Genomic DNA, 72089 nt, shown 5'->3' on the forward strand with positions numbered 1-72089 from the left:
TCTTCGTGGAGTCCAAGATCTGATAGAGTCTTAACAAGCTTGTTTTGGACGAAGATGTCTGACAGTAGCCTTCCATACAGAATGTAGGAGATGAATCTCTTGTTCTCAGAACCAGTTGTGGTCCTTGATTTCTCAACACACTCCTTCAGATAATTGAAAAGTAGGAATGGCAGACATATAAGCTCACCAGTGGAAATGTAGTACATGATTACCTTCTGAGTTGCATTCAGGTAATCAGTTCCTCCAGTTCTTGGGTGAATGCAGTGCATGAAGATCTTTTGCCAAATCTTCATCTCAGACTTCAAGTCCTTAAAGCTGTACTTGGTTTTCTCGTAAGACCAGTTATCATAGAGTGCCTTGTTGACCACGGTCCTCATTCCAGCAACATTTGCTTCAACATTCTTGATCCTTTTTCCCTGCTGAAACTCCATACTCAGCAGTTTTGCTATTGATTCTTCAGAGATCACAATTTTCTTGTCCAGTACATGGGAGACGACGTAGTAGTCGTTGCAAACTCCGTTCTTCCAGAACTCGACAACCAATTTGTGATAGATTGGACCAACGAGCCTGTTGAAGTACCCAGACCATCCTTGCAACTCGACTTGGTTCCTAATATCAAACCCATGTAGAGCAAGATTATCAAAATCCACTCTTGATTCGCAGCACTCACTCAGTTCTTCCACTTTCTTTGCACAGGTGACTACATTTGGTGCATTCAGAATCTTCTGAGCTTCCTCGAATCTTTGCTTCTCTTGATCCTTGGCAGTTTGTGTGGTAGAAGCAGAAACATTCGCCTTAGGTTTCCTCGATTTGCCCATGATTTTCAGAGGATGAGGCTTTAGGGTTTAGAGAGAAAGGGGAAATGTTGGAGGGAGAAGTATGAATGAATGCAATGCACACAAATAGTTTTAAAACCGTAAGTGTAAGTGAGTGGGAGATCGTGTGTGACAGTGCATGTAGTGGGTTTAATGGTAACCGTTGACATTTTTTCTAAGAAATTAAAGGCAAAATCAACGGTTATAAAATATATAGTCTGAAAATAGCATAGTAGAGGAGAGTAGACATCATCATTATAGCAGATATACCACGCGACTCAAGGAACTATGTCACAAATGAAGTGACACGTGTATTGTTGTCTACCACAGAAGTTTAACCAGTGGGTTAAGTGCTTCTGATCGAGTAACTTCTGAAAGGGGTAACATCTGATGACTTCAGAGGTACCATGGTCAGAAGTTCTGAAGAAAACCTTACTCTGGACAAAAATCCATGTTCAGGTTTTCAAGAATAAATAAAAACCTATCTTCTGAATAAATAAAATCCAAGGGCTTAGTAAAGATATCTGCCCACTGATGGTCAGTATCAACATACTCTAATGATAGAGTGCCCTTCTGAACATGATCACGAATATAATGATACTTTACCTCTATATGCTTTGCTCTTGAATGTAGAATAGGATTATTGCTGAGTGAGATAGCAACTGTGTTGTCACAGTAGATAGGAACCTTCTTCATAGACAATCCATAGTCCTCTAGATGGTTCTTCATCCATATGGTTTGTGTACAGCAAGTGGCAGCTGAGACATACTCTGCTTCAGCAGTTGATAGAGCAATTGTGTTCTGTCTTTTGCTTGACCAAGATACAAGATTTGATCCAAGGAAATGGCAGCTTCCAGAGGTGCTTTTTCTTTCCACTCTATCTCCAGCAAAGTCAGCATCACAAAAACCTGAAAGTGTATACTCTGATGTTTTTCTATACATCAAGCCAAGGTTAGTAGTTCCTTTCAGATATTTGAGGATCCTCTTAACAACGGTTAAGTGAGTCTCTCTAGGATCTGATTGGAATCTAGCACAGAGATGCACACTAAACAATATATCAGATCTAGATGCAGTTAAGTAAAGAAGAGAGCCTATCATTCCACGATAGAGCTTCTGACAAACCTTAGAGGAAACTTCCTCTTTCTCAAGAATGCATGTTGGATGCATTGGAGTCTTTGAGATGTTGCAGTCACTCATGTTGAACTTCTTCAGAAGTTCCAGGGTGTACTTCTTTTGATGGATATAGGTGACTCCTGGTCGTTGATCTATTTGAATTCCCAGGAAGTATTTAAGTTCTCCCATCATGCTCATTTCAAATTCAGCCTGCATTAACTTAGAAAATTCCTTGCACAAGGAGGGATTAACAGAACCAAAAATGATATCATCAACATAAATCTGAACTATAAGAATGTCATTCTTATAGGTTCTGCAGAAGAGAGTATTGTCACCTTTACCCCTTACAAAATCATTTTGTAGAAGAAAGGAGCTGAGCCTTTCATACCACGCTCTGGGAGCTTGCTTCAATCCATAGAGTGACTTCTTGAGCTTGTAGACATGCTCTGGGTGTTTGTCATCTTCAAAGCCAGGAGGTTGCTTGACATACACTTCTTCTGAAATGTAGCCATTGAGGAAGGCACTTTTGACATCCATCTGATGGAGAATGATGTTGTGATTTACTGAGAAGGAAATCAGTAGCCTTATAGCTTCAAGCCTTGCTACAGGGGCAAAGGTCTCAGTGTAATCAATTCCCTCTTGTTGACTGTAGCCTTGAGCTACCAGTCTTGCCTTGTTTCTTGTTACTTCTCCTTTTTCATTCAGCTTGTTTCTGAATACCCACTTGGTTCCAATGACATGGAAACCTTTGGGTTTGGGCATTAAGGTCCATACTGTTAAGTTCAAACGTGTTACAACGTGTTTCAATCTTATTTTGATCCTAACAATTTTTATAAATACTTTTCTCTACTAAAATCTAATTCCAGATGTTAATGACATTTTTCAGGAAATATATATTATAAGGTCGCATGCTTCAACGAATATGTCTAAGCCTTATAAGGAAAAAGAAGTTTACGCAAGATATGACCGCATCGTCCAGTAAACAAGGAAGACACTTGTTCTGTATCGTTTCATGCCACGTCATACCTCAGAATTTCAGAAGATGCCTTTGAGCGGGAAAGTCAAAATTGTATCTCAACTATTTGCCCCATGCTTTAGTCAGAAGGAAACTAATCTGGTCACGTGCAAACTGATTTACCTTTGAAGAGAGAAGTCTCGATGACCAATGAAGAGGAAAAAGGACAACACGTCAACATCACTTTTCCAAAATGTCTCTCTTCTGCAAAGTAGCCCAAAGCTATCACCACCTACTAGCTGACAAAGTACACCTTTTTGGCTAAAGGATAGCTTTGAACAGCAGCATGCATTTAATGAAGCTACCAACCGGAGATTTGAATCAATGGTTAGATGACACTCACAACGGCTACAAACAACGGCCAGATTTTGTGTCTCAACGGCTACACAACTAGCAAGATCATATATAAAGGACATCTGAAGATTGAAGAAGAAAAGAAGAGAAAAATTTATTGCAAGAAAAGAAAGAACTCAGAGCAGTTAATCAAAACATTCTTCAAAGCATTAAAAGCTTACAGCAGATTTCCTAAGAGTCAAATCCGATCTCATACCTCTGCTAAATCAAGAGAGAATACCAAACCTTAAAAGAGTCAAACCTCTTCTCTTACTTCTCTCTTAGATTCTGAACTCCTGTGTGTTCCAACGTCCTTTCAGAACCCAAAACACTTGAGAGTTCCAGTGCCATAAATTGTCTACACCAACTCTTTTGAGAAGAGATTTCTTGTAGAGCCAAACAATCTTGTTGATTGTAGGAGGAGTCCTGTACAATACTTGGAGAAGTCCGTGATAATACTAGGAGGAGTCCTGTACAATACTTGGAGAAGTCCGTGATAATACTTGGAGAAGTCCTGTCTAATACTTGTATTGGAGAAGTCCTTGATACTTGCTAGTGAAAATCTTGGTGGTGGCCAAGTACTGGACGTAGCCCAATCGTTTAGGGTGAACCAGTATAAATTCCTGTGTGCTGATCGTTCTGCTTTATTTACTTACTTCCGCTGCACTAAACAGTTTTTGAAAAGTCACCAGAACAATTTTCTTAAGAACTTATCTTCTTTTCATAAACTAAAGTTTTAACAAGTAATTTTTTAGAACACAATTCAAACCCCCCCTTTCTTGTGTTACTTATTTACATATCAATTGGCATCAGAGCTTAGGCTCTAGAACTAACATCTTAACAGGTGTAGAGTAAAGATCCATGGCAGAAGATCAAGCTATCGCTACGGGCTCATCCACCAACAAGCCTCCTTTCTTGATGGAACCGAATATCCCTACGGGAAGACGCACATGCAACTTTTCATAGAATCCTCAAACTACAAGTTGTGGGATATCATTGAAAATGGCAACATCGTCTATAAAGATGACGCTGGTGAACCCATCAAGAAAGATCAGCTGACAGAAGCTCAACGCAAAGACTATCAACTCAATTCAAAGGCAAAACTATTTCTCTTATGTGCCTTAAGCAAAGCTCAGTTGGACAAAGTTGATGGACTCGCAACTGCCAAAGAAGTATGGGAAGCTCTAGGGCTTGGCTATGAAGGTACAGCAAATGTTCGTCAAGCCAAAGTAAGTTTACTAGTGGCTGAATATGAAACCTTCAAAATGAAGGAAAATGAAACCATTGATGAAATGTTCGCAAGATTTCAAACCATTATCAATGGTCTTCGAAATCTCGATCGCACATACGCACACATTGATCAAATCACAAAAATACTGAGGTGCCTTCCTAAAAGATGGAGACCCAAAGTTACTGCTATCCAAGAAGCAAGAGATCTTAGCACACTAAAACTTGAAGATCTCCTGGGATCTCTGAAGGTTCATGAGATTGAACTTTCTCAAGATGAAAGCCTAAACAAGCAGAAAAGCATCGCCTTCAAAGCTAACATCTCCAAAAACAGTCAGACGACAGAAATGTCTGATGAAGAAGATTCCTCAGAAGAACTGTCCGATGATGAGCAAGCACTGTTCAACAGAAAGTTCAAAAAGATGTGGATCAAACAACAAAGAGGAAAAGGCCTGAAGAAGGACAACAAAAGAGAAGCAAGTCAGAAAAAGAAATCCTTTCCACACAAAGGTGAAAGCACCTCAACTGCAGACAAAAGCAACATTACATGTTTCGAATGCAAAAAGCCAGGTCACATCAAACCAGACTGTCCTAGACTAGCTAATAAGCCTGTCAGGAAACCATTCTACAAGAAGAAGAAAGCTCTAGTAACTGGCTGGGATGATTCTGAAAACAACTCTGAAGATGACGAGGAAGAAGAAGATGAAGAATCTCTATTCGCTCTCATGGCTTCAGTAGATGGATCAGATGATGATGAAGATGATGAGGTAAGATCTGAAAATCTTGAAGAAGAGTTTAATGAACTGCTTGAACATTCATACACTTTATCTGAAAAATACAAGAACCTGAAGAAACAGTTTTCCAAGTTGCAAAAAGAACATGAGAAAGTTTTAAAAGAAAAAGATTCCATTATTCATGAAAATGAGTTTTTAAAGAAACAAGACTCCACAATGGAAGTATCTGCTTTAAAGAAAAGAATCAAAGTTTTGATTGATGATTTATCTACTTTCACAATAGGGCATGACAACTTAGTTAAACTATGTGGAAACAGTAGAGACTTATATGATAAAAGTGGTCTGGGTTTTGACAGCAGTGAACCGTCTAATGAAACTATGTCTGATATATCGTTTACTTCTTCTATTGATAGTGAATCTAAATTTGTTGTGAACTGTTCAATAGAAAGGGAAGGAAAGAAAATCTTCTATGAGAATAAGATTCCTCCCAAGCGTGCAACTAACCCTATAGGACCCAAGAAAATCTGGGTACCTAAGAAATCAATAATTCCTGTTGCAGATTTACTTAACAGAACAAAGGAAACGCCAACAATGGTACCTGGACAGTGGATGCTCGCGTCATATGACGGGAGAAAAGTCTATGTTCCCCAAGATTCAAGTTAGATCTGATGGTGGATTTGTAACCTTTGGTGGAAATCAAAAAGGATTCATTGTTGGAGAAGGTACTGTTGGTAAGGAACCTCTTCCAGTAATTAATAATGTCTTATTAGTTGAAGGGTTAAAACATAATCTACTTAGCATAAGTCAATTATGTGATAGTGGGTTCACTATTTCCTTTAATAAAGTGAAGTGTAGTGTTACTGATTCCGATGACAAAATCATCTTTGAAGCTCAGAGACAAGGGAATCTATATAAGACGAACTTGGAAAACCTAGCAAATCAAAATGTAACTTGTCTAGTATCATCAGAGGATAATCCATGGCTTTGGCATAGGAAGCTAGGGCATGCATCCTTAAGGACCATTACTAAAATCATAAGTAATGACTTAGTACGTGGTTTGCCAAAACTATCTATTAAATCTGATGCTACATGTTCTGCATGTACTCAAAGCAAACAGCATCGTACCTCCTGTCGTGCTAAAAACTTTGTCAGTACTAGCAAACCTCTGGACCTTTTACATATGGATTTGTTTGGTCCCACTAGGGTAGCTAGTGTTTCTGGAAAAAGATTTTGTTTTATCATTATCGATGACTACACAAGATTCTGTTGGGTCTACTTCCTAAGAAGCAAGGATGAAACATTCCAAGCATTCAAGATCTTCAGCAAAAGAGTTCAAAATGAAAAGGGCTACTGCATCACAGCCATTCGCAGTGACAGAGGAGGAGAGTTTGTGAATGAATATTTTGAAAAATTCTGTGCACAAGAAGGTATCAGCCATCAGTTCTCAGCTCCAAGGACACCACAGCAAAACGGTGTAGCTGAACGGAAGAACAGATCACTTCAAGAAATGGCAAGGACAATGCTCAGTGAAACTTCCCTACCAAAGTATTTCTGGGCTGAAGCTATTGAAACTGCATGCTACATTCAGAATAGAATATCTATGCGACCCATGTTGAAAAAGACTCCATATGAACTATGGAAAGATAGAAAGCCAACTGTATCGTACTTTCATCCATTTGGATGCAAGTGTTACATTCTCAACACCAAGGACAACATCGGAAAATTTGACAATAAGTCTGATCAAGGAATTCTCCTTGGATATTCTTCTCACTCCAAAGCCTATAGAGTTTACAACTCAAGAACAAAAGTTGTTGAAGAATCTATCAATGTCAAGTTCGATGATAGTTCAATCAAGGCCGTTGACCGTTTAGAAAGAGATTTTCTCAATCTAGACCTATCAGATCATGATGAAGCAGATGACGACACAACTAGAGCTCAACCATCAGAATCAGTTCATGAAGATCAATCTCTGTCACCTCTTGGTACTATTCCTGAACAGTCTGACCAAGTCATGACTTCAAGCGGAATCTCACTTCCAAAGGAGTGGAAGTACAGAAGTGATCATCCACCAGAGCAAATCATTGGAAGTGTATCAGAAAGAGTAAAGACCAGATCAGCATTCAGAGAAGAATCAAACAGCGCATTCATCTCAGAGATTGAACCAAAGAACGTTGAAGAGGCTCTACAAGATGAAGGATGGATTCTGGCTATGCAAGAAGAACTAAATCAATTTGAAAGAAGTCAAGTATGGACCCTAGTTCCAAGACCAACTGGAAAATCTATCATTGGTACTAAATGGGTCTTCAGAAACAAGATGGATGAAAATGGGAAAGTCACTAGAAACAAAGCCAGACTAGTAGCACAAGGTTACAACCAACAAGAAGGAATTGACTACACTGAAACGTTCGCACCAGTTGCAAGAATTGAAGCAATAAGGATACTCCTAGCTTTTGCATGTCAACATTCCATCAAGCTATATCAAATGGATGTCAAAAGCGCCTTTCTGAACGGAGTAATTGAAGAGGAAGTCTATGTGAAGCAACCTCCAGGCTTTGAAGAACCATCCACTCCAGACTACGTGTACAGGTTGAAGAAAGCTCTGTACGGTTTAAAACAAGCCCCAAGGGCTTGGTATGATCGACTAAGCAACTTTCTCATGAAGAATGGTTTTTCAAGAGGAAAGATTGACAACACCCTCTTCAGGAAGCAATTGAAGGACGACTACATCCTTGTACAATTGTATGTTGATGATATCATCTTCGGTGCAACTAGCGATAAACTGTGTAAAGAATTTTCTACCCTCATGCAAAGTGAATTTGAAATGAGTATGATGGGAGAACTGAAATTCTTTCTGGGACTTCAAATCAAGCAAGAGAAAGACAAGATCTTCATACATCAGTCCAAGTACATAAAGGATATGCTCAAGAAATACAACATGCACAAGTCAAATGAGATGAGTACTCCTATGTATCCCAACACTGTTCTGGACAAAAGTGATGAAAGCTCACCAGTTGACCCAACATCGTACAGAGGGATGATTGGTTCACTTCTTTATTTAACGTCCAGCAGACCAGACATAATGTTTAGCGTTTGTCTATGTGCAAGGTTTCAGGTAAACCCACAGCAATCTCATCTTAGTGCTGTTAAGCGAATCTTTAGATATTTAATTGGTACTGCTAATCTTGGTCTATTATATGAGAAAGGTGAAGATTTCAGGTTGAAAGGATTTTGTGATGCGGATTATGCTGGTGATCGAGTTGAACGGAAAAGCACTAGTGGAGGATGTCACTTTCTGGGAAACTGTTTAGTATCCTGGACAAGTAAACGTCAAAGCACTATTTCCTTATCCACTGCTGAAGCTGAATATGTGGCAGCAAGTTCTTGTTGTACACAACTCCTATGGATAAAGCATCAACTTGAGGATTACAACATTCATGAAAACAGGATACCTCTTTTATGTGATAACACAAGTGCCATCAATATTGCCAAGAATCCAGTTCAGCATTCAAGAACAAAGCACATTGAGATCAAACATCATTTCATTAGAGACCTTGTGGCAAAGGGAAACATTGATATATCTCATATACACACAGAAGATCAACTTGCTGACATACTCACGAAACCTCTTTTAGAAGGCAGATTCTCAGATCTAAGAACAAGGATAAATATGCACTCTGCTCAATAAAAGGTATGGAAACAAAGGTTTCTATTTTGCAGGTTTCGTTCTTCGAAGAACATCTGCACTGTTCTGTCTCCTCACTGTTCAACCAGTAGATCAAATCGTTCAACAACTCTCCGTTCAATGAAGTTGCTCTCAGGAAATCTATATCGTTTGGTTAACAGCTGGCAAAGACGTTGTTTAGTTCAATGCATCATTACTCTTGCACGTGCTACAACAGTGAACTTTGAAAAGTCCCATCACATTAAATGCGAAGCAGTTATCTCTCTTACTTTTAACGCGCGTGGTCTCAACTGCTCAATTGTTTAATAGTTTCTCTCTCATGAAAAGAAAACCGCCATCTGCACACCACCCAAAACTGCCATTCCTTATTCCAAATCAAATATATCCAAAAGATTTCCTTCTCTCTCTTTCACCTCACTTCATCTGATACTTACTCTCTCTCTCTCTTCCAAGTAAAGAAACCCTAAGCCTTCTCTGAAACTTCCTCTCATTCCCAAATGGTCGGAGTTCTTGCTACCTCTTCCAAAGCCTCTTCCAAATCTAAGGCCCAATCCAAGAAAGGTGGTAAAACACCTTACTCTGCTGAAGAAATGGAGATCATCCAGAGGAGATCAGAGAGGATCAACCGCCAACGCTCTGTTCAACTCAAGGAGGTTGGAGCCGTGAAAACTGAGAAACTGGGTGACAACTCTCTTGTGTCCCCAAGGTACTTTGATCTGAAGGTGTTTGCCTTCGTGAAGATGGCTGGGCTTGCAGACTTACTTCATCAGGACTGGGAGACGGTGTACACCATGGCTCAGCGCGAAGTGTATGTGCCTTTGGTAAAGGAATTTTATGACTGTGCCGTTGTGATAAATCACAGACAAGTCATTAAGTCCAAAGTAAATGACAAGATCATCTCAGTGACTCTCAACGACATGGCTGAAGCACTGAATGTGAAGTTGGAAGTTGGTGAAAAATATTCCCCAAATTGGTTTGCGAAAGTTGATGACTGGAAGTGCATTTGGAAGAACCAAGAGGAACCACTGACTGTGGAAGTGGGCAATCTCATTGATGATGTAAAGTTCAACAATGCTGTGATTAGCAAGGTTGTCTTACCAAAGGATGGTGCAAGAAATTATGTAAATGCGCACGCAAGGTACGCATTGTACAAGATCTTGAAAAGAGTGAAAATTAACCCTGCACACTTGATGTGGAACTACTTGATCAACTATCTGGAGAAAAGCCAAGGATACCTTCCTTTTGGCTCGCTGCTGACCGTCATTTTCGAAAAGAAAGGTATTATCAAAGAGTTTCTGGAATCAGAGGATCGCTTGAATGAAGATGTGATCTTTCCTTCACCGATCAGACTGGGAGATGTGAGCAAAATGAACATTCCCTTTGATGCCTCTGAAGTTCCTGAAGAATTCTTGCCCAGAACAAGGAAAAACACCAGAGGAAAAGAAAAGGTATCTGATGAACAGACTGTCCAGACAAGGAAGAAAAATCTGACAGAACTGTCCGATGTGTCAAAGAAGGAACCGTCCAAGAGAACTGTTCCTGCATCTCTCCGCTTCGCACCGTTCCCTGAGGACGAGGAAGAACAGTCTGTTCGAATCAAGATTGTGAAGAGTGGTGAACCATTGCAGTCTCAATCCAACCCCATCGCTTCAAGAACCAGATCAGGAAAAGGTTCTCCGCCTGTCAAGAAGGCTGAACCCAAAAAGCTAAAGAGATTGAGGAAGCAATTTGAAGAACCTCAAGTTACTGTTGAACCACAACCTGCATATCAGAAAAGGAAGATTCTCTCTGCTGAACCTGAGGAGCCCTTCTTTGATGAGGACATTATCCTTCACACAAGGTTAGCAAACTCTCTCTTACCTTATCAAGAAATTCCTTCTGAAATGTCCAACAAAGAATTTCTGGATTCACTGTTTGTTGACAATACTCAAACACCACACTCCTCTCCAACACACTCACAACACCACACTGAACCATTGCCAAAACTCCCACCAAACACAAACCTCAATGAACCCTTGACTGAAACAACAAATGAACCACTCACATCTCAACCAAACCCTACCATGAACACTGCTTTCATCACTGACCAAACTGTCGTTGCACAAGAGAATGCCTCTGCATTCCAACTTGCTCAATCTTTGCCTAAGTCATTGATTGCCGATGAGCATATGACTTCTACTCTCAAACCGTTCACGAAAGCAAGCACTAAGAAGGCAAGCAGATCCGGTACTGTTCACTATTTTTCTCAAGCAAGAAAGAGGCGTCTTCAGACGCTAGTGTCCTCTGCTATCCAACGCAGACGCACCTTGAGGACTACCAAGGGATCGTTCAAAAGCTACCTGAACCTTCTGGCAAGAGAGATTGACAAGTCTTCAAGCAATCAGCTCACCGCTACATGGAAACGACAAGAGGGTGACAACTACTTGTTCCAACTTCACGCTTGCAAAGTTCCTGATCCAGAGTTCTGGAAATTGAGTGTCTCTGAGGGATATGTTGGTACTCTGCCATATTCTCTCATGAATCGGACCTCCGCGCTCTCACTGAAATTTGGAACTTGGGTGTTTGTGAAGGTATGAAAAACGGTAGAAAGGGGGGTTTGAATAACGTTTTCAGTACAAAACTACCACCTTAAAGATTTTAACAAATCTTTTCGAGAACTAAGTGCAAAAGATAGAGATAGAAAAGCACACAAGGATTTTATCCTGGTTCACTTGATAAATCACTCAAGCTACTCCAGTCCACCCGTTAAGGTGATTTCTTCCTTCTTAGAATGAAGGCAATCCACTAATCAGGTAAGAGTTACAACTGCACTTGAAACCTACAAGTGACTAACAATTACACTGACTTAGCTCACACTAAGATTCACTCTCTTAGTCTTCTCTAGGATCCGATCAACCTTGATCTCCTAAAGGAAAATCAAACAACTGTTTGAGGTTGGTGTTTACAAGGGTTTGCTTCTGAATAAGCTGAGTGTAAACTAAATAAATTACAAGATGAAAGAAAGCTTAGAATATGTCTTGCGCGTGTGTATTGCTTCTTGTTCGTTTCTTCTATTCTGGCCGCTTCTTTCAATCTTCAGCCTCTATATATACTCCAAGGATTAGGGTTGAGCGTTGCATGGGAAATGCTACCGTTGGAGGGCAGTTCTGGAAAATCCAGCTTCTGCTGTGGCTGAGAACGTTAGGTAGGTCGTCAGGAAGGTACACTTGCTTTTGTACTTGGATAGCGACTTGACCTTTTAACCTAGGAGACTTCTGATCAGAGGAATGCTTCGTATTGGAACTTGTGAAGCCGGTTGATCAGAGTCAGAGGGAAAGCACAGATCCTCTGACCATTGTATCTTCTGATTCTGAACTCAGAGGGAAGAACATGGCCTTCAGAGTTTCTTGCTTCTGGACTTCAGAGTATCCACTATTCAGCTTCTGGATCTTCAGAGTCTTCTACACCATCAGAACATCTGAACCTTCAGTGTTTCTTGGTTGTCAGAGCTTCTGGATCTTCAGAGCTTCTAGCGACTGAGTCCTCATCAGAGTTTGTATAGCTTCAGATCTTCTGAAGCTTTTCCACTGTTCATACTGAACATGGTGAATACGAAAGCGTTGCTTGGGTTACCCTTTATACACAGTGCTTCTGATTTGTGTGAAATTGAGTCAGGGTCAGAGCCTGTAAATAGCACACTCAGAAAAACACGTTAGAGTACCACAATTGTTCATATCAAAAGGTTAACTTGTAATCATCAAAACATAGAGTTGTACTACTAGATCAAAACTTGATCTTACAATCTCCCCCTTTTTGATGATGACAAAACTAAGATTTTTGATGAACAATTCTTAAACATTAAACTGAATTCACTCAGAGTTTAGAGATATAGAATAATACTTATCCTGATGTGAATAGTTTATCTTGCTCATTCTGAATTCAAGTCACTGCTTGATTCTGAGCTTAGCTCCCCCTGAATCTAATACTTGATGAAAACGTTAGTAAAGTCTAGATTCTGAGCTAAATCATATAAGAGTTCAGAGTGAAAAGCTTATGACATAGATGAAAAACGAATGATCAGAGCGCATAAGTGATCAGAGTCATGGACAAGGTATCAGAGTCTTGGGTATCAGAGTCAACTTAGAATCACTTCAGAAGAAGTGAAATGTATTCCTTGTATTTGCCCAGTGACACATCTATGGTCATGAAGGTGGAACTCTTAAAATCTCCAAAAGAAAAATAAGTCACACTAACACATCTTACACATCAAAAACTGGGTTTACTCCCCCTTTTTGTCATAAGCAAAAAGCTCGGGGTGTGAAAAACTTAGCTTGAAGTACAAGGTACTCCCCCTTAGAGAAGGTCTAAGTTGAAAGAAAATGAAGACGATGTAAGAATCAGAGTGAGGCGATAATAAATAGAAGAGTTAATGCAAGGGATGAACGTTTACCACCGGTCAAGTGAGTAAATAGAAGGGTCAGTTACCAAGTACTTAACCTCGAGAAACTGTAAGAGCATTAACTTTCAGAGAGAAAGTGAAGCCTATATAAAGCGTTGGAGAGAAAGGTAAGCTTCACATCTCGAATAATTTTCAGTAAGAAAAATGGCATCATACAGAATGGCATTAGAAGAGCTCAGAAGGAAGGCGTTTGAGGAAGATATGTTCCTCAATATTAGGCATCCCGATGGTACAAAGACCATACAAGAGCTGACGAAGACACTGCTGGAAGAAGATCTTGGTCCAGAGATGGAGAAAGATCTGAAGGAGTTCCTCTGCTTCGTGGAAGAGATTCAGGAGCTTTGCCAGCGGGAGCTGAATCTGCTGGAAGAGAAGGAGACTGTGGAAAAAAGACTCAAGACGACAGAAGATAGTCTTGAAAAAGATGATCTGAGCATCAAACTTGGCAACATAGAGTATGCATTGGATCGTCTGGAGAAGGAAAGAGTGGAGCAGCGCCAAGAATGCAGAAGAATGAGGAAGGATCCTCCATTCTAGATATAGGGAATAATGTATGATGGAAAGAGTTATGATGTAAACATAGATCAATTATGAATAAAACAGGTTTTGCAAACATATGTGACACGATTATATATAGATATATGCATATAGAATCACAAATGAATAAATTAAAGTAAGTGAATACGCAGAGTTTAAATAAAACAACGTTAAATAAAAAGGAAAAGGAAGAAAAAGAAGAGATCCTAAAAAGACTAAGATTTGTCAGTACGGCGCAGAAGTTCCATCATCATGTGCTTCATCTCAATCAGCATGGATTCATGAGTGTCAAGACGTTGTTCCATGATGTCGAGTCTGGATGAGCTTGTCGGAGTAGAGCTGGAAGGAACATTCTGAGCAGCTTGAGGTTCTGGAATGGAAGCAGAAGCAGCAGGATTAAACGGAACTGGTGCAAGTCGCTCTGCCTCAGCCTCAGCTTCAAGACGTTCTGCCTCAAGTCTGGCTTGTTCAGCCTGAGCTGCTGCTTGACGGGCAGCTTCAATGGCGTCAAGAAGCTTGGTTCTCTGTTCGAGTTCATGAAGAGCCATCCTCCTAGCAAACCTTTGCTTTGCAGCCTCAATGCTCTGACTTCCCTCTGCATGCAGGAGCTGCAGCATAACGGGAAACTGAGCCACCAGCCAAGTGCTCAACTCGTTCCACTCATCAGCCACATTTTCAGCATTCTCACTGAGGTCAGTCTGACCGTGCACATTGCGGAGCCTCAAGGAGGCTTCATGATTGAAAATATTGATGCACTCAGAGAGAGATGTGGGTTGAAGGTGAGTATAGGGAATGATGGATAGGTTGGGTGCAGGAGAGGCTGGGTGATTGCTGCTATGAGCTTCAGAGGCACCTTGTGGAGAACCAATGTTAATTATGGGAGCATTGGGTTCAGAGGTTCCACGGTGAGGGTCTGAAGTTTCAACCAGAGGGTGAGGTGATCTAACCGAGGATTGGTTAGATACTGATTGTTCAGGTTCAGGGTCTGGTTGAATTGGCTCTTGTTGGTCAGGGACAGGGTGAGCCTGTTGGACTAAGGGGTCTGCCTCTTGGATAGGATTGGCCAAGATAGGTTCATCTGGGTCAACTAGACGTTCAGGTCTAGGGCCAGGATATTGCCTAGGGCTTGGACAGGTAAGGTAATATTCTTCCAAGGCAGATACCTTCTCTTTCCTAACCTCCATGAATTTTCTAAGTGATTCAGAGGTATTGGAGGGAGGAGAGTCAAAGACATTGATGGGGAAGGATACAGGTGTGAAGGCTGATGAAGAGTCTGTATCCGTGGTTCTGACAGCAGGACGTGCTGATGCTCTGGGAGCAGAGTGATCAGACGTTCTGGGTTGTGATTCTGTTGGTTTGGGTTCTGGTTGGTTTTGAATGATGGGTTCAGAAGTTAATGGGTCGTATGGAATGGTAAGGAGAGAGGTTGGATCTTCTGACCTAGAGGGTTGGTTCTGAAGCAAATTCCAGAGTGGTGCTTCAGTAGGAGAAGGTTGAAAGAATGAAGATCTTGGGGAATGTGGTGGAGAGGTGGTTTGTGCGGCTGGCTGGGATTCATGAATAGGAGTGAGGGGATTTGAAGAGTGTTGGAGTAAGGCAGAAATTGGGAGTGCATCAAATAAATTCAAATCATCATCAGAGGTAAGTGCAGGCTTACTTGTATGTGCTGATGATCGAGTCACTCTGGCAGGAGGTTCAGTCCTTCTGACCACTGCAGCAGCTGGTTCCACCCGAGTAGGCTTCACCACAATTCTGACTTTCTTCTGCTTCTTCTTTGGAGGACCATCCTCACTATCATCACCATCATCATCATCAGGCTTGCTCTTCGCCTTCTTGACCAGAGGGACATCAGATTCCTCTGAGGATTCGTCCAGAACCATCTTCCTCTTGGTTTTCTTCTTGGGAGGAGAAGGAAACTCTGGAGCTGGTGGAAGTCTGCTGACGAAATCATCAAGGTCAATCTCGAATCCTTGAGCCCTGAGGTCTTCAACATAGCATCTGATGGCTTCAGGATGGTCTGCTTGAGTCCACAGAGGGTAGTCATTCAGAGGCATTCTTCTTCCTCTGATCTCAGAAGATGTGTCCTCATGAGCAGGAGCAATCTTCTTCTGGACTAAGCCCATCTTCTTCAGAGAGTTGGCAGTGAAGACGTCGCTAACAATTGTGCTCAAGTCCTCTGTGCAACCAGCATTGACCAAATCTTGCACCAAGTTGCTTTCAATGAGAAAGTCTGAGAGCAGCCTCCCAAAAGGGATATATTTGATGGCTGACTTGATGGAGGAGGTGGTGCGAGACTTCCGGATGCATTCCTTCAAATAGGAGAACAGGAAGTAGGGAAGGCAGATCTTCTCCTTGTCTTGAATGAAGAACAGCATTGCCTTCTGATTGAAGTTGATGTAGTCTGGAGAACTGCCCTTTGGTCGTTGATTGATGCAGTTGAGCAGGATCTTGTGCCAGATTCTCAGTTTGGGGTGAAGGTCCATCACTTTGTAGCTCGTCTTGCCCGGTTTGAAGGTGGTGTACAGGGCCTTGTTGACGATGTCCTTGGTTCTGGGTTTCAGCTTCGATTCCGTCAGTGAGAACCGATACCCATGAGCAGTTTCTGCACCTAGCAGATTCACGAAGGACTTCTCCGTGATGATGATCTTCCTACCCAGTATGTAAGAGACCACCTGAGTGTCATCACAATCAGCATGCTTCCAGAATTCCTTTACCAGCTTCTCATACACCGGTCCTCGAAGTCGATTGAAGTAGTTTCCCCAACCTTGAGCTTGGACTTCAGGACGGAGATCAAACCCATTTGCAGCCAAGTTGTCGAGGTTGAATCTCCATTCTGCAAGGACTTGGAGTTCCTCAGGAGGAAATACACAGTGAACGGCACAGCCCCGTTCTGCAATAGGAACAAACTCCTCTTGAGCTTGAGCTTGTTCTTGTGCTGGGTTCTCAGAGCCCCGTTGACCCGTTGCCAACCCGACTACCATGTGAGGGAACTGAGGTGCATCTTCAGTAGATCTTCTGGTTTGTCTCACCATCTTGAAGAGGTTGAAGGTTTGAGGTAGAAGATGAAGTTTGAAGGATGAAGAGAGATCGAGAGTGAAATCACGAAGGAGGCGGTTTTGAAAAGCAGGGAGTGCGAGAGTGAAAACCGGAAGTGAGAGAGAACGTGTGTGTATAGTGGGTTTTATCAAATAACCGTTGTTGATTCAAAAAGCACTTTAAGATCAACGGTTGAAAATTAAAGATAGACAGTAGCAGTAAAATACACAATCACACACAGAAGATAAGCATATCTACACGCAATCACAACAGACTGTCACACGGGCACAAGGAACTATGCATCAGAAATTCTGACGCACGTGTTGTTGTCTCAGCTTCAGAGTCAGTACCAGTGGGCACATACACTCTGATTGAGTTACCTTCTGGACTAGACATCTTCTGATCAAGAAGTATCATAGTCAGAGGTTCTGATCTATCTTCACTCTGGACAAAAGTCCATGTTTAGATTTTTCAGAATAAAATTAAATCTATCTTCAGCTAAGGGCTTTGTAAAGATATCTGCCCATTGATGGTCAGTATCAACAAACTTCAGAAGAAGTACGCCCTTCTGCACATAATCTCTAATGAAGTGATACTTTACCTCAATGTGCTTTGCCCTTGAATGCAAGATAGGATTCTTGCTCAACGAAATTGCAGCAGTGTTATCACAATAGATTGGGATATTGCTCTCAAGGATCTGATAATCCTCCAGCTGATGTTTCATCCAGAGCATCTGAGTGCTGCATATTGCTGCTGAGATATATTCTGCCTCTGCAGTTGATAGAGCAATGGTTGATTGCCTCTTGCTTGCCCATGAGACTAGATTGCTTCCCAGAAATTGACAATTTCCAGAAGTACTTTTTCTCTCTGTTCTATCTCCAGCATAATCAGCATCACAATAACCTGAAAGCTTATACTCTGATGTTTTCTTATACATCAAGCCAAGGTTAGTGGTGCCTTTCAGATACCTTAGGATCCTCTTAACAGCAGTTAAGTGGGTTTCCCTTGGATCTGATTGGAAACGAGCACATAAATGAACACTAAATAATATGTCTGGCCTAGATGCAGTTAAGTACAGAAGTGAACCTATCATGCCACGATAGAGCTTCTGACATACTTTACCACTTATATCTTCTTTTTCCAGAATGCATGTTGGATGCATTGGAGTCTTGGCCACTGTTGATTCCAGCATATTGAACTTCTTCAGAAGTTCTTTAGTGTACTTGCTCTGATGGATATATGTTCCTTCTGGTGTTTGATCAACTTGTATTCCCAGAAAGTACTTTAATTCTCCCATCATACTCATCTCAAATTCAGCCTGCATCATCTCAGAAAATTCTTTGCATAGAGATTGATTAGCAGAACCAAATATAATATCATCAACATAAATTTGCACAATTAAGATATCATCTTTATAAGTCTTGCAAAAGAGAGTTGTATCTACTTTACCCCTTACAAACTTATTCTCCAGAAGGAATGAGCTAAGTCTCTCATACCATGCTCTGGGAGCTTGCTTCAGACCGTAGAGTGATTTCTTCAATTTGAACACATGGTCTGGTTTCTTTTCATCTTCAAAACCTGGGGGTTGATGAACATAGACTTCCTCTGAGATATAACCATTTAGGAAGGCACTCTTTACGTCCATCTGATGTAGAACTATGTTGTGATTTACTGAGAAAGAAATCAATAGTCTGATTGCTTCCAGTCTTGCTACTGGAGCAAATGTTTCAGTGTAGTCTATTCCTTCCTGCTGGCTGTAGCCTTGAGCAACTAGCCTTGCCTTGTTTCTGACTACATCTCCTTTCTCATTTAGCTTGTTTCTGAATACCCATTTCGTTCCAATAACATGGACATTCTCAGGCTTCTTCACTAAGCTCCAAACATCGTTCTTGGAGAATTGATTCAATTCTTCTTCCATGGCCAGAATCCAATCCTTGTCCTGAAGAGCTTCATCTATGGACTTGGGTTCAATTAAGGACACCAATCCTTTCAGACTCAGCAAGGTCTCTTCAGAGGGTCTGAAGGCAGATCTGGTTCTGACTGGTTCATCTTTGTTGCCCAGAATCAATTCCTTAGGATGAGCTGCAGTGATTCTGCTCTTCTTCAGAGTTTGTGAGTTAGAGGGACCAGCTTCTTCCTCTGGTTCATCTTCCTCTGGCTCAACTTCCTCTGGAGCTTTGCCTTTGTCAGAAACATTAATGCTTAAATCTGCAAACTTTTCAACTAGCTTTGACTGGTCAGAGTCAAGCTTATCATCAAATCTAACATGAATAGATTCTTCAATAGTCTTAGCATCAGTATTATAAAATCTAAAACCTTTAGACCTATCAGAATAACCAAGTAATAGACACTTAGAAGATTTAGCATCAAATTTATGCAATCTATCCTTAGTATTGAGAACATAACAAATACAGCCAAAAGGATGAAAATAAGAAATGTTGGGTTTTATGTTCTTCCACAATTCATAAGGAGTCTTATTCAGAATTGGTCTCACAGAGATTCTGTTCTGAATGTAACATGCTGTATTTACTGCCTCTGCCCAAAAGTGCTTAGCCATGCCAGTTTCTTGGAGCATGGTTCTAGCCATCTCCTGAAGAGTTCTATTCTTCCTCTCAACAACACCATTTTGTTGAGGAGTTCTGGGACAAGAGAAATCATGTGTAATTCCATAGGAATCAAACAGACTCTCAAACTTGTCATTCTCAAACTCTCCACCATGGTCACTTCTGACACGCACAATTCTACAAGCCTTCTCGTTTTGCACTTGAGCAATGAAGGTAGAGAACACAGCATGAGACTCATCCTTGCGGGTTAGAAACTTTACCCATGTCCAGCGGCTATAGTCATCAACGATAACCATCCCATATCTCTTGCCACCTATAGACTCAGTTTTCACTGGTCCAAACAGGTCGATATGCAGAAGTTCTAACGGCCTTGAGGTTGAGACAACATTCTTTGCCTTGAAAGGGACTTTTGTGAATTTGCCTTTCTGACATGCTTCACAAAGAGCGTCTGAAGCGAACTTCAGATTGGGTAAGCCCCTGACAAGGTTTAGCTTGCTCAGCTGAGAAATCTTTCTCATACTGGCATGCCCTAACCGTCTATGCCATACCCACTGCTCTTCATTAACAGACAGAAGGCACTTCACATTCTGAGCCTCCAACTCAGATAATCTGATCTTATAAATGTTGTTCTTCCTCTTGCTGTTAAACAGAACAGAGCCATCGATCTGACTTACAGCCCGGCAGGACTTTTGATTGAATATAACATCATAACCCTTGTCAGCTAATTGACTTATAGACAATAAGTTATGTGTTAAGCCGTCTACCAATAAAACATTATCAATGCATGGACTACTATCTACACAAATAGTACCAGTACCAATAATTTTACCCTTTTCATTTCCTCCAAAGCCAACTTCGCCTCCAGGCTTAAGTTTCAGCTCTCGGAACATACGCTTTTCTCCCGTCATGTGACGCGAGCATCCACTGTCCAGATACCATGATTGGTGTTTCAGTGGAGCTATCAAGGATATCTGCAACATAGATAATCTTGTCCTTAGGTACCCACTTTCTGGGTCCTCTTTTGTTAGTTACCCCAAAGGTTCTGATCACCTTGGGTGTCTCAACATGATATTTTAAAGGAATATTTGCATGATATTTAGTCATAGAGAAAGATCCCTTTTTAAGAGGGTTTTTAGAACTTCAGCAGGTACAGGATCAGGCAATATGGTACCAGAGGGAACAAAGCATTCATACAAGGATTTAGCTTTAGACACAGAAGGCTCATTTCTAATTGGTTTAGAATAGCCAATGCCATGCATTCCATTTCTGCTTACACCATAGATCATTGAAGCCATTAAGCTTCTATCTACGCTTTTAGCCAGGAATCTTTGAAAAGATTTTTCATACTTAGATTCATGCTTACTATCAGAGGCATCGCAGGCAATAACTTCTTCTAACTTTGCAATTTGATTCTTAAGCACAGAGTTAGAATTAACTAAAGCATGGTTATCATTTTTCAAATCAGATATGATTTTCTCATGTTCAGAAGGAGTTTTAGAAACAGCAGATAAGTTCTTTTTCAGCTTCTTATGCTTAGACAACAAGGAGTTATACTTATCCATGATATCAGACAAAGCATGTTTCAGTTCAGAGGTAGAGAAGGAAGCAAATACCTCATTTTCATCGTCAGAGTCTGGATCTCCTTCTGATTCTGAGTCAGAGTCAACAGCTTCCTTTGACTCTGTTCCTTTGTCTTTGACAATAGCCATGAGTCCTTGGACTTCACCATCAGAGTCAACATCCTCTGACTCTGATTCATCGAATGTCACCATCAGACTCTTCTTGGTCTTGAAGTGCTTCTTTGGCTTCTTGTCCTTCTTCAATTTTGGACAGTCACTTTTGTAGTGCCCTGATTCTTTGCACTCAAAGCAAGTGACTTCCTTGATTGATGACTTCTTCTGACCTGAGGATTCAGACTTTCCTCTTGCCTTTCCAGAGCCTTTGAACTTGCTCTGCCTGTGCTTCCAGATGCGGTTGAGTCTCTTGGAGATCAGAGTCAGCTCATCTTCATCAGAATCTTCTGATGCTTCTTCAGATTCTTCTTCTTCAGCTTGAAGAGCCTTTGACTTCTCAACCTTAGCCTTTTCAGATTTGGATTTCAAGGCTATGGACTTTTTCCTCAGATCTTGCATCTCTGAGCGCTTCAGCTCATGGCATTTCAAAATGCTGATGAGTTCTTCTAAACTCATATTCTCAACATCTCTCGTGAGCTCTATTGAAGTCACCAAAGGCATCCAACTTTCAGGAAGACACCTGATGACCCTTATGACGTGATCTTTTGTTGTGTAGCTCTTGTTGAGAGGACGTATGCCAGCTACAAGCAGTTGAAATCTGGAGAACATTTCTTCAATGGACTCATTTGGCTCCATGATGAAGGATTCATACTTTTGGATCAAAGACAATGCCTTTGATTCTTTGACTTTCTTGTTTCCTTCATGAGACATCTTCAGAGAATCAAAAATGCCTTTAGCAAACTCACGATCTGTAATCTTCTGGTACTCCTCATAGGAGATAGCACTTAGAAGAATTGCTCTTGCTTTATGATGTTGTGAGTACAGCTTCTTTTGATCTGCAGACATCTCTGACCTTGGGATCTTTTTGCCATCTGCATCAACTGGACGCTCATAGCCATCCACAATAATATCCCAGAGATCTGCATCGAAACCCAGAAAGAAACTTTCCAGTCTATCTTTCCAATATTCGAACCTTTGACCATCGAACATAGGAGGCTTTGCGTTGTAACCATCTCTTTGAGTTTCACTGGTGGTGGCAGCCATTGTTTATCACACCGGCCCGGATCACTGAACACTGTTAGGTGTGGTAATCAGAACTTGCGCTCTGATACCAATTGAAGGTATGAAAAACGGTAGAAAGGGGGGGTTTGAATAACGTTTTCAGTACAAAACTACCACCTTAAAGATTTTAACAAATCTTTTCGAGAACTAAGTGCAAAAGATAGAGATAGAAAAGCACACAAGGATTTTATCCTGGTTCACTTGATAAATCACTCAAGCTACTCCAGTCCACCCGTTAAGGTGATTTCTTCCTTCTTAGAATGAAGGCAATCCACTAATCAGGTAAGAGTTACAACTGCACTTGAAACCTACAAGTGACTAACAATTACACTGACTTAGCTCACACTAAGATTCACTCTCTTAGTCTTCTCTAGGATCCGATCAACCTTGATCTCCTAAAGGAAAATCAAACAACTGTTTGAGGTTGGTGTTTACAAGGGTTTGCTTCTGAATAAGCTGAGTGTAAACTAAAATAAATTACAAGATGAAAGAAAGCTTAGAATATATCTTGCGCGTGTGTATTGCTTCTTGTATATTTTTTTCTTCTAGCCGCTTCTTTCAATCTTCAGCCTCTATATATACTCCAAGGATTAGGGTTGAGCGTTGCATGGGAAATGCTACCGTTGGAGGGCAGTTCTGGAAAATCCAGCTTCTGCTGTGGCTGAGAACGTTAGGTAGGTCGTCAGGAAGGTACACTTGCTTTTGTACTTGGATAGCGACTTGACCTTTTAACCTAGGAGACTTCTGATCAGAGGAATGCTTCGTATTGGAACTTGTGAAGCCGGTTGATCAGAGTCAGAGGGATAGCACAGATCCTCTGACCATTGTATCTTCTGATTCTGAACTCAGAGGGAAGAACATGGCCTTCAGAGTTTCTTGCTTCTGGACTTCAGAGTTTCCACTATTCAGCTTCTGGATCTTCAGAGTCTTCTACACCATCGGAACATCTGAACCTTCAGTGTTTCTTGGTTGTCAGAACTTCTGGATCATCAGAGCTTCTAGCGACTGAGTCCTCATCAGAGTTTGTATAGCTTCAGATCTTCTGAAGCTTTTCCACTGTTCATACTGAACATGGTGAATGCGAAAGCGTTGCTTGGGTTACCCTTTATACACAGTGCTTCTGATTTGTGTGAAATTGAGTCAGGGTCAGAGCCTGTAAATAGCACACTCAGAAAAACACGTTAGAGTACCACAATTGTTCATATCAAAAGGTTAACTTGTAATCATCAAAACATAGAGTTGTACTACTAGATCAAAACTTGATCTTACATGCACCTCCTTTCCCCTTCTCGAGCTCACACATGAACCACAAGGGAGTGGCTAGTGGCAGCATAAGGTTTGTTCCTAAGAGCACGTAGGTTGCTTCGATAACAGACGCGGGTACTCTCAAAAGGTTGGTCAGTGGTGCTGGTCAAGCCTGGAATCCTTTGAGCACCGAGGTGTCTCCCCTCTAAAGAGACCAAACAAAAACATTGGATTGGGATTGGCAGAGCCTATTGAACGGTTGTTCCCACCTCAATGAAGCTCCTCTCTTGGAACTATCGTGGGCTTTTGAATCCACGAACAGTTCGGGCCTTGCGAAGGCTTTGCCATGGAGACTCATCGTTCTTGTAGTGAAATGGCAGGCCTTTGTGGCATTAGTGGTCCTGGTCATTTGTTTCTAGTTTCGTGCATAAAATCGGGGTGCGCGAGAGCAGGTGGTTTATTGATGACCCTCGTTTAGTAATGTTTTTAGGGTCATTTTATAGTGGGTTTTTGAGTCTTTTCTCTTTGTCTCATGTAGTGTTTCATGCATTCTCATGCATTTTTATCTTTATTTGAGTTTTAGTTTAGTTTAGGTAATTATGTAGTTTTATAAGGGTCTTTCTTACATTTTTATAAAGTTTAGGTCTTGCATGTGTTTTCCATTGAATTGTGAGGACTATTATGCTTTTAACCCTTTGAATTTCTTGATATTTTTCCTTGTCTTGGTCCTTAAGTGTCTCAGCTGATAACTCATGAAGAGGGAAGACCAAAAAGCATGAAGAATTGATGGAAACATTCAAAGGGGGGTTACAAGAAGATAGAAAGCCATTTCAGGGAGCATCTGGCGCTCCAGCGCCCATGTCTGGCGCTCCAGCGCCAGCCTTCCAGATGCAGGGTTGCTTGCTTCTGTCTAGGGAGCGCTCAGACGCCCCAGGGCAGCGCTTGTGCGCCCCTGTTCCCATTTTGCCTATAAATAAGGCTTTTGGCCATTTTGTTCAGAACTTTTGAATTTTACTTAGAATTTTACCAAGTTTAGAGGCTGAGGAAGAGCTTTGGGGCTTGTGGGAAGCTTCCACCATGTATTTTCTTAGGTTTCTTTACATTTCATTGTATGGATTTCCTAGCCATGAGTGGCTAGTTTACTCTTTGCTTTGGGTTTTAGTGATTCTATGAACTCTAGTTATAATTACTACCTCTATGCCTTTGCTTTTGATTCTACCTTGAATTTCAATTCCATTTGCATGCTTAGCTTGAATGTACATCTTGCTATAGACTAGACTATAATCATATTGGAAGATTGTTGTAGTTTGGGGACATGAATTGAGATTGACCCTTCTATGCTTGCTACCAGGAATAGAGGAAGGTTTGGGTTTTGTTGGCCTGAACATAAAGAACTTAGAGCCTCAAATGCATGATTAGGTACACAAGGAATTGGGCCAAACTTTCAGTTTAACGGAATTGCTTGTAAGAGGCATCAACAAGTAGTTAACTCGGCTAGAACAACAAGTTATGAATCAAGGTCTCATTTGCATAGGATAGGTTGGCTAGAGTGGATTAGATGATGGATAACCCAAGGCATCTTTATCAATTGATATTTTCATCACCATAACAATTACTTTCTTGACAATTTTTCACAACAACCAAACCAAACTTGTTGGTCAATCTGCTAGTGCACAGATATCTCCGGGTTTTAAATTATCGAACCACAGGGAATTGGAATGTGAATTCAGTTTAAGAGTCAAGTTCAAGGTTAAAAAGCGAGTAAAATTCAGTTTTAAAGGTTGATTGATTGTTGTGATACTTAATTAGAAAGCTAACAAAGATAAGTGTGTGATAATCAATGGTGAGAATGCCTTGGTTTCTTGCTTGACTAATTCAGTTCTAATCAACCTATTCTATCCACAAAACTCCGAGTCTCTCCTCGATGTTCTAGCCTAATCAATCATCTATCGATGCCTCGCATAGACAATCCTCTCAAGCCAAAAGATAAGCACAATTCCTTGATAACCTAAACATTTGCTAAAGGCATGGCTGTGAAATCCATACAAGAAAAGAAAGACAAAACCTGGATCATAGGACTTGGAGGAAGCTCCTCAAGCTCTAGAACCCAAACCTTCTCTTCTAACTTATTGAAATATGAGAAAATGACAAAAGATCCCAAGAGAAATGACAAAAATCCTATTTATAGGTAAAATGGACGAGATTTCTGGTGTGCTGCCATTTTGGCTTCTGCCATCCTGTGAAGGTATGAAAAACGGTAGAAAGGGGGGGGGGGGGTTTGAATAACATTTTCAAAATAAAACTTCCACCTTAAAGATTTTCACAAATCTTTCGAGAACTTAAGTGCAAAGAGTAAGAGATAGAAAAGCACACAAGGATTTTTATCCTGGTTCACTTGATAAATCACTCAAGCTACTCCAGTCCACCCGTTAAGGTGATTTCTTCCTTCTTAGAATGAAGGCAATCCACTAATCAGGTAAAGTGTTACAACTGCACTTGAAACCTACAAGTGACTAACAATTACACTGACTTAGCTCACACTAAGATTCACTCTCTTAGTCTTCTCTAGGATCCGATCAACCTTGATCTCCTAAAGGAAAACTATACAACTGTATATGAAGTTCTTGTTTACAAAGAAAGTGCTTCTAAAAAGCTTATAGTAAACACAATGAAAATCAGGATGAAAGAAAGCTTAGAAGGATTTGAATATTTCTTGCGCGTATGTGAATGCTTCTAGCCGCTTCTTTCAATCTTCAGTCACTATTTATACTCCAAGGATTAGGGTTGAACGTTGCATGGAAATGCTACCGTTGGAGGGCAGTTCTGGAAATTCCAGCTTCTGCTGTGGCTGAGGAGGTTAGGTAGGTCGTCAGGATAGTACATATGCTTTTGTACTTGGATAGCGACTTGACCTTTAAACCTAGGAGACTTCTGATCAGGGGAATGCTTCATGTTGGAACTTGTGAAGCCGGTTGATCAGAGTCAGAGGGAAAGCACAGATCCTCTGACCGTTGTATCTTCTGATTCTGAACTCAGAGGGAAGTACATGGTCATCAGAGTTTCTTGCTTCTGGACATCAGAGTTTCCACTATTCAGCTTCTGGATCTTCAGAGTCTTCTACACCATCAGAACATCTGAACCTTCAGTGTTTCTTGGTTATCAGAACTTCTGGATCTTCAGAGCTTCTAGTGACTGAGTCCACATCAGAGTTTGTGTAGCTTCAGAACTTCTGAAGCTTTTCCACTGTTCATATTGAACATGTTGAATGCGAAAGCGTTGCTTGGGTCACTCTTTATGCACAGTGCTTCTGATTTGTGTGGGATTGAATTGAGGTCAGAGCCTGTAAATTGCACACTCAGAAAAACACGTTAGAGTACCATAATTGTTCATATCAAAAGGTTAACTTGTAATCATCAAAACATAGAGTTGTACTACTAGATCAAAACTTGATCTTACATCCTGGCGCTTAGGCGCCATTGTGGGGGCGCTTGAGCGCCCCTGCTCGCCTAAAAAACCTTAAATCTTCATTTTAACTCCTCTTTAATGCCTCCTTCAAGTCTTTAAACCCCTTGGTCTTCTTCCTTCAGCTGTTACAACCTGGTTACTTGCAAAGAAAGACTAGGAACAAAAGCAAGAAACTCAAAGGTTAAATTGCACAAAAGTATAAAATGAACTAGGAATTAAACAAGACCCCTAAACTCTACTAAAATACCAATAAAGACCTTATAAAACTATGAAATTACCAAAGCAATGCAAAAGGACTAATAAAGATAAAAATGCATGAGAATGCATGAAACACTACATGAGACTCAACAAAAATACTCAAAACCCACAACGAAATGACCCTAAAAACACTACTAAACTAGGGTCATCACAAGCCCATATTGAGGCAAGAATCCAAGAGGGTATCACTCTCCAATTGCGTGAACAAGAAGTTGAGAATGCCAACTGATCTCTTCGAGAACTCACTTCGTGCTCCATGAGTCATGATTATCCCGGGAGCATTGTCTTTCCCGAAGGAGTGGGGAGCTTTGAGTTGAGACCGACATTCATCAACTTGGTGAGCCAAAGCCAATATGGTGGAGGTTCCTTGGAAGATCCTCATGCCCATATGGAGAAGTTCATCCGTAATTGCAACACTTATCGAGTGAGCAATGTCTCATCGGAAGCAATTCAGTTGAGCCTGTTCCCATTCTCTTTGAAGGATACAGCTGAGGATTGGCTAAATTCACAACCTCAAGGGAGCTTAACTACTTTGGAAGACCTTGCAGAAAAATTCACAACGAGGTTCTTCCCAAGAGCCCTTTTAAGGAAATTGAATAGCGACATCATGACCTTTGTGCAATCTTCAGATGAGAATCTTTATGAAGCTTGGGAGCATTTCAAGAAGCTCTTGAGGAAGTGTCCTCAACACAATCTCACCCAAGCGGAATTTGTTTCAAAGTTTTATGATGGTCTACAGTACTCATTGAGGTTTGGCTTGGATGCGGCTTCTAATGGGGAGTTTGATGCTCTTCCCCCACAAGCGGGGTATAACTTGATAGAGAAGATGGTAGTGAGAGCCATGAACTCCGAAAATGAACGCCAAACCCAAAGGAGTGTTTTTGAATTTGAAGTTTATGACAAGCTCATGGCCTCCAACAAACAACTCTCCGAGCAAGTAGCGGAGATTCAAAAGAATATGAAGGATGCCAAGTCAATTGGAGCAAGAATGACTTGTTTGGAATGTGAGTTTTGTGTTGGACCTCATGCCAATGATGCGTGTACTATCCATGTTGGGGGGCAGCGAGGTCAAAACACTAGCTCAAGGAGGCAAAGCTCCATCCTCAGAACATGGACCTTTTGCCCAGACACAAGTTGTGGGAAAGATCGTTGGCAAGAGGAGTTTGGAGAAGTTGCTGGAAAGTTTCATTAACCGCTCAGAGAGTAATTACAAGAGCCAAAAGGTGGCGATTAAGAACTTGGAGAGTCAAGTAGGCCAGCTGGCTAAGCAAATGACCGAGAAGCCCCAAGGTAAGTTCTCTGCTGAAACTTTAACTTTGTTTGAGCAAGAAAATTTACTGTTGTTGTTACCACTAGGAGTGGGAGAGCTTTACAAGAGACAGAAAAACAAGTTGAGGGAGAGAATAATGAGGAAGTTGAGGAAGAGAATGATGAGGGAGTCACGGAGAAAAGAGCCGGTGAGCCCTTAGAACTAGAGTTGTAAACACTCATCTTCCTGAACTTCGCAAGGTTCCATTTCCCAAGGCTTGGGTGAAGAAACATTTGGATAAATAGTTTTCTAAGTTCTTGGAGGTTTTCAAGAAACTCCACATCAATATTCCTTTTTCTGAAGCCTTGGAGCAAATTTCAATCTATGCTAAGTTCATGAAAGATATCCTCAGTAAGAGAAGAAAGTTGAGTGAGGTGGATGAAACTATCATGATGACCGAGGAGTGTAGCGTCATTTTGCAAAGAAAGATGCCTAGGAAAAGTAGAGATCCTGAGAGTTTTACTATTCCTGTGGAGATTGAGGGGTTAACTGTGGTTGAAGCTTTGTGTTATCTATGAGCGAGTATCAATGTGATGTCGCTTAGTATGTTTAAGAGGTTGAACTTAGGAGAGGTTACCCCAACTATGATTTCTTTGCAAAAGGCGGATAGATCCCTGAAGACTCCTTATGGGATCATTGAATATGTTGTTGTGAAGGGTTATAAGTTTGTCTTCCCAGTGGATTTTGTTATCTTAGACATGGAAGAGGACTCTAAAGTTCCTCTTATACTGGGGAGACCCTTCTTAGCCACTGGTGAGGCGGAGATTAAAGTGGCTAAGGGAACTCTAGCTTTGAAAGTAGGTGATGATGAGGTTCTTTTCAATATTTTTTACTCTTTGAAACACCGAGCGGATGAGGAAGTTTTTAGATGTGAAATGGTGGATAAGCTCGTGTGTGAAGAGTTTGTTAGGATATCTATGAAAGACCCCTTGGAAACAACAATCATGGAAGGGCTGGATATAGAGGACTAGAATCTTGAAAGTAACTGAGTTCTTTGTACCATGAGGTGAATGCTACTCTCTCTCATTTAGAATCTGTCTCATCCCTCTCCACAAAAAGGATTTGTAAAGAAGAATTAATTAGGCATGAGGAGATTTCGATTAAGGAGAAGAGTGAGCTCAAACCACAACCTTCGTCTCTCAAATATTCTTTTCTTGAGGAAGGTGATAATAAACCTGTTATTTTGACTAGTGCTCTCACTCCATTGGAAGAGGAGAGACTCTTAAGAGTTTTGAGGGACCATAAGTCAACTTTGGGTTGGACTATTGATGATATCAAAGGCATTAGTCCTGCGATAAGCATGCATAAAATTTTGCTGGAAGAAAATTACAAACCTATAGTCCAACCCCAAAGGAGACTTAACCCTTCCATGAAGGATGTGGTGAGAAAATAGATAATTAAATTGCTTGATGCAGGTGTTATTTATCCAATCTCGGATAGTGAATGGGTAAGTCTCGTTCAAGTAGTTCCCAAAAAGGGAGGCATCACTGTGGTCGCCAATGAGAACAATGAATTGATTCCCACTCATCAAGTGACGAAGTGGAGGGTTTGTATTGACTACCGAAGGCTGAATTCAGTAACTAGAAAAGACCATTTTACTTTGCCTTTCATAGATCAAGTGCTAGAGAACTTGGCTGGGCATCAATACTATTGTATTCTTGATGGTTACTCCGGGTATAACCAAATTTGTGTCGCACCGGAAGACCCAGAGAAGACGACATTCACTTGCCCATACGGCGTGCTCGCTTATAAAAGAATGTCATTTAGGCTTTGCAATGCCCTATCCACTTTCCAAAGGTGTATATTTTCTATCTTCTCTGATTTGATAGAGACTTGCATTGAGATTTTTATGGACGACTTCTCTGTTTTTGGTCCAAATTTTGATGCTTGTCTAGAGAATTTAGCTTTGGTTTTGAAAAGATGTCAAGAGACCAACTTGGTCTTGAATTGGGAAAAGTGTCATTTCATGGTTAGGGATGGCATAGTGCTTGGGCACAAGGTGTTCGAAAAGGTGATTGAGGTTGATAGAGCTAAGATTGAAGTCATTGAAAAGCTCCCTCCCCCGACTAACATCAAGGGGTATTAGGAGTTTCCTTGGGCATGTTGGTTTCTATAGGCGGTTCATCAAGGACTTTTCTAAATTAGCGAAGCCTATGGCCAATTTGCTTGAAAAGGAAGCACATTTTACTTTTGAGGAGAATTTTTTGAAAGCTTTTGAATTCATTAAAGAGAGTTTGGTGACAGCCCCTATAATTGTTGCCCCAGATTGGTCCTTACCATTTGAGATCATGCGTGATGCTAGTGATCTAGCATTAATCCACAGACGGCGCCAAATGTTCTAGGAATGAACATTAAAGAGAGGGATAGTACCTAGAGAGTGGAAGAATGTGCTAGAGGGAGAAAGAGAATGAGAGAGAGAGTGCTGAATTTCATGTGTTATTTGATCAAATGAGCTCAAAAAAGTCCCTTACAATTGGTAACTACCTCCTATTTATAGAGCTTGGGCACTACCTATTGGGCCAATTGGGCCTCTGAAGTTGAGGCCCAACTTAAGGCCAGGCTCTCGCCCTTGGGCGGGCTGAACCCTGGGCGTCGCCCCTCTAGGGGCTCGCCCAGTCCAATACCTATTCAAGAGGAGTTCCTAGATGAGAAACTCCTAGTTGTTTCTACAGAGGAACCCCTACTCTGGTATGTGCATTTTGCTAACTTTCGAGTTGCTGGACTAATTCCCCATGACTTGACCTGGCAGCAGAAGAAGAAATTCCTGCATGATACAAAATCTTACCTCTGGGATGACCCTTTTCTATTCAAAATTTATTCTGATGGAGTCATAACAAGGTGTATCCCAGATGTAGATTATAAGAAAGTTCTTTAGCATTGCCATGGATCAAGTTATGGTGGACATTTTAGTGGTGAGAGAACCGCTGCAAAGGTTCTCCAAAGTGGATTTTATTGGCCTCCTCTGCATAGAGATAGTAGAGCTTTTGTTGAGAGTTGTGATAGATGTCAGCGGACTGGCAACATATCAAGGAGAAATGAGATGCCCTTGAAAAAAAATTTGGAAATTGAGTTATTTGATGTTTGGGGCATCGATATCATGGGACCCTTCCCACTTTCCTTTGGTTGTCAGTATATTTTAGTGGTTGTTGACTATGTTTCTAAGTGGGTTGAAGTCGCTGCACTCTCAACAAATGACTCTAAAGTTGTGGTTGCTTTTCTGAAAAAGAACATTTTCACTAGGTTTGGTGTTCCTAGAGCGATCATAAGTGATGGGGTGCTCACTTTTGTAATAGAGCTTTCGAGTCTCTCTTGGAAAAGTATGGTGTCAAGCACAAAGTGTCTACCCCCTATCACCCTCAAACTAGTGGGCAAGTTGAGATATCTAATCGGGAGTTAAAATGTATTCTAGAAAAGGTGGTAGATTCTTCTAGAAAGGATTGGTCAAGGAAACTTGACGATGCTTTATGGGCCTACCGAACCGCTTTTAAAACTCCGATTGGTACCTGTCCTTTCCACTTGGTTTTTGGGAAAACTTGTCACCTACCTGTGGAATTAGAACACAAGGCCTATTGGGCCATTAGGAAGTTGAACTTTGATTGGAAAGTTGCTAGCGAGAAGAGACTCTTGCAATTGAATGAGCTCGACGAGTTTCGACTCCGAGCTTATGAGAGTGCTAGCATCTACAAGGAAAAGACAACAAAGTGGCATGACAGAAAGATTTTGTATAGGGAATTTGTCTCAGGGCAATTTGTGCTGCTCTTCAATTCTAGATTGAGACTTTTCCCTTGGAAACTTAAGTCTAGGTGGTCTGGACCTTTTGTGGTCAAAAGGGTGTTTCCCCATGGTGCTGTTGAGATTGAAAACCCTGAGATCAAGAATACTTTTACTGTGAATGGGCAAAGGTTGAAGGTGTATCAAGGAGGTGAGGTTTTGAAGGTGGAAACCATGTTTTTCAAGCCTCAAGCTTGACAAGGTAAGCAAATGTTAATTACAATACGATAACAAATTTCTTGGAACGCCTTCTTTAGCACAAATCCATAACTTCCAAAATTTGTGGCTTGGAAAAGCGTATTTGAATATGGTTAATGAATGAGAGATTGATGAATGGATGAGACAAATGTGGATTAAAATAATATTGGGGTTAAGAAAAGTGGAGGTTAATTGTACAATGGAAAATGAGGAAAATTATGGAATGTTGTATGGAAATAGAGAATTATGACACAATGGTGAAGATTAAAAAAACATTTAAACCCTAGGAATACTAATCCACGCTTTGGAATTTTAATTTTTTATTTAAAAAAAGTACAACTGGTAAAAATATATGATATAACAAAATGAATAAATATATTTTTATTTTTCAATTTTTTTCTTTAAATTTTTCAATTTTTTTATTGTTGAATGAGAAATAATGGGAAAATGTGTAGAAGGAAGATAGACAAATTTCTAAATTGATAAGATGGAAATGAATAACCCTAAACGAGTCCTAACTAAACTTATTATCCTAAACCATAAAGGTTGAATTCTTCGAGAGATAAAGCAACCCTAATTCAAATGATAAACCAGGGCTAGACTACTAGTGTAATGCTCAGGGACGGATCTAGAACTCACACCTCACAAGGTTCCCAGATTAAACCTGACATCATGAGCTTAACCACAGGGAGGTCAATGTCACATTATCTTTTTTATTATAGCGCTTAACCAAATTTCGCCAGAGTTATCTGATCACCCAAACCATCCACGAACACAGAGAAATACTCCTCATGCTTATTTGGATGCTGTCGTTCTTGCTTTTGATCAGGAGCTCTGTAACGGTACCTCTGTTGCTGTGGTCGTTCTTGCGTTTGAACAGGCTTGACTCTCAAAACTCCCCAACTGAGACGCCAACTATCGCAACCGAGGCCCGATAGAAAATCATTTTCAATAAATAAAATAATTATATAGAGCAGCCATCAATTTATTTAGGGAAATTGGAACCCTAAAATATAAAAAACTGGTCTGTAACAAGAGTTCTGAATTCGAAGTCATTTATGTAGGGAAAGATTTCAGCATCCCACAACATCCATTAAAAACAATTACATCTGATTAATAGTGAAAATTTTAAAATTATCTATTATACCTCAAGAAAGGAATTGTTTTATCTTACTTAGTTTTATTAATAAAGGGAAAAATGGTTATTTAGAAATTTGGCCCCACAAACTTTGAAGCTAGTGCCTACGTATCCCTCTATATGCAACGGGGTCTTCAAGGTCACGTAGTTCTCAAAATATTTTTAAGTTGGTTTGTGTTTTTTAATAATATTTATTTATTTATTACATTAATATTTTTTTTGAAAAAGGATATTTTAATTGGCGGATATTTTTTAATTTTTTAATTTTATGAAAATATTTTATTTATACTTCGTAAAAGAATTCTAATCATCAGTTAATTTTTATTTGTATTTATTGTAATCCTTAAAATTCAAGTTAAAAAGTAAAAAATTATTTTTGAATTTTAGCCATTAATTTATTGCCTATTTTTTTTTTCAAGAGAACAGGGATTATATATATATATATATATATATATATATATATATATGGTAAGAAGAAAAACTCCTCCCAGATTACAAGACAATGAAACAGATCAGATCAGTGCAAACCAAAAATAAAACTACAAGATAAAAGCAAAGATACAATAGTAGCATAAAAGAAAATAAGATAACAAAGACTAAAACTAGCAATCTAGAAAGTGCATACATTGCAGAGGTTGCAAAGCTTGTTGGCAGGCCAGAGGAGTCTGTCACGAACACATATGTGCTGAGATAGAATTCAAGTCAAATTCTTCTAAATTCAATGTATAAAAAAAACCTAGAGACCCGAGTTTTGGGAAAGGGTACCACGCCTGGATTCATATGAATGCCTAAAACACCAAAGCATAACTTCACAGTAGTTATAAAACACTGACCAGATATAATCAAAAGCACACATCAGCAACACAACACACATTATCAGCAATGATCTACGCTAGTAAAGAGCACTTATATTCAGAGCTCAAGAACGGGTTTCCCAAAGTGGGATAACACGACTACAACTTTCTTTGGCAAGCTCATCCGCTATTGTGTTAGCTTCTCGAAATATATGCGACACCCCAATTTACGACCCACTTCTTCCATGAGGATATCAATGTGATTGAGTTCATTGATCATCTTCCAGGTCTACTATTCTTGCAGTTAACCCATCCCACTGCTAGGGATGAGTGACTTTCAACTGTGAAATGTGTAAAAGAGAAGCATTTACAGAAGAGTAATGAATTTCAGAATAGCTAACATTTCAGCTTCAAAGGCCTAAAGATATCCCAGAGCTAGCTTTCGAAAACACCCCAAGTACCACCCCCATGTCATTTCTGATCACCCCACCAATACCACTGGGTCTATTGAAGGTATGAAAAACGATAGAAATGGGGGGTTTGAATAGCGTTTTCAATCTAAAACTTTTCCCACTTGAGATTTTAACAAATCTCTTCAAACACCGAAGATAAAAGTGCTAAGATAAGAGTTGAGGAAAGCACGCAATGATTTTATCCTGATTCACTTAATAAATCCCTCAAGCTAATCCAGTCCACCCATTAAGGTGATTTCTTCCTTCTTAGAATGAAGGCAATCCACTAATCAAAGTTTCTTACAACTGCACTTGCAACATGCAAAGTGACTAACAATACAATGACTTAGCTATCACTAAGATTCACTCTCTTAGTCTTCTTAAGGATCTAACCAACCTTGGTCTCCTTAAGGAAAAACAAACAACTATTTGAGAGTTTGGGTTTACAAAGAATTGCTTCTCAGAAAGCTAAAGTAAACACAATAAGAACAGTTTGAAGAAAGATTGCTAAGAGAATATTTGTATATCGCGTGAGCTTTCTTAGGCGGCATCTTTCATCTTCAGCCTCTTTATATACTCCAAGGATTAGGGTTTAAACGTTTGCATGGAATGCTACCGTTGGAGGGCAGATATGGGATTTCCAGGTTCTGCTATGGCTGAATAAGTTAGGTAAGGTCGTCAGGAATAGTACAGTTGCTTTTGTACTTGGATAGCGACTTGACCTTTAACCTAGATGACTTCTGATCAGAGCGACCCTTCATGTTGGAACTTGTGAAGCTTGGTGATCAGAGTCAGAGAGAAGCTTGGATCCTCTGACCTTTGTATCTTCTGCTTCTGGACTCAGAGGAGAAGTACTTGGTCTTCAGAGCCAGCTTACTCTTGGACTTCAGAGTCTTCACTTCTCAGCTTCGGGACCTTCAGAACTTCTGGACCTTCAGAGCCTCTGGACCTTCAGAGCCTCTAGACCTTCAGAGCTTCTAGACCTTCAGAACTTCTGGTCTTCAGAACTTCAAGTGATCTGAATCCATATCAGAGCTTAACTATCTTCAGATCTTCTGAAGCTTATTCTACTGTTCAGGTTACTCTTCTGATGCGAAAGCGTTGCGTAGGTTACTCTTTGAGCATAGTGCTTCTGATTTATGTGTAATTAGATCAGAGTCAGAGCCTGTCATTTAAACACTCATAAAACAACGTTAGAGTACCATAATTGTTCGTACATAATAGTTAACATGTAATCATCAAAACATAGAGTTCGTACATATCCCCCTTTTTGATGATAACAAAACCAAGTATTTTGATGAACAATTCTTAAACCATAAACTGAATTCACTCAGAGTGTAGAGAATAGTGATAAACTTATCCTGAGGTGAATGGTTTATGTTGCTCATTCTGAATCCAAGTCACAACTTGATTCTGAGCTTAGCTCCCCCTGAATCTAAGACTAAATGAAAACATTAGTAATATCTAGATTCTGAGCTAAATAATAAAAGAGTTCAGAGTGAGAATTTATGACATAGGTAATATGTGAATATCAGAACGCATAAATATTCAGAGTCAAGGGCAAGGTAAAGGTATCAGAGTCAATCGATTTAGCATACGATCAGTTCAGAGGAAGTGAAAATGTATTCCTTGCAAATGCCCACGGACAGATTTATGGTCATAAAGAGTGGAACTCTTAAATTCTCCAAAGGAAAAAGAAATCACACTAACACAGCTTACACATCAAAAACTTGTTGTACTCCCCCTTTTTGTCATAAGCAAAAAGCATGGGGTGTTAAAAACTTAGCTTGAACTACAAGGTACTCCCCCTTAGAGAAGGTCTAAGTTAAAAAAAATGGAGAAAAGGATAATAACATAATTAATTAAGAAAATAGTTAATTAATGCAGATGAAGAAAATTAAATGAAGTGAAGAACACCGGCCAAGGAAGAAAAGAACGTTTACCACCAGCCAAAAGGTTAAATGCTTGCAACGGTTTCCAATGAAGATATCTCGAGAAACTGCTTTAGCATTAACATCAGGAGACGTAACTCAGCTTATAAAAGGCAGGTAAATCCATAACGATCTTCACAACTCATCTGCTTCAGAATTCAAGTAGCAATGGCATTATACATAGCTTGCTTAGAAGAGCTCAGGAAGAGGGCATTTGATGAAGACTTGTTCATCAATGTTAGGCATCCAGAGGATCCTAGCATCTACCAGCTGACCATCAGCTGCTGGGAATGAGTCTGAGTCCGGAGATGGACAACATCCTCAGAGGTTTCCTCAGATTCGTGGAGGAAATGCAAGAACTCTTCCAAGAGGAGTTGGACCTCTACGAAGAGATTAGAGCAGCAGAGGAGGCTCTGGAGGCTATGGCGGAGGGTCCTGAGAGACAGGAGCTGCGTCAGAGCTTGGTCCACTTAGAATATAGGCAGCATCGTCTGAAACTAGATAGGACAGAGATGCGTAGGCAATGTAGAAGATTGAGGAAAAATCCTAATTTTTAAATGATGTAACGCCAATTTGAATTATTAATAAAAAAATCATTTTCAATTATATGTTGTGTTAAGAATGTAAAAAGCATAGATAAAACAAGTAAGCAAATAACATATGAAGTCAGGAAAACACATAATGCAAAATGTCATAAGATAAACATAAACTAAAAGAACGAAAGAAAAATTACTAAGATAGTAAAATAAGAGTAAAAGGAAATAATGAAAACAGAGAGAGTTCCTAAACTAAGGCTTGGGTGTTCTGCGGAGAAGCTCAGCAAGCATATCTGCCATATCTTTGACCAGAGCTTCTTGAGTTTCAAGACGTCATTCAATATTATCAAGTCTGGAAGATCCTGGCTGATTTGAATCAGAGGATGGAATTGCAGAGCCTTGTTCAGAGTGAGGAACTTGAGCAGAGGTGGAGGCTATATCAGTAATTGGAATGATCACAAGTGCTTGATTTCTAAGAGCCTCAACTTCAGCTTGTAGTCTAGAAGCTTGTTCCAGAGCTTCCAACCTTGCAGCTTCGCGTTGTTCAGCTTCAAACCTTGCTGCCGCTTCTTCTTGCTCTTTCTTCTTTCTTGCTTCTTCAATTGCAGCATAGAGCTGGTCTCTTAACTTTTGTTCATTCAGCGCTTCTCTTCTTCTGAAACACTGGCTAGTAGCTTTAACTCTTTGATCTCTTTCAGCAGTAAGGAAACTCATCATTACTGCAACTTGGTCAAGCATCCAAGTGCATAGACGATCCCAGTCTGCAGCAACCAAGTCTGGTTTCTCACTGAGGTCAGTGCGACCATGCACGTTGCGAACCCTTATAGATGCTTCATGATTAAATAAGTTGATGCAATCAAGCAGGGTGTTTGGTCCAAGGTGGGTATAGGGAACAATTGAGAGATTGGTTCCAGGTGAGGAAGGATGATTGCTACTAGTAGCTTCAGAGACAGCCTGAGGAGAACCAATTTGTAGAGTTTGAGGTGTAGAGGTATTGGTCTCAGGGTTTGGATGAGAAGTTTCAGTCTCAGGATTTGGAGAGTGGTTTATGACAGACTTTTCATTCTAAGGAGGAGGAGAAAGAGGAAGAGGTGGTGGTACTGAAGTCAGAGGGACCGCTTTGATTGGAAAATCAGGAGCAACCAGAGGTTCTGGTCTGGGTCCAGGACAGCGGTTTGGGCTTGGACTTGTTTGGTAATATTCAGGAATTTCTGAGAGCCTTTCATGTAAGACCCAGGATTTTAGAATTAAATAAATAATTAATTTCCAACTCACGCATAGGATTTTGTGTAAGCGTGAGGGGAACTTGACTTGTGTTTGATGTTTGGATTAGCATTATGAAGAAGAAAGTTCAGGGAATGACCAATAATAGTACTATAGTCGCTATATGTTCTAGCACGAGCTTTATTCACTTCCGCCTTAGGGCGAAAGCGTTAGTAAAGGGCTAATCTGCTCTTAAAGCACTGTCATTGATGAGACAGGAAATAAAACATCGTTTGGGAACATAGGTCTTGATCGGGATAATATATATATATATATATATATATATATATATATATATATATATAGTACATCTCTTACTTGTCTTTCAATTCATAACAGAATGCAGAAACAGGAACAGAGTGTGATAATCGTCGGAGCAGGTCCTTCAGGCCTCTCTGTAGCAGCATGCCTCACAAAGCACTCTGTTCCATACACAATCCTTGAAAGGGAAGACTGTCCTGCTTCTCTGTGGAAGAAACACTCCTTCGATCGTCTTCACCTTCACCTCAAGAAGCAATTCTGTGAGCTTCCCCACAAGCCATTCCCACCTTCTTTTCCTCCATACGTCCCTAAGAATCAGTTCCTGCAGTACCTTGATGACTACGTTTCTCACTTCAGAATCACTCCTCTGTACTTCAGAATCGTGGTGGAGGCAGAGTATGGCGATGATGATGAGAAATGGAGGGTCAAGGCGAGGAATGGGGACTCCGGTGAGGTTGAGGAACATGAAGGGAGGTTTCTGGTGGTGGCTACTGTAAGACCCAAGATTTTAAGCTTAGGATCAGTGGAAGAGATTTCCATTTACGATTAGGGTTGATGTATTGTGAAGGGAAACCTGAACTAGAGTTTACCAAATGAAATAAATTTATGAAGGAGAAAGTTCAGGAAAAGTCAAAGGATTACATCATGATCGATAAAAGTTATAATACGATCGTTATACGCTTAACCTAGGTCAGAAACCCTAGTATATAGCTAATTTTCACTTTTAGGCACGACGGAAGTTAATTCCAAAAATCTTCCGAGAAATGTTAGAACTTCTCTTTTTCCATATATCACAATCGTTTCGAGGCGAAACTCTAGGATCTACGAACGTCCGATTCCAATCATCGGAAGTTTGCCGAAACCGAAACCCTGGTATTTCAAAACCCTAGAATCACCCGACTATGGGGACTTTATCTATTCAGAGCTTCAAATGAATATTCTACACGCGTACACCCATTTCTCTTGATGATTTCAATCTTTCTTCCGAAGGAAGTTTTCTATTCCGACATTCGATGCAAAAAGCAACTTATCGGGTAAAATAGTTTTATACCGACTATGCTTTAGTTGCCAAAAATACAAAGAGACCTCATTTTAGTTTTGGAATTCTTTCGCCAAAACCTATCTTAGAATTCACGGAGAATGACGCCGGAAAAATCAGATTCGCGATACTTTCATTTTACCGCGTTTTGCCAACCTCTATATATAGCCAAGAAATGAGAAAAAAACAAATATCTTACCCATTTCATCCAAGGAGGCCGCGAGTTTGAGAGGAGAGGAGGAGAAAAAGATTTTGTTCAATCCTTGCTTGATCGTTGATTAATCAGTTGCTGCTTCAAGGTTTCGAGGTATAGTCACTAATCCTTACCTCTGATCGCTTTTTCCATAGCTTTTCTGTAGAGTTTTCTGAGCGGATAGTTTATGGGTTTTTGCAAAAATATCCTGAATCTTTCATTTCTGATTCTAAACCTCTTCTATATGTGCCCAAGATCACTTCTGCCGGATTAGATTTTCCGTTATGTCGCCGGAATTCCGCCGGAATCAATTTTAGCCTTAAATACTCATTTTTGGAGTTTTTGAGGTAAAGCTTCAACCTTTAGGCTAAAAACTATCGCCTTAGCTTAGTGTTAGTAGGATTAGTTGTCATAAACGTCGTTAGTAACGTCCCTGCAAAATTTGGTTTTTGGGATTTCAGTTTTGAAATTTCTAAGTTAAAAATCATGACCAAAATACCCCTGCGACAGTTTTTGATCCGATAATTTTTCCGAGTTCAGAATACCCTTAGTTACGGCTTATGAAAGCATAGGAACCAAGTTTGATCGAAGAAAAATCGAGCCCCACAATTACCAAAAGTGGCCGAGCCCTATAGGGGAAGGAGGAAAATTTCCTTTTCCGAAAACTTGTCTTTCGCGCTAGATTATCGTACCTTAGAGTATAGATTACTTCGTGTAACCTTAGTAAGTATCGATAGCTTAGTTTTCGATAGATTCTGATAGTATTTCTGTGACTTTGCTTTAAAGGAACTTTTGAGGAATTTCCTGAGGAGCAACGCTTTGCTTGTGAGGAAGAGTTAGAAGATAATCCTGGAGAATCTGCAGGTGAGGGCTTCTCACTGAATCTCTAGTTAATGCTTAGGGTCGATGTTTCGACATTGTTTACTGTTTATGCACTAGAATTGTGTGTGATTGGAAAATGTTTTCTGAGGCTTCGGCTGACAATGTAGATGATTCATCTACTGAATGTTTTTGAGATTGTCTTACATGCTATGTGCTATGTGGGTAATCTAGGATGTGTGGTGCATGCTTTATATGCTAAGTGCTAAGTGTTTATGATGCGATTTATTGATATATGACATGTTGTTGATTGTGATGATTTAAATATGTTCTGTACTGGAATCTGAGATTCTGAATGGTGAGAATAGCGGGCAGGTCATGCCGATTTTATTTTGAGAGTTTTGAGAAAGTTTGATAGGACGAACGAGGTTCGGGCCTTAATTTTGTTTAGTGGATCGAGACATCCTCTGGAAGCGACTTGGGATTGGGAGATCCTGCAATTGTATAAGACTTGCGATAAGACGAAATGGAATCTATTTTATAAAGAAAATTCATAAGACCTTAAATAACCTCAAAATCTTTAAGTAATGATAACAACCTCGAAGGAAGGCATTGGAAGTCCAGTCATAGTTTTGGAAAAACGAGGAGTGTCGTCGGATCCAAGTGTTGAGGAGTTTGGTAAGTTCTGAGTATGTTGGTACTCCTTCGCTCGTTGAGCAGTTTGTTAGCCATCCAAGGGATGAGCCGAGAAGCTTCACTGAGGCATGAGACCTTGTGAATGCGTGATACTCCACTGAGGCGTGAGACCTTGTGGAAAGCATGGACCTTCACTGAGGCGTGAGACCTCGTGAACAGCATGAAGCTTCACTGAGGCGTGAGACCTTGTGAATGCGGGATACTCCACTGAGGCGTGAGACCTTGTGGAAAGCATGGAACTCCACTGAGGCGTGAGACCTTGTGAGAGCATGAAACTTCACTGAAGCGTGAGACTTCGTGAGAGCATTGATGACCCGAAGAGTCATCGTGAGTGGTTGCACTCATTTTATGATTATTGTATTTTGTCGCAGAATCGACTTTACCTTAGGGTAAGCTTTTAGAAACTTTAATTTACCTAGAACACGTGGCGACGTGTCGAGTGAGATCGGAGACGTTGGTTGACTAATCATCCTGTATTCATGCAACATTAATGGGGTATTAACACAGGACGTACTCTGGACCTCGTCGGTTTCCAAAATGGTCATAAGACCCGGAATGCCGTGTAAGAGCGTTTGTAGACGACTCTTGTAGCAGACCGAAATGGCAGACCTACGGGTTTACTGCTGATCTGGCTACCTTGGTTTGGTGTAAGAGACACGCGGGCAGAAATGGTCCCACCGTTGCTGGTGCTAGGATTGACCCGTTGATGTCCATCCCAGAGGCACGCGAGCGGAAATGGTCCCACCGTTGTTGGTGCTAGGATTGACTCGTTGTTGTCCATACCTTTGCTTGGTGTAAGAGGCACGCGGGCAGAAATGGTCCCACCGTTGCTGGTGCTAGGATTGATCCGTTTGATGTCCATCCGTTCCGGATTGCATATTGGTTGACTGGGTTAACCTGCATATCATTTCATGCAACATGCATACTGACTTAGTGATGAGTGTGTTTGATACTTGTTAGTTCTACTTGGTGCATGTTAACTGTGTTTTACTGTCGTTATATTCTTTGTGGAATAATGCAACCCTAGGATGTTATCCCTAGTTATAAGCCTAAGTGGCTAATCCTTTAATGGTATCTATTGGTGGTATTATTTATATAATTCTTTGGAGTTGACCCTCGCGTCTTCTGTGTGTGCTTTGGCGAACAAACGCCCTTTGTCAGATGTCTTTGGCGGGCTGATTCATGATGGTTCATCCTTCGGGAGGAACTAGGGTTGAGATGCGGGAACTGGAGCGTATCGCGGTAGCGAGAGGAGGACGGATGGTGTACATAGACTAGGTCGTTCTGGATTCAGATTCGGGCGACGATCATGCTAGCATGTAGGTTTTAGTGCTGGTGTGAGCTCCTCGAGATGGGATTAGTGTAGGAGTAGAGTCTTAGCTCTGAACATCATTTGTTTTCTTTGGGGACAGGGTAGTTTCCCACCTATAGCTTTTTGTGTGGTTCTTTACGAGAATCACAGAGAGTTGGTTGGACTTAGGAGGTCTTGCTTCAGGCCGATGGGCCAGCTTATTCTCAGTTTTGAGGGATGGTGTTGCGGACACTTGACCTTTCTTGTGGATTGTACCTTTTGCCTTCGGGCGTTACACTTTTCTTTCCGTCACTGGAGGTTTACTCGTGACGAGGTTACTACTACAGCGGGGGCTGTTTATATATTGTATATTAGTTCTGATTATTGTTATTGTTGGGTTTTATTTAATTCAGTCTTGTCTTAGTTATTATCGAAAAAAAAATATTCACGTTTTTCCGCATTAAGTTTATTTTGGTTACTAAAGTGACGCCACTGAAATCGGGGTGTTACATTTTGGTATCAGAGCACGGTCGAGTCTTTCGGGAGTTGTTGGGGAATAGGTCTTCTGTGCTAGGTTGTGTGACTCTGCAAAGAGTGAAAATTGATTGTCTGCAAGCGATTTTTCGCTTAAAAATTGATTGAAGTTATTGCTTAATCATATTGTATAGTTATACTAGATGCTATCTTATGATGAGTACTAACTGTTTGTTTAACTTAACAGAACATGGTGAATACTAATCAGCTAGCTGAGATGATGGCCACTATGGCCCAAGCGGTAACAGCGCAGGCCCAAGCGGTAACAGCGCAGGCAAATGATAATGCGATGAGGCGTGCTGCTGAGGAGGCACGTGATCAGCATCAGCGCCAGAGGGAAGTAACTCTGGACCAAAACAAAGGCCTCAATGACTTCAGGAGGCAAAACCCACCAAAGTTCTCTGGTGGTACTGACCCAGACAAAGCGGATCTCTGGATTCAGGAAATCGAGAAGATATTCAGCGTACTACAAACTGCTGAGGGTGCCAAAGTGGGCATGGCGACTTATCTGCTACTCGGGGATGCTGAGTACTGGTGGAAGGGCACCAGAGGAATTATGGAAGACAATCACGAGGAGATTAGCTGGAACTCATTCCGGACCGCATTCTTGGAAAAGTATTTTCCAACAAGTGCTCGGGATGAGCGAGAGTCACAATTTCTGACACTCCGTCAGGGAGGTATGTCGGTACCGGAATTTGCTTCAAAGCTGGAATCTTTGGCGAAGCATTTTCAATTCTTTCATGATCATGTGAATGAGCGCTACATGTGCAAGCGCTTTGTAAATGGACTGAGGCCTGATATTGAGGACTCAGTGAGGCCGCTGGGAATCATGCGATTCCAGTCATTGGTTGAGAAAGCCACGGAAGTGGAACTGATGAAGAACCGGAGAATGAACCGGACTGGAACTGGAGGGCCGATGAGGTCGGGCTCTCAAAATTTTCAGGGCAGAGAGAAATTTCAGAGCAGGGGGCCATATCAGCGTCCTGCTGGAAGAGGATTTACTTCAGGATCTTACATACCCATGACGGGTACTGCTGGAGGTCCCGGAGATCAGACTTTGAAGAAGGAGATGACCTGTTTCAGATGTGGGGAGCCGGGGCATTATGCTAATGCTTGTCCCGACAAGAGGCCCAAATACTTTAATTGTAACAGAATGGGGCACACTGCCGATCAGTGCAGAGCACCCAAGACGGAGCCAACCGTGAACACTGCTCGTGGAAAGTGTCCTGCGGCTAAAGCAAGAGTTTACACCATGGACGGTGAGAGAGCTGAGGGGTTTGTCAGAGGAGAGCGCAAGAACGATGGTAACTTTCTAACCATTCTTTCTCATTCTAGTATAATATATTCCATTACTCCCGTAGCGTGTGCAAACACACCTAACTTATTTATACTGTCTAAGCTTCGACCTTATAGTTATTACGCCTATTAATACCTTATTTGACCGTAGCTCGTATTTTAGCTATAGAAGTTATACGAGGTTTAGAATGACACGCTAAGCTTAGAAAGTAGTCTTCTACCGATGCGTTTAAAAGGAAGCTAGAAGCTGAAGAATGAATCTCATAGAGATTTCTTATGGATAGTATACGTATGATGTCGAGGGCGTGTAGTTCCGTAGCGGAATCGTTGAGGATGTGAGGTCAGGATAATTGTGACTATTGGATGATAGGAACTCATTGACTGTTCCAGTGGGTTTTTCTAAATTTCACCTTCGATGTATTAGGCTTGATCAACTTAATATTGAGGGGGTGATATTCGGAATCAGAGCTGGCTATGGACTTTGATAGAAGGATTGGTAAGATTAACTTGATTGGATCGAGGATTAGTCGAGCTGGGAGGAAAAAGTTCGCATTAAGTATAAGTTCTCTTGCGAAGGAGATATAGTTTGAAGAAATGGATATTCATTTAGGAAGCATTGAAGAATTAACGGACATTAGAGGTCCAAACTTGGTGAAGGTTCAGGTTTTAAGTCTATGAACTGTTGTCTTAAGTTTCTAGGACTCGAAGTTGGTTAGAATTTGATAGAGAGATTAAGAAGTTGATTGACGAGCTGGTGATCAAGTTACAGAAAAGGGAGGTGTTAGTATTAAGATGAACACTTGAGGTTGTCATATTTGGACAAGTTGCTTAAAGTCTAAGAGTGAATGAAACTTGTTATGGATTTTGGTGATACGAGCTAGAGATTATCGAGTGAATTTTGCTAAGTGGAATGAGAATCTTAGGGTAAAGATTGACTTCAGAAGCTGGAGATCATATTCGAGTAAGAGTTTTAGCGGTGTTATCATTGATGATTGTAGTTAAACCTCGGCAAGTTGAAAGATGATATGTCTGTTGAGACGCCGTTGGTCAACATTGGGACTAGAAGAGTGAAACAATCGAAGGGAAAGCAGAGTGTTTTAGTGAAAATTATTTGGAATAAAGACACGGACGGTGTTATGTGAGAGTTAGAGGAAAAGATCAAGGAATAATATCCAGAACTATTACTGACCCTTAAGTTTCGAGGACGAAACTTTCTTTTTGGAGGGTAGTAATGTAAGACCCAAGATTTTAAGCTTAGGATCAGTGGAAGAGATTTCCATTTACGATTAGGGTTGATGTATTGTGAAGGGAAACCTGAACTAGAGTTTACCAAATGAAATAAATTTATGAAGGAGAAAGTTCAGGAAAAGTCAAAGGATTACATCATGATCGATAAAAGTTATAATACGATCGTTATACGCTTAACCTAGGTCAGAAACCCTAGTATATAGCTAATTTTCACTTTTAGGTACGACGGAAGTTAATTCCAAAAATCTTCAGAGAAATGTTAGAACTTCTCTTTTTCCATATATCACAATCGTTTCGAGGCGAAACTCTAGGATCTACGAACGTCCGATTCCAATCATCGGAAGTTTGCCGAAACCGAAACCCTGGTATTTCAAAACCCTAGAATCACCCGACTATGGGGACTTTATCTATTCAGAGCTTCAAATGAATATTCTACACGCGTGCACCCATTTCTCTTGATGATTTCAATCTTTCTTCAGAAGGAAGTTTTCTATTCCGACATTCGATGCAAAAAGCAACTTATCGGGTAAAATAGTTTTATACCGACTATGCTTTAGTTGCCAAAAATACAAAGAGACCTCATTTTAGTTTTGGAATTCTTTCGCCAAAACCTATCTTAGAATTCACGGAGAATGACGCCGGAAAAATCAGATTCACGAAACTTTCATTTTACCGCGTTTTGCCAACCTCTATATATAGCCAAGAAATGAGAAAAAAACAAATATCTTACCCATTTCATCCAAGGAGGCCGCGAGTTTGAGAGGAGAGGAGGAGAAGAAGATTTTGTTCAATCCTTGCTTGATCGTTGATTAATCAGTTGCTGCTTCAAGGTTTCGAGGTATAGTCGCTAATCCTTACCTCTGATCGCTTTTTCCATAGCTTTTCTGTAGAGTTTTCTGAGCGGATAGTTTATGGGTTTTTGCAAAACTATCCTGAATCTTTCATTTCTGATTCTAAACCTCTTCTATATGTGCCCAAGATCACTTCTGCCGGATTAGATTTTCCGTTATGTCGCCGGAATTCCGCCGGAATCAATTTTAGCCTTAAATACCCATTTTTGGAGTTTTTGAGGTAAAGCTTCAACCTTTAGGCTAAAAACTATCGCCTTAGCTTAGTGTTAGTAGGATTAGTTGTCATAAACGTCGTTAGTAACGTCCCTGCAAAATTTGGTTTTTGGGATTTCAGTTTTGAAATTTCTAAGTTAAAAATCATGACCAAAATACCCCTGCGACAGTTTTTGATCCGATAATTTTTCCGAGTTCAGAATACCCTTAGTTACGGCTTATGAAAGCATAGGAATCAAGTTTGATCGAAGAAAAATCGAGCCCCACAATTACCAAAAGTGGCCGAGCCCTATAGGGGAGGAGGAGGAGGAAAATTTCCTTTTCCGAAAACTTGTCTTTCGCGCTAGATTATCGTACCTTAGAGTATAGATTACTTCGTGTAACCTTAGTAAGTATCGATAGCTTAGTTTTCGATAGATTCTGATAGTATTTCTGTGACTTTGCTTTAAAGGAACTTTTGAGGAATTTCCTGAGGAGCAACGCTTTGCTTGTGAGGAAGAGTTAGAAGATAATCCTGGAGAATCTGCAGGTGAGGGCTTCTCACTGAATCTCTAGTTAATGCTTAGGGTCGATGTTTCGACATTGTTTACTGTTTATGCACTGGAATTGTGTGTGATTGGAAAATGTTTTCTGAGGCTTCGGCTGACAATGTAGATGATTCATCTACTGAATGTTTTTGAGATTGTCTTACATGCTATGTGCTATGTGGGTAATCTAGGATGTGTGGTGCATGCTTTATATGCTAAGTGCTAAGTGTTTATGATGCGATTTATTGATATATGACATGTTGTTGATTGTGATGATTTAAATATGTTCTGTACTGGAATCTGAGATTCTGAATGGTGAGAATAGCGGGCAGGTCATGCCGATTTTATTTTGAGAGTTTTGAGAAAGTTTGATAGGACGAACGAGGTTCGGGCCTTAATTTTGTTTAGTGGATCGAGACATCCTCTGGAAGCGACTTGGGATTGGGAGATCCTGCAATTGTATAAGACTTGCGATAAGACGAAATGGAATCTATTTTATAAAGAAAATTCATAAGACCTTAAATAACCTCAAAATCTTTAAGTAATGATAACAACCTCGAAGGAAGGCATTGGAAGTCCAGTCATAGTTTTGGAAAAACGAGGAGTGTCGTCGGATCCAAGTGTTGAGGAGTTTGGTAAGTTCTGAGTATGTTGGTACTCCTTCGCTCGTTGAGCAGTTTGTTAGCCATCCAAGGGATGAGCCGAGAAGCTTCACTGAGGCGTGAGACCTTGTGAATGCGTGATACTCCACTGAGGCGTGAGACCTTGTGGAAAGCATGGACCTTCACTGAGGCGTGAGACCTCGTGAACAGCATGAAGCTTCACTGAGGCGTGAGACCTTGTGAATGCGGGATACTCCACTGAGGCGTGAGACCTTGTGGAAAGCATGGAACTCCACTGAGGCGTGAGACCTTGTGAGAGCATGAAACTTCACTGAAGCGTGAGACTTCGTGAGAGCATTGATGACCCGAAGAGTCATCGTGAGTGGTTGCACTCATTTTATGATTATTGTATTTTGTCGCAGAATCGACTTTACCTTAGGGTAAGCTTTTAGAAACTTTAATTTACCTAGAACACGTGGCGACGTGTCGAGTGAGATCGGAGACGTTGGTTAACTAATCATCCTGCATTCATGCAACATTAATGGGGTATTAACACAGGACGTACTCTGGACCTCGTCGGTTTCCAAAATGGTCATAAGACCCGGAATGCCGTGTAAGAGCGTTTGTAGACGACTCTTGTAGCAGACCGAAATGGCAGACCTACGGGTTTACTGCTGATCTGGCTACCTTGGTTTGGTGTAAGAGACACGCGGGCAGAAATGGTCCCACCGTTGCTGGTGCTAGGATTGACCCGTTGATGTCCATCCCAGAGGCACGCGAGCGGAAATGGTCCCACCGTTGCTGGTGCTAGGATTGACTCCTTGTTGTCCATACCTTTGGTTGGTGTAAGAGGCACGCGGGCAGAAATGGTCCCACCGTTGCTGGTGCTAGGATTGATCCGTTTGATGTCCATCCGTTCCGGATTGCATATTGGTTGACTGGGTTAACCTGCATATCATTTCATGCAACATGCATACTGACTTAGTGATGAGTGTGTTTGATACTTGTTAGTTCTACTTGATGCATGTTAACAGTGTTTTACTGTCGTTATATTCTTTGTGGAATAATGCAACCCTAGGATGTTATCCCTAGTTATAAGCCTAAGTGGCTAATCCTTTAATGGTATCTATTGGTGGTATTATTTATATAATTCTTTGGAGTTGACCCTCGCGTCTTCTGTGTGTGCTTTGGCGAACAAACGCCCTTTGTCAGATGTCTTTGGCGGGCTGATTCATGATGGTTCATCCTTCGGGAGGAACTAGGGTTGAGATGCGGGAACTGGAGCGTATCGCGGTAGCGAGAGGAGGACGGATGGTGTACATAGACTAGGTCGTTCTGGATTCAGATTCGGGCGACGATCATGCTAGCATGTAGGTTTTAGTGCTGGTGTGAGCTCCTCGAGATGGGATTAGTGTAGGAGTAGAGTCTTAGCTCTGAACATCATTTGTTTTCTTTGGGGACAGGGTAGTTTCCCACCTATAGCTTTTTGTGTGGTTCTTTACGAGAATCACAGAGAGTTGGTTGGACTTAGGAGGTCTTGCTTCAGGCCGATGGGCCAGCTTATTCTCAGTTTTGAGGGATGGTGTTGCGGACACTTGACCTTTCTTGTGGATTGTACCTTTTGCCTTCGGGCGTTACACTTTTCTTTCCGTCACTGGAGGTTTACTCGTGACGAGGTTACTACTACAGCGGGGGTTGTTTATATATTGTATATTAGTTCTGATTATTGTTATTGTTGGGTTTTATTTAATTCAGTCTTGTCTTAGTTATTATCGAAAAAAAAAATATTCACGTTTTTCCGCATTAAGTTTATTTTGGTTACTAAAGTGACGCCACCGAAATCGGGGTGTTACAGCTACTGGAGAAACCAGTGACCCTTTTGTGACGGATGTGGAAGGGTTGAGGAGCTTTCCAGGGAGGGTGCTTCATTCTACAAAGTTCAAGTCTGGGAAGGAGTTCAAAGATGAGCAAGTTCTGGTTGTTGGGTCTGGGAATTCCGGCATGGAAATCGCGTTGGACCTGCACAATCACGGTGCTCAAACCTCCATTGTGATTCGAAGCCCGGTAATTGTTTACATTCATCATGATTAATCTGCTTCGTGTACACCGTTTTTTAGCATACACTTACACTTCAGTTTGTGGCGGTTTTATCCACTACAAAACAGTGTACTGTGTACATGAATTAGAACTCTTACTCATATAAGGCTAATAATGGAATGTGCATGATGCAGGTTCATGTTCTATCAAAGGAGATGGTGAATTCGGGGCTGTTTCTGATGAAGTATTTATCGTTAAGCACGGTGGACTCACTGATGGTGATAGCTAGCAAGATGGTTTATGGGGATATCACCAATTATGGTGTTGCAAGGCCCAATGAGGGTCCCTTTTACATGAAGGTCAAGTACGGCAAATACCCTGTTATTGACACTGGAACCATTCACAAAATCAAATCTGGAGACCTAAAGGTATGTTAGATTTGGATACACTACTGGATCGATAGAAACAATTATCTTTAGTTTATATGGATGTCTATTGTAACTTTGACTTTATCTTGGTTTTTTATGTAAATCTAAACATACAGCAGTTAGGTTTTATGTATTTGAAGCTGAAAGTAGTCTAATGCATTGTTTGGTAACTTTCGTTATCTCAAAATAATGTATTTTTTTTTTGTTTGTTGTGCTATCTTAAACTAGACTAAGGTGTGATACCCAAAATGAATCGGTTCAACAATAACAACTCATGTACCGGTTAAAATTTTGATTGTGTTCTATCGTAATAATGCAACATTCTATTTTTAGGGACGTGAAATTTGAAAGTTGTGTTTTCAGAGCTTTGTGCATCCATCAACCATGATCATTTTACGCGCATCTCCATCACCATCATTCATTTCCACCACTCATATATTTTAATCAAAAAATGAATTTCATAAGATAAAGTTAATTGACAAGTAAAGTAAAATCTAAAAATATAGTATTTACTTTGAATAACATGGTAATAATCTATAAAATTACTTAATAGGTTACCATATCCAAAAAAAAATTGAGAGTACCACATAATTTACCATTTTTTTAAAGGTTTAGATTGTTTAGTTTGTTGTGTTAAAAAGGACTTGCTAACTTATTCATTTTTTCAAAAATTTAATATATTGACAAGTCATATATGTAACTTACTAGACGTGATGAAGTGGGCATTGTATTGTGTGTTTGTGTCTCTTATGCAGGTGTTCCCATCAGAAATATGCGTGAGCGGTAAGAATGTCCTATTAAAAAATGGTGAATTACACCCATTTGACTCTAGTGTTTTCTGCACCGGCTTCAAGAGATCAACTCACAAGTGGCTTAAGGTTTGTAATTCATAGCATGTTTGCCTTCACATTAACTTTTAAAATCATTTCTATTTTGGCTCTTGGGAAAAATTTAAGTTAATTTTGCCATTCCTACTTCTTCCATTCAAATATTGATACATGCATGTTTCATGTGTATGATTTAATTTGTTTTTTCTTTATTTCAATTTTTTAAAATTTAAAATAAAATAAATTGAATATTTTGTGATAGAACGAGAACAAGTCTTCTGTATTACAAAGAAATTTCAGGGTACCACATAATTTGTCTTACAAGAGTATTGAAATTTTGCTCTTTTATTTAGAAAAACTATTTCTAGCAGTTTATTTCATAAGAGCTAGCATTTACTCCAAATGTACTCTAATCGGTTATACATTATTGATTTCATAAGAGCTATTCAATTTTTTTCATTTTGAAAGGATTCTATTCAATTATTATTATTACTAGTACTTTGACCCGTGCATCGCACGGGGTTATTCATTTTTAATTTTTGTATTTTTTTTAAAATCTAGTGTCCCCGTTTCAATACCTATTGCAAATGAGGATTTTTAATCCCTTACTGTGTGTGACTCTAGCCCCCCCCATCATAAGAGCTAGCATTTACTCCAAATATACTCTAATCGGTTATACATTATTGATTTCATAAGAGCTATTCTATTTTTTTCATTTTGAAAGGATTCTATTCAATTATTATTATTACTAGTACTTTGACCCGTGCATCGCACGGGGTTATTCATTTTTAATTTTTGTATTTTTTTTAAAATCTAGTGTCCCCTGTTTCAATACCTATAACAACAATAATTTCCATGGTGAATTCATTTAAACACATCTTAGGGGAATGAACTTAAACTCAAGGAATGGTATGAAATCAAAACAATCACAGACGCCTATGCTCATGGGACATCTACTTTCTTAGAGACTCTGTTAGAGTTGAGGAAGGAAAACATTTCATACTCTGAGAGAATGGAAAGGGGATCTTGTTCTTGAACAAAATTCATGAATTGAATCACGCCTTAATACAAACAGATTTTAAGTAAGAAAACCTCCCAACTAAACTAAACAAAAGTAATTTCACTTGACCTGAGAAATGTTTCAAGCACTCTTGCGTACCGTTGAATGTTGCTTCCTAGATAAAGATATTCAATAAACCAATACGAAACATTGATATTTAAATGCAAATGGGGAGTAAATTTGCAAGCATACAACTTGTATGCACTCTTAGATTGATCCCTTTCGGAAAAACATAAACTAACTTGTAAGCATACATCATCAGCTTGGACCTGTAAATCAACATCAAGTATCAACTCTCATTTAGATTCTGGAGTAAATTTGTAGAAGAGGAAAGAGTAGGAAGCCATGAACCGGTTCTTTAACACATTGCCCTTCGTGGTCTCTATGAATCACACCATAGCCAGTTCCAACCCCATCACAAATAGATGCATCAAAAATTAATCCCACCGCATTGAGCCCATCAGCCTCGTCTAATTCTACTGAATTGATCCCTCACCATCTACAAAGAGTATAAACAATGACTAACACCTAATTATAATGCATTGCATGAATTTAAGAACGGTGAAAATTAAAACCCCTAAATCTCAGCATTACAACCCGCGAAGGTGAAATTGCAGCACCCAAAACTAAACCAAAGAAGGAATAGGCAACAAAAAGGGAAAAAAAGCATGTAAGATAATCCGAGTTAAAATTGATAAGGTTAATTCAGAACAAATTTTATGAAATTATCAGCGAACAATGGAAAAAAGAGTATAAACTACAATCAAAATGATTGATTGTAACTATGGAGAAGGAGTGAAATGCACATGCTGGTTTATATGATAATGGCTTAACACCGCATATGAAAGCGAAGAAAAAGAAGCTAATAACAACATAATGGACAGAGCAAGAGGATTCTGTTCGCTAAAGCTACAAAATAAGAAATCTAGATTTTATATACCTATCTCTGCCTTCAATCTCCAAAAAAAAAAAACGGGAGAAAGTTCTTCAAAAGATGTCCGATGTCAAAAAAACAAAAACAACAAATGAAGGAGCATGGAGGAATCTCTGTTGGAAAGATAGTTACGGAAATAATGCCTAAGATAATAGAGTGGTCCAATAAAGCAAATGAAATGTTTGGAAAATGTATTAACCTGCATTCTGCGAAGAACAACCTACTAACATTGACCTCCATGCGCAGTGATTCACCACCATAATCAATGTGCTGCGGTGTTGAACACCAAAGAAACGCGACATAATCGAGGTTAGGAACGCGCCACATGGAAAGAGCAGCATCGAAACCGTGAGACTCATTCAAAGGGTTCACCACTTGGCGTTCAATGGTGCTTGCTGCTTCACTCGCCCTCATCGCTTTTAGATGACAGATAAAATACCCAAACCCCTGAAATAACCAAAACAGGAAATTGCAATTATGAACAAATAGGTGAGCAAAGTAAGCCCTAACTTAAACTAACACATAAAACATAGGTATCAGATAAATCAGAAGAAGAAAGAGTGCAGATATAGAAACATTCTGACATCTATTTCATGTTAGGGTTATGACTTTATTTTAACCGCTCAAAAAAAGAAGAACATACTCATTCGATGGAGTTTTTCAACTCTGACGCGCCCTATTGCATCTCACTCACATGGGTTTCGCGGAGACCAAATTTCCAATTTCAAATTTCAGAAAGGCGAAATTAGAAGAAGAAAGAGTGCATAAAAAGAGACATTCTTACCTATTGGAAGATGAATCGCGGAGATGAAGAAATGGTGGAGATTGGAGAAGGGAGAAAAGGAGGTGGTTCTCACATGGTGGAAGATCATATCGAATGGTCTGCAAAAATGGTGAATGCGGGACGGAAGAATAAAAATCCCCACCACCGCCTGCAAGAAGCAAACAAAAATCCCCAAAACCTGGTCAATCTCAATAGGCCAGAAGATGAAATCCGCATGCAACCATGTACTTCTCAATAGGCGAAATAAGGAATAACCTGGTCAATCTCAACCGATCGAAGGAAAACAGAAGACATAAAAGGGAGAACGTGCGACGCGATTAAAAGTGAGAAACGAAAGGAGAAACGGGAAGAATGAAAACGGATGGAAAAGGAGAAACGCAAACAGCAAAATACACAGAAGGAGATAAAGATTGCTGGAGGATTTCAATGGTCAAGATTTGATCTGTAACTAATGACTTATTCTGAATCAACGGATGTGAATCAAACCAAGTGAAATAAAAGGCATTTTTACCAAAATATCCATGGTCAAGCTTCATAGTCTTTGAAATTATTTGTTGATTGACAGATTTAACCCCAAGCCTGCAAAAACTCTCCCTTTATATAGTTTATAGATAGATAGATAGATAGATAGATAGATAGATAGATAGATAGATAGATAGATAGATAGATAGATAGATAGATAGAAGATAGATAGATAGATATATAGATTTATAGATAGATAGATGAAATGTAGGAATAAGAAATGCACTAAGCAAAGGAATTGTAACATATAAACTTCAGTGGGGACATGTATATATAATGATATAACTACAATAATTAATGATGTTATGGTATTGGTATGGTATGTAGGGGGATGATTACCTTTTGAATGATGATGGTCTTCCTAAGCCAAGCTACCCGATGCATTGGAAGGGAAACAAGGGTCTGTATTGCGTTGGACTGTCAAGGAGAGGTTTGTATGGAGCTGCCGCAGATGCTGAAAATATAGCAAATGATATAATTAGTTCCATCTTGAAAAATTAATCCCGTTTTCAAATATAATTATGAATTAAGACAAACGCGAAGTGGAAATATTGCCTTGATTGGTGTAATAGAGAAGTGACTATACGTTCCACACTTTTGTTATATTCACTCGGGGATCAATCAAAATCCTTTTACAGTATGTGTAATTAAATTCTCTCATGTTAAAAAATTGTGTTTATGAAATTTCACATCACAAATGAGTTCACATGAGTGGGTGTGTATACATATACCTTTTTTTTTAGCGAAACAAAATATCACATTAAATCAAACCGGCATTGAAGCCAAAAGATCCGCATGTAAAAGGCAATACAAATCGGGGACTATAAGACCCAGGTAGATTAAGTATTTAATTAACTAGTTATGTATCAGCTTAAAGGCAATAAGCGCTATTAAACTTAAGATGATATGTTCTTTGTACCTTGTGTGCTATATATGAATGAAGTATTATTAATATCATTAGTATTTTCTCCTAGCTAAATAAAAAAAAGTAAAAAAAAAAAGAAAGAAAATGAAAAGTTCACAACATTAACATATATACTCTAACGTATATATATGTATATAAATGAAAAACACTTATTTAACACTACTATATTTGATCACTTAATTTTGCTCAAAGTGAACTTAAATTATATCATAGAGTTGCTCATAATTTTTAGAATAATGATTCTTCTTCCCTATATTTTTTTATAGCTCTATGAGTTAAATCCTACACTACCTAAACCTATTCATTTTTACAAACAATACATGTACATCAAAACTATCCTATAAATCACGTAAGGTAGTTTTGAAAAATGAAAAAAAAAAAAAAAAAGAGAAAGAGAAGAAGTGTGAATCCTGAGGAACAGGGGCATGAAATGAAGTTCTTCATGGTTCAGCAGCTTGCCATTGAGTCACCGCCTTAGTTACATCAATGGGCTGGCAAAGGATAAGGAGGAGCTGTAAAGTCTATTCAGCTAGAAGCATGACTAAGCCTAAGTTAAGCATGAGGTGTGTAAACATGAGCAAGTAAGGAAACAGAAAAAAAAAAAAAAAAAAAAAAAAGAACAAGTTGCACGTGTAGGTAGTAACCATGAGTTGTTGGAAAAAAAAAAATAAAGTGAAAGAAGGAAGCAGACTGTTGGCTGGCAGAAAACTGAGGACAGGTGCAGCAAGCCTAAGACCTTGGATTAAGCATGATCCAGCTGCTTGAAAGATTTTCTCATGGCTATATAAAGGAGTTTCAAGCTGCATATGAAAAAAAAAAAAAAAAAAAAGGTAAACAGAAAACTGAATGCAGAGCAGTAAAGAGGAGGAAAAGAAGAGAAGAGAACTTGAGAGAATTAGATTAAAAACACCTTAGAGTAATGATCACATCTTTTGATCATTAGGAGTTCAAATAGAAAATACATACTAGGAAAAAGGAACTCAGGATACGCTTAGCTTCATCCAAGTGCAAGGAGCAAGTTGGTACGAGTAACAAAGACATGAGCATAACGGAGTTGCAGCTTTGAAAGGAAAGCGGCAAAGGTGAGGGCACTTCGCTTCGGATATTATATTGTTTGAATATATGTGCTATATGCTCATTGTGAAGGTAACTTACTTGCTAGTTAATGCTTTAGGTGTCGGAAATTCGACATATATTAATTAGTGATGATTGTGATTGACTGAGGCATATGCCATTGCTATTTGCTTAGGCTTATGCCATTGCTATTTGCTGAGGCTTCAGCCGATTGTTGTGGTCCTTGTCAAACTAAATATTTGTGCATATGCTTCTGTTGGACTATACTAACTAGAACTGATGCCTTTATTATACAATTGCGGAGTATGGGAAACACTGGGTTATGTCGTGGCGATGGCAGTTTTTGAGAGTGTTGTCGGGCAAGCTGTGACCAGAGGTCTGAGCCATTGCCGTGTTGAGAATCGAGGCATTTCCCCGGGATGTCACTTGGGGTTATTGGGAATCTTTGTTTTGATAGGTTTTGAAAATAAGAGAATAAAGGAGATGGTGTTTTTGTAAATTAATGACATAATGTATTAACTCATGAAAAAGCTTTTTACTTAATAAGAGAATCATTTCAAAGAAAACTTAGGTTGTGAAAAAAGAGTTTGAAAACAGGAATTGTCGACGGTCCGGGTTTGACAAGGTTGTGAACCTAAGTGTGGACATTTGGAGGACGATCTGCTATGACAGGGAGGTCACTGAGTGCGGATGACACTCCTGATTGTTTCGGTCATCAAGAGATGAGTTGTGGTGACGAGAAATCACTGTTGCAAATAGTACTCTCTTTGCTCTTTGAGTAGTTTGTTTGGCCATCGTGAGGGTGAGCCAGTGTAACTTGAAAGGTCACTGAGTGCGAGCATCATTCTTTTGCTCGTTGAGCAGTTTGTTTGGCCATCGAGAAGGTGAGCCAGGGTGACTAGAAAAGTTACTAAGTGCGGCTAGCACATCTTTCTTGTTGAGGTCTTTGGGTCGAGGGATCGGCGTTTACCTTAGGATGTTGTAGAGACAAAGACAATGTGCTCTAGCTGTACACGCGTATCCTGTAACGCCCCGATTTCTCGGGTGTCACACAGTAACTAATCACGTGTATTTTTACAAAGAATTTTCGCCGATTAATTAATTAACCTTTAATTAATGATAAAAAATTCATTAATTGCGAAACTCTTGAAAGATTAACCTTTACAAATCTCGCGGAAGTAAACATCATCTCAAAACTTTTGAATTAAATAAAATACGTATGAAGCATACGTCTAAAACCAAGGTAAATTACATCAACTTTAATTATTCAAATGAAAACAAAATAATTGCTCAATGCTTCTCGAACTCGGTACTCTCAACCCAAAGAGAAAATGGATGTCTCTCAACCCAACCCAAATCCTTGGCCTCTTTCTCTTTATCTTCTTCCTCTTTATCTGAAGTGTAGTCGTCATCCGGTAGTGGCTCGTCACAGAGTATCAGCTTCCAAGAATGAGTCGTCGCCGTTATCTTCATGACCATCTACCCCTCCCAAATAAACACATAAACAAGTAGCGCAATGATCAGGTCTCATATTCTCATAAAAACATTCACATATACATGTACTCTCATAAATAACAAGGTATAATAAGCATAATCTTTAAGTTATATCTCAGTCAGTCATCTAAGCTCAGTTAGGCTAGCGACCTCACCATTCACACAACCACCTCAACACCAATGGCCATATTCATGATCATCCGCAGATGAACAATTCTCGGAGGGGACACACCGTACAACCCTCATTCATGTGGGGGGACACACCGTCCGTCCACAGAATCACAAGGTGACCGCAGTCAACCAAATCACGTGGGGACACACCGTACAACCCACAAAACACCCTCGCGTGCAAGTAACCGTTTGTCTCTAACGGTACCATCGTTCTCATGGCTCATAGTCTTCACTAGACCTATGTCCAATTACATCACATTTTACTTGCAAGTGATTAAGTTCTCATTTCTCTTTGTTAACATTTTCAACAGCGGGTAATGCAACTTAATGACAGTAATAATCACAGCACCAAAAGGAATTACAGCTGGATGAGCGACCTTTTTTTACAGAATAATCCAGCCAGTAACAAAATTCATCAATACCATACAAGAAAATTAGATATTCCAAATTCAGAAAACATCCAACCCAAAAACTAGTAGATTCAAGTTTTATGAAACAACTATCATATTCATTTTCTAAAAAACAACAGCAGGAACAGCGATCACTAACGACGATCACCCGAACTCAATTCTCAACCGAATATGACATACTATACATGCCTGGAAATCTATTTCGAAAATCTACCACTTTCTAGTTTAACACTTTTTCTTTTGAAACCCAGAACTTGGTGATATTAGGCTCTGAAGCTCGCTGTCCGGTACAGGGAAAAGAGCATGCGTATCAGTCACTAAAACCGATCTCCAGGCCTCATTACTAAACCAAAAATTTTGTTCTTTATACTCCTAGAAAGCTAATTTGAAGATCTATAACTTCCTAGTTTACCACGTTTTCATCTGAAGACCAGAAACAGGTGATATCGGGCCATGAAGTCCGCTGTCCAGTACAGAAAACTGGAAGGGTCACTTCTGCCCTAAATTAAAATTTTGAAGATGCAAGTGCAAAGTTTCAAAGCCATTTTCCAGCAACAAAACGTCATATATTCATGTGGAATCACCCTATGAAAAGATTTCAGAACCTAACACATCTCAATCATCACGTTGGACAAATAAATTTCATGTCAAACTTAGCAAGTATTGAATGGGATCTTCACAAAGCATCAAGGTCTGAGGCAAGAATAGCAAATAGTGAAACAATAACACATGGTATCTCATGGCAAAATCCAGCAAGCATCATGATCATAAAAATCCAGCAAGTTATCCCATAACCAAACCCTCATGCAAAACCCTCTAACAACAAAACTTATCACAACAAATCATGGCAACAATTCCCTAACAACCTACCCAATCCTAGGACCAGCCCTTACCTTGCTAAAAACTTGATGAAAGAAGAAAAAGATGAAGTTTTGAAGAAGCTTTTCCTTTCTGTCCAAGTTCCCTCCCTCTTTCTCCTTCTCGAATCCTCTCCCTCTCTCGTGATCTCACTCTCTCTTGCTCCCCTTCACGACGGCGGCCGGCGGTAAGGGTGGAAGGTGGCGGCTCCTCTCTTCTCCTCTCCTTTCTCTCTTCTGTTTTTACGTGATGGAGGTGCTGCCCAAGGGTCTTCTAATTCAGATTTTGTGTGAATGAGAAAAACTTCTCCCCCCAAACCCTATTGAACCCGCGGCTACACATGCATGGGCTAGGGTTTTGAAATTTTTTTCTTTCCAAGCCCAAACAAGTAAAACCCTAAACCCAACTAATTACTCACTTAAACCGGTCTGACTTATGAGAAAACCAAACCACTTTTTAATAAAAACAAGATTAAAACAGGAATTAAAAGGAAAATTCTCCAATTAACCCGCTGGTACTGTACAGCCAAAACCATCGTCACTAAAACTACAATATCTCGAGGTACCGATATCGGAATGACCTGATTCCACTTCGAGAATTTTCTACACTTAAAGGGATACAACTCTCATGAAGGAAGTTTTCCCAAAGAGGTCGTTAAGACCCTCTAAAAATTCATTCAAGTTGACAGTTGAAATCTGCCAATTTCCAAACTTGAACAAAACCCTCATTTTATTCAATCTTTCTAAAAAACAAAACAAACTAAAATAGGGCCTTACAATACCACCCCCCTTAAAAATAGTTTCGCCCTCGAAACTTAAGGGTTTACATACAAATCGGAATGTAACTCCCGCATCTTATTCTCTAGTTCCCATGTGGCATCGCCTGTCGCTTGATTCCAAACGACCTTCACCAAGGACACCTCCTTGTTCCTCAGACGTTTGGTACTCTTGTCGACAATCTTGATGGGCGGCATCACCATCGTCAGATCATCCTTTAGCTGAATGTCGTCAGGTTCAAGAACATGAGAATCGTCAGCCATGTACTTCCGCAACTGTGACACATGAAGTACATCATGGATATTGGATAGGAAAGGCGGCAACGCAATCCTATATGCCACTAGCCCAACTCGTTCCGTTATCTGGTACGGTCCAATGAACTTTGGAGTAAGCTTCTTAGACTTGATCGCCCTTCCGACACCTGTCATCGGGGTAACTCGTAAGAAGACGTGATTGTAAGATCAAGTTTTGATCTAGTAGTACAACTCTATGTTTTGATGATTACAAGTTAACCTTTTGATATGAACAATTGTGGTACTCTAACGTGTTTTTCTGAGTGTGCTATTTACAGGCTCTGACCCTGACTTAATTTCACACAAATCAGAAGCACTGTGTATAAAGGGTAACCCAAGCAACGCTTTCGCATTCACCATGTTCAGTATGAACAGTGGAAAAGCTTCAGAAGATCTGAAGCTATACAAACTCTGATGAGGACTCAGTCGCTAGAAGCTCTGATGATCCAGAAGTTCTGACAACCAAGAAACACTGAAGGTTCAGATGTTCCGATGGTGTAGAAGACTCTGAAGATCCAGAAGCTGAATAGTGGAAACTCTGAAGTCCAGAAGCAAGAAACTCTGAAGGCCATGTTCTTCCCTCTGAGTTCAGAATCAGAAGATACAATGGTCAGAGGATCTGTGCTTTCCCTCTGACTCTGATCAACCTGCTTCACAAGTTCCAATACGAAGCATTCCTCTGATCAGAAGTCTCCTAGGTTAAAAGGTCAAGTCGCTATCCAAGTACAAAAGCAAGTGTACCTTCCTGACGACCTACCTAACGTTCTCAGCCACAGCAGAAGCTGGATTTTCCAGAACTGCCCTCCAACGGTAGCATTTCCATGCAACGCTCAACCCTAATCCTTGGAGTATATATAGAGGCTGAAGATTGAAAGAAGCGGCTAGAAAAAGAAGAAGAAAAAATATACAAGAAGCAATACACACGCGCAAGACATATTCTAAGCTTTCTTTCATCTTGTAATTTATTTTAGTTTACACTCAGCTTATTCAGAAGCAAACCCTTGTAAACACCAACCTCAAACAGTTGTTTGATTTTTCCTTTAGGAGATCAAGGTTGATCGGATCCTAGAGAAGACTAAGAGAGTGAATCTTAGTGTGAGCTAAGTCAGTGTAATTGTTAGTCACTTGTAGGTTTCAAGTGCAGTTGTAACTCTTACCTGATTAGTGGATTGCCTTCATTCTAAGAAGGAAGAAATCACCTTAACGGGTGGACTGGAGTAGCTTGAGTGATTTATCAAGTGAACCAGGATAAAATCCTTGTGTGCTTTTCTATCTCTATCTTTTGCACTTAGTTCTCGAAAAGATTTGTTAAAATCTTTAAGGTGGTAGTTTTTGTACTGAAAACGTTATTCAAACCCCCCTTTCTACCGTTTTTCATACCTTCAATTGGTATCAGAGCGCAAGTTCTGATTACCACACCTAACAGTGTTCAGTGATCCGGGCCGGTGTGAAAAACAATGGCTGCCACCACCAGTGAAACTCAAAGAGATGGTTACAACGCAAAGCCTCCTATGTTCGATGGTCAAAGGTTCGAATATTGGAAAGATAGACTGGAAAGTTTCTTTCTGGGTTTCGATGCAGATCTCTGGGATATTATTGTGGATGGCTATGAGCGTCCAGTTGATGCAGATGGCAAAAAGATCCCAAGGTCAGAGATGTCTGCAGATCAAAAGAAGCTGTACTCACAACATCATAAAGCAAGAGCAATTCTTCTAAGTGCTATCTCCTATGAGGAGTACCAGAAGATTACAGATCGTGAGTTTGCTAAAGGCATTTTTGATTCTCTGAAGATGTCTCATGAAGGAAACAAGAAAGTCAAAGAATCAAAGGCATTGTCTTTGATCCAAAAGTATGAATCCTTCATCATGGAGCCAAATGAGTCCATTGAAGAAATGTTCTCCAGATTTCAACTGCTTGTAGCTGGCATACGTCCTCTCAACAAGAGCTACACAACAAAAGATCACGTCATAAGGGTCATCAGGTGTCTTCCTGAAAGTTGGATGCCTTTGGTGACTTCAATAGAGCTCACGAGAGATGTTGAGAATATGAGTTTAGAAGAACTCATCAGCATTTTGAAATGCCATGAGCTGAAGCGCTCAGAGATGCAAGATCTGAGGAAAAAGTCCATAGCCTTGAAATCCAAATCTGAAAAGGCTAAGGTTGAGAAGTCAAAGGCTCTTCAAGCTGAAGAAGAAGAATCTGAAGAAGCATCAGAAGATTCTGATGAAGATGAGCTGACTCTGATCTCCAAGAGACTCAACCGCATCTGGAAGCACAGGCAGAGCAAGTTCAAAGGCTCTGGAAAGGCAAGAGGAAAGTCTGAATCCTCAGGTCAGAAGAAGTCATCAATCAAGGAAGTCACTTGCTTTGAGTGCAAAGAATCAGGGCACTACAAAAGTGACTGTCCAAAATTGAAGAAGGACAAGAAGCCAAAGAAGCACTTCAAGACCAAGAAGAGTCTGATGGTGACATTTGATGAATCAGAGTCAGAGGATGTTGACTCTGATGGTGAAGTCCAAGGACTCATGGCTATTGTCAAAGACAAAGGAACAGAGTCAAAGGAAGCTGTTGACTCTGACTCAGAATCAGAAGGAGATCCAGACTCTGACGATGAAAATGAGGTATTTGCTTCCTTCTCTACCTCTGAACTGAAACATGCTTTGTCTGATATCATGGATAAGTATAACTCCTTGTTGTCTAAGCATAAGAAGCTGAAAAAGAACTTATCTGCTGTTTCTAAAACTCCTTCTGAACATGAGAAAATCATATCTGATTTGAAAAATAATAACCATGCTTTAGTTAATTCTAACTCTGTGCTTAAGAATCAAATTGCAAAGTTAGAAGAAGTTATTGCCTGCGATGCCTCTGATAGTAAGCATGAATCTAAGTATGAAAAATCTTTTCAAAGATTCCTGGCTAAAAGCGTAGATAGAAGCTTAATGGCTTCAATGATCTATGGTGTAAGCAGAAATGGAATGCATGGCATTGGCTATTCTAAACCAATTAGAAATGAGCCTTCTGTGTCTAAAGCTAAATCCTTGTATGAATGCTTTGTTCCCTCTGGTACCATATTGCCTGATTCTGTACCTGCTGAAGTTGCTAAAAACCCTCTTAAAAAGGGATCTTTCTCTATGACTAAATATCATGCAAATATTCCTTTAAAATATCATGTTGAGACACCCAAGGTGATTAGAACCCTTGGGGTAACTAACAAAAGAGGACCCAGAAAGTGGGTACCTAAGGACAAGATTATCTATGTTGCAGATATCCTTGATAGCTCCACTGAAACACCAATCATGGTATCTGGACAGTGGATGCTCGCGTCACATGACGGGAGAAAAGCGTATGTTCCGAGAGCTGAAACTTAAGCCTGGAGGCGAAGTTGGCTTTGGAGGAAATGAAAAGGGTAAAATTATTGGTACTGGTACTATTTGTGTAGATAGTAGTCCATGCATTGATAATGTTTTATTGGTAGACGGCTTAACACATAACTTATTGTCTATAAGTCAATTAGCTGACAAGGGTTATGATGTTATATTCAATCAAAAGTCCTGCCGGGCTGTAAGTCAGATCGATGGCTCTGTTCTGTTTAACAGCAAGAGGAAGAACAACATTTATAAGATCAGATTATCTGAGTTGGAGGCTCAGAATGTGAAGTGCCTTCTGTCTGTTAATGAAGAGCAGTGGGTATGGCATAGACGGTTAGGGCATGCCAGTATGAGAAAGATTTCTCAGCTGAGCAAGCTAAACCTTGTCAGGGGCTTATCCAATCTGAAGTTCGCTTCAGACGCTCTTTGTGAAGCATGTCAGAAAGGCAAATTCACAAAAGTCCCTTTCAAGGCAAAGAATGTTGTCTCAACCTCAAGGCCGTTAGAACTTCTGCATATCGACCTGTTTGGACCAGTGAAAACTGAGTCTATAGGTGGCAAGAGATATGGGATGGTTATCGTTGATGACTATAGCCGCTGGACATGGGTAAAGTTTCTAACCCGCAAGGATGAGTCTCATGCTGTGTTCTCTACCTTCATTGCTCAAGTGCAAAACGAGAAGGCTTGTAGAATTGTGCGTGTCAGAAGTGACCATGATGGAGAGTTTGAGAATGACAAGTTTGAGAGTCTGTTTGATTCCTATGGAATTACACATGATTTCTCTTGTCCCAGAACTCCTCAACAAAATGGTGTTGTTGAGAGGAAGAATAGAACTCTTCAGGAGATGGCTAGAACCATGCTCCAAGAAACTGGCATGGCTAAGCACTTTTGGGCAGAGGCAGTAAATACAGCATGTTACATTCAGAACAGAATCTCTGTGAGACCAATTCTGAAAAAGACTCCTTATGAATTGTGGAAGAACATAAAACCCAACATTTCTTATTTTCATCCTTTTGGCTGTGTTTGTTATGTTCTCAATACTAAGGATAGATTGCATAAATTTGATGCTAAATCTTCTAAGTGTCTATTACTTGGTTATTCTGATAGATCTAAAGGTTTTAGATTTTATAATACTGATGCTAAGACTATTGAAGAATCTATTCATGTTAGATTTGATGATAAGCTTGACTCTGACCAGTCAAAGCTAGTTGAAAAGTTTGCAGATTTAAGCATTAATGTTTCTGACAAAGGCAAAGCTCCAGAGGAAGTTGAGCCAGAGGAAGATGAACCAGAGGAAGAAGCTGGTCCCTCTAACTCACAAACTCTGAAGAAGAGCAGAATCACTGCAGCTCATCCTAAGGAATTGATTCTGGGCAACAAAGATGAACCAGTCAGAACCAGATCTGCCTTCAGACCCTCTGAAGAGACCTTGCTGAGTCTGAAAGGATTGGTGTCCTTAATTGAACCCAAGTCCATAGATGAAGCTCTTCAGGACAAGGATTGGATTCTGGCCATGGAAGAAGAATTGAATCAATTCTCCAAGAACGATGTTTGGAGCTTAGTGAAGAAGCCTGAGAATGTCCATGTTATTGGAACGAAATGGGTATTCAGAAACAAGCTAAATGAGAAAGGAGATGTAGTCAGAAACAAGGCAAGGCTAGTTGCTCAAGGCTACAGCCAGCAGGAAGGAATAGACTACACTGAAACATTTGCTCCAGTAGCAAGACTGGAAGCAATCAGACTATTGATTTCTTTCTCAGTAAATCACAACATAGTTCTACATCAGATGGACGTAAAGAGTGCCTTCCTAAATGGTTATATCTCAGAGGAAGTCTATGTTCATCAACCCCCAGGTTTTGAAGATGAAAAGAAACCAGACCATGTGTTCAAATTGAAGAAATCACTCTACGGTCTGAAGCAAGCTCCCAGAGCATGGTATGAGAGACTTAGCTCATTCCTTCTGGAGAATGAGTTTGTAAGGGGTAAAGTAGATACAACTCTCTTTTGCAAGACTTATAAAGATGATATCTTAATTGTGCAAATTTATGTTGATGATATTATATTTGGTTCTGCTAATCAATCTCTATGCAAAGAATTTTCTGAGATGATGCAGGCTGAATTTGAGATGAGTATGATGGGAGAATTAAAGTACTTTCTGGGAATACAAGTTGATCAAACACCAGAAGGAACATATATCCATCAGAGCAAGTACACTAAGGAACTTCTGAAGAAGTTCAATATGCTGGAATCTACAGTGGCCAAGACTCCAATGCATCCAACATGCATTCTGGAAAAAGAAGATATAAGTGGTAAAGTATGTCAGAAGCTCTATCGTGGCATGATAGGTTCACTTCTGTACTTAACTGCATCTAGGCCAGACATACTATTTAGTGTTCATTTATGTGCTCGTTTCCAATCAGATCCAAGGGAAACCCACTTAACTGCTGTTAAGAGGATCCTAAGGTATCTGAAAGGCACCACTAACCTTGGCTTGATGTATAAGAAAACATCAGAGTATAAGCTTTCAGGTTATTGTGATGCTGATTATGCTGGAGATAGAACAGAGAGAAAAAGTACTTCTGGAAATTGTCAATTTCTGGGAAGCAATCTAGTCTCATGGGCAAGCAAGAGGCAATCAACCATTGCTCTATCAACTGCAGAGGCAGAATATATCTCAGCAGCAATATGCAGCACTCAGATGCTCTGGATGAAACATCAGCTGGAGGATTATCAGATCCTTGAGAGCAATATCCCAATCTATTGTGATAACACTGCTGCAATTTCGTTGAGCAAGAATCCTATCTTGCATTCAAGGGCAAAGCACATTGAGGTAAAGTATCACTTCATTAGAGATTATGTGCAGAAGGGCGTACTTCTTCTGAAGTTTGTTGATACTGACCATCAATGGGCAGATATCTTTACAAAGCCCTTAGCTGAAGATAGATTTAATTTTATTCTGAAAAATCTAAACATGGACTTTTGTCCAGAGTGAAGATAGATCAGAACCTCTGACTATGATACTTCTTGATCAGAAGATGTCTAGTCCAGAAGGTAACTCAATCAGAGTGTGTGTGCCCACTGGAACTGACTCTGAAGCTGAGACAACAACACGTGCGTCAGAATTTCTGATGCATAGTTCCTTGTGCTCGTGTGACAGTCTGTTGTGATTGCGTGTAGATATGCTTATCTTCTGTGTGTGATTGTGTATTTTACTGTTACTGTCTATCTTTAATTTTCAACCGTTGATCTTAAAGTGCTTTTTGAATCAACAACGGTTATTTGATAAAACCCACTATACACACACGTTCTCTCTCACTTCCGGTTTTCACTCTCGCACTCCCTGCTTTTCAAAACCGCCTCCTTCGTGATTTCTCTCTCGATCTCTCTTCATCCTTCAAACTTCATCTTCTACCTCAAACCTTCAACCTCTTCAAAATGGTGAGACAAACCAGAAGATCTACTGCAGATGCACCTCAGTTCCCTCACATGGTAGTCGGGTTGGCAACGGGTCAACGGGGCTCTGAGAACCCAGCACAAGAACAAGCTCAAGCTCAAGAGGAGATTGTTCCTATTGCAGAACGGGGCTGTGCCGTTCACTGTGTATTTCCTCCTGAGGAACTCCAAGTCCTTGCAGAATGGAGATTCAACCTCGACAACTTGGCTGCAAATGGGTTTGATCTCCGTCCTGAAGTCCAAGCTCAAGGTTGGGGAAACTACTTCAATCGACTTCGAGGACCGGTGTATGAGAAGCTGGTAAAGGAATTCTGGAAGCACGCTGATTGTGATGACACTCAGGTGGTCTCTTACATACTGGGTAGGAAGATCATCATCACGGAGAAGTCATTCGTGAATTTGCTAGGTGCAGAAACTGCTCATGGGTATCGGTTCTCACTGACGGAATCGAAGCTGAAACCCAGAACCAAGGACATCGTCAACAAGGCCCTGTACACCACCTTCAAACCGGGCAAGACGAGCTACAAAGTGATGGACCTTCAACCCAAACTCAGGGTCTGGCACAAGATCCTGCTCAACTGCATCAATCAACGACCAAAGGGCAGTTCTCCAGACTACATCAACTTCAATCAGAAGGCGATGCTGTTCTTCATTCAAGACAAGGAGAAGATCTGCCTTCCCTACTTCCTGTTCTCCTATTTGAAGGAATGCATCCGGAAGTCTCGCACCACCTCCTCCATCAAGTCAGCCATCAAATATATCCCTTTTGGGAGGCTGATCTCAGACTTTCTCATTGAAAGCAACTTGGTGCAAGATTTGATCAATGCTGGTTGCACAGAGGACTTGAGCACCATTGTTAGCGATGTCTTCACTGCCAACTCTCTGAAGAAGATGGGTTTGGTCCAGAAGAAGATTGCTCCTGCTCATGAGGACACATCTTCTGAGATCAGAGGAAGAAGAATGCCTCTGAATGACTACCCTCTGTGGACTCAAGCAGACCATCCTGAAGCCATCAGATGCTATGTTGAAGACCTCAGGGCTCAAGGATTCGAGATTGACCTTGATGATTTCGTCAGCAGACTTCCACCAGCTCCAGAGTTTCCTTCTCCTCCCAAGAAGAAAACCAAGAGGAAGATGGTTCTGGACGAATCCTCAGAGGAATCTGATGTCCCTCTGGTCAAGAAGGCGAAGAGCAAGCCTGATGATGATGATGGTGATGATAGTGAGGATGGTCCTCCAAAGAAGAAGCAGAAGAAAGTCAGAATTGTGGTGAAGCCTACTCGGGTGGAACCAGCTGCTGCAGAGGTCAGAAGGACTGAACCTCCTGCCAGAGTGACTCGATCATCAGCACATACAAGTAAGCCTGCACTTACCTCTGATGATGATTTGAATTTATTTGATGCACTCCCAATTTCTGCCTTACTCCAACACTCTTCAAATCCCCTCACTCCTATTCATGAATCCCAGCCAGCCGCACAAACCACCTCTCCACCACATTCCCCAAGATCTTCATTCTTTCAACCTTCTCCTACTGAAGCACCACTCTGGAATTTGCTTCAGAACCAACCCTCTAGGTCAGAAGATCCAACCTCTCTCCTTACCATTCCATACGACTCATTAACTTCTGAACCCATCATCCCCGACCAACCAGAACCCAAATCAACAGATCCACAACCCAGAACGTCTGATCACTCTGCTCCCAGAGCATCAGCACGTCCTGCTGTCAGAACCACGGATACAGACTCTTCATCAGCCTTCACACCTGTATCCTTCCCCATCAATGTCTTTGACTCTCCTCCCTCCAATACCTCTGAATCACTTAGAAAATTCATGGAGGTTAGGAAAGAGAAGGTATCTGCCTTGGAAGAATATTACCTTACCTGTCCAAGCCCTAGGCAATATCCTGGCCCTAGACCTGAACGTCTAGTTGACCCAGATGAACCTATCTTGGCCAATCCTATCCAAGAGGCAGACCCCTTAGTCCAACAGGCTCACCCTGTCCCTGACCAACAAGAGCCAATTCAACCAGACCCTGAACCTGAACAATCAGTATCTAACCAATCCTCGGTTAGATCACCTCACCCTCTGGTTGAAACTTCAGACCCTCACCGTGGAACCTCTGAACCCAATGCTCCCATAATTAACATTGGTTCTCCACAAGGTGCCTCTGAAGCTCATAGCAGCAATCACCCAGCCTCTCCTGCACCCAACCTCTCCATCATTCCCTATACTCACCTTCAACCCACATCTCTCTCTGAGTGCATCAATATTTTCAATCATGAAGCCTCCTTGAGGCTCCGCAATGTGCACGGTCAGACTGACCTCAGTGAGAATGCTGAAAATGTGGCTGATGAGTGGAACAATTTGAGCACTTGGCTGGTGGCTCAGTTTCCCGTTATGCTGCAGCTCCTGCATGCAGAGGGAAGTCAGAGCATTGAGGCTGCAAAGCAAAGGTTTGCTAGGAGGGTGGCTCTTCATGAACTCGAACAGAGAACCAAGCTTCTTGAAGCCATTGAAGAAGCCAAGAGACAGAAAGAACAAGAAGAAGAAGCTGCCCGTCAAGCAGCAGCTCAGGCTGAACAAGCCAGACTTGAGGCCGAACGTCTTGAAGCTGAGGCTGAGGCAGAGCGACTTGCACCAGTTCTGTTTACTCCTGCTGCTTCTGCTTCCATTCCAGAACCTCAAGCTGCTCAGAACGTTCCTTCCAGCTCTACTCCGACAAGCTCATCCAGACTCGACATCATGGAACAACGTCTTGACACTCATGAATCCATGCTGATTGAGATGAAGCACATGATGATGGAACTTCTGCGCCGTACTGACAAATCTTAGTTTTTAGGATCTCTTCTTTTTCTTCCTTTTCCTTTTATTTAACGTTGTTTTATTTAAACTCTGCTTATTTACTTACTTTAATTTGTTCATTTGTGATTCTATATGCATATATCTATATATATTTGTGCACATATGTTTGCAAAACCTGTTTTATTCATAATTGTTCTATGTTTACTCATAATTCTTTCCATCATACATTATTCCCTATATCTAGAATGGAGGATCCTTCCTCATTCTTCTGCATTCTTGGCGCTGCTCCACTCTTTCCTTCTCCAGACGATCCAATGCATACTCTATGTTGCCAAGTTTGATGCTCAGATCATCTTTTTCTAGACTATCTTCTGTCGTCTTGAGTCTCTTTTCCACAGTCTCTTCTCTTCCAGCAGATTCAGCTCCCGCTGGCAAAGCTCCTGAATCTCTTCCACGAAGCAGAGGAACTCCTTCAGATCTTTCTCCATCTCTGGACCAAGATCTTCTTCAAGCAGTGTCTTCGTCAGCTCTTGTATGGTCTTTGTACCATCGGGATGCCTAATATTGAGGAACATATCTTCCTCAAACGCCTTCCTTCTGAGCTCTTCTAATGCCATTCTGTATGATGCCATTTTTTTTTTTCTGAATATTATTCGAGGTGTGAAGCTTACCTTTCTCTCCAACGTTTTTATAGGCTTCACTTTCTCTCTGAAAGTTAATGCTCTTACAGTTTCTCGAGGTTACGTACTTGGTAACTGACCCTTCTATTTCCTCACTTGACCGGTGGTAAACGTTCATCCCTTGCATTAACTCTTCTATTTATTATCGCCTCACTCTGATTCTTACATCGTCTTCATTTTCTTTCAACTTAGACCTTCTCTAAGGGGGAAGTACCTTGTACTTCAAGCTAAGTTTTTCACACCCCAAGCTTTTTGCTTATGACAAAAAGGGGGAGTAAACCCAGTTTTGATGTGTAAGATGTGTTAGTGTGACTTATTTTTCTTTTGGAGATTTTAAGAGTTCCACCTTCATGACCATAGATGTGTCACTGGGCAAATACAAGGAATACATTTCACTTCTTCTGAAGTGATTCTAAGTTGACTCTGATACCCAAGACTCTGATACCTTGTCCATGACTCTGATCACTTATGCGCTCTGATTATTCGCTTTTCATCTATGTCATAAGCTTTTCACTCTGAACTCTTATATGATTTAGCTCAGAATCTAGACTTTACTAACGTTTTCATCAAGTATTAGATTCAGGGGGAGCTAAGCTCAGAATCAAGCAGTGACTTGAATTCAGAATGAGCAAGATAAACTATTCACATCAGGATAAGTCTTATTCTATATCTCTAAACTCTGAGTGAATTCAGTTTAATGTTTAAGAATTGTTCATCAAAAATCTTAGTTTTGTCATCATCAAAAAGGGGGAGATTGTAAGATCAAGTTTTGATCTAGTAGTACAACTCTATGTTTTGATGATTACAAGTTAACCTTTTGATATGAACAATTGTGGTACTCTAACGTGTTTTTCTGAGTGTGCTATTTACAGGCTCTGACCCTGACTTAATTTCACACAAATCAGAAGCACTGTGTATAAAGGGTAACCCAAGCAACGCTTTCGCATTCACCATGTTCAGTATGAACAGTGGAA

The 72089-nt window shown here is 40.4% G+C and overlaps 2 protein-coding genes across 5 annotated transcripts; one reads left to right on the top strand and one right to left on the bottom strand.

Annotated features, from left to right (window-relative positions):
- The first annotated feature begins 29935 nt into the window (after positions 1-29935).
- Positions 29936-55441, top strand: LOC130734321 (probable indole-3-pyruvate monooxygenase YUCCA10). Its single transcript, XM_057586675.1, has 7 exons — positions 29936-29947; positions 39008-39403; positions 44156-44159; positions 50084-50283; positions 50451-50684; positions 51440-51562; positions 55139-55441. Exons 1-7 carry the CDS (start codon positions 29936-29938, stop codon positions 55310-55312), a joined length of 1143 nt encoding a protein of 380 aa, XP_057442658.1. The 3' UTR covers positions 55313-55441.
- On the bottom strand, positions 52746-54856 carry LOC130734322 (uncharacterized). Of its 4 annotated transcripts, none has more exons than XR_009017906.1 (4): positions 54545-54813; positions 54290-54437; positions 53705-53952; positions 52746-53070 (listed from the first exon to the last, which is right to left on the bottom strand). XR_009017906.1 is itself a non-coding variant. In XM_057586677.1 (4 exons), the coding sequence occupies exons 1-4, from the start codon at positions 54581-54583 to the stop codon at positions 53064-53066; spliced, it is 369 nt and encodes a 122-aa protein (XP_057442660.1). In that variant the 5' UTR covers positions 54584-54838; the 3' UTR covers positions 52746-53063. The 4 variants fall into 4 exon arrangements, 2 of the variants coding, with proteins under 2 accessions (XP_057442660.1, XP_057442659.1); XR_009017907.1 differs by lacking the exon at positions 54545-54813 and adding an exon at positions 54468-54481; XM_057586677.1 differs by having other exon boundaries at positions 54363-54437; positions 54545-54838.
- Positions 55442-72089: the final 16648 nt, after the last annotated feature.

Source organism: Lotus japonicus, chromosome 1, assembly GCF_012489685.1.
Source record: "Lotus japonicus ecotype B-129 chromosome 1, LjGifu_v1.2".
Lineage (NCBI taxonomy): Eukaryota > Viridiplantae > Streptophyta > Magnoliopsida > Fabales > Fabaceae > Lotus > Lotus japonicus.

What these genes read in the sequence shown, in the direction of transcription:
- LOC130734322 (XM_057586676.1), bottom strand. Translation starts at nt 54,583, where the DNA reads ATGTCTTCTGTTTTCCTTCGATCGGTTGAGATTGACCAG. An exon ending in GATCGGTTGAGATTGACCAG is followed by an intron (nt 54,438 to 54,544) that starts GTTATTCCTTAT and finishes TGCTTCTTGCAG; the next exon opens with GCGGTGGTGGGGATTTTTAT. An exon ending in TCGATATGATCTTCCACCAT is followed by an intron (nt 53,953 to 54,362) that starts GTGAGAACCACC and finishes TGGTTATTTCAG; the next exon opens with GGGTTTGGGTATTTTATCTG.
- LOC130734321 (XM_057586675.1), top strand. An exon ending in CCATTGTGATTCGAAGCCCG is followed by an intron (nt 50,284 to 50,450) that starts GTAATTGTTTAC and finishes TGCATGATGCAG; the next exon opens with GTTCATGTTCTATCAAAGGA. An exon ending in CAACTCACAAGTGGCTTAAG is followed by an intron (nt 51,563 to 55,138) that starts GTTTGTAATTCA and finishes TATGGTATGTAG; the next exon opens with GGGGATGATTACCTTTTGAA.